Source organism: Glycine soja, chromosome 10 (assembly GCF_004193775.1).
Source record: "Glycine soja cultivar W05 chromosome 10, ASM419377v2, whole genome shotgun sequence".
In the NCBI taxonomy this organism is placed as follows: Eukaryota; Viridiplantae; Streptophyta; class Magnoliopsida; order Fabales; family Fabaceae; genus Glycine; species Glycine soja.
In genome coordinates, this window is record NC_041011.1 from 47231684 (window position 1) to 47299830 (window position 68147).

At 30.9% G+C, this 68147-nt stretch overlaps 4 protein-coding genes across 7 annotated transcripts; all 4 read right to left on the minus strand.

Annotated features, from left to right (window-relative positions):
* Positions 1-10595: 10595 nt before the first annotated feature.
* LOC114369884 (extensin-2-like) lies at positions 10596-12595 on the minus strand. Its single transcript, XM_028327155.1, has 2 exons — positions 11194-12595; positions 10596-10914 (listed from the first exon to the last, which is right to left on the minus strand). The coding sequence occupies exon 1, from the start codon at positions 12539-12541 to the stop codon at positions 11210-11212; it is 1332 nt and encodes a 443-aa protein (XP_028182956.1). The 5' UTR covers positions 12542-12595; the 3' UTR covers positions 10596-10914; positions 11194-11209.
* Positions 12596-26554: 13959 nt separating this feature from the next.
* Positions 26555-32334, minus strand: LOC114369329 (RNA-binding protein 2-like). 2 transcript variants are annotated; one of them, XM_028326540.1, is made up of 6 exons: positions 32058-32334; positions 28810-28952; positions 28428-28716; positions 28243-28304; positions 28084-28165; positions 26555-26989 (listed from the first exon to the last, which is right to left on the minus strand). In XM_028326540.1, exons 1-6 carry the CDS (start codon positions 32134-32136, stop codon positions 26886-26888), a joined length of 759 nt encoding a protein of 252 aa, XP_028182341.1. In that variant the 5' UTR covers positions 32137-32334; the 3' UTR covers positions 26555-26885. The 2 variants fall into 2 exon arrangements, with proteins under 2 accessions (XP_028182341.1, XP_028182342.1); XM_028326541.1 differs by having other exon boundaries at positions 28428-28713; positions 32058-32333.
* Positions 32335-34762: 2428 nt separating this feature from the next.
* On the minus strand, positions 34763-41199 carry LOC114372446 (RNA-binding protein 2-like). Of its 3 annotated transcripts, none has more exons than XM_028330001.1 (6): positions 40961-41199; positions 37151-37293; positions 36771-37059; positions 36549-36610; positions 36350-36431; positions 34763-35318 (listed from the first exon to the last, which is right to left on the minus strand). In XM_028330001.1, the coding sequence occupies exons 1-6, from the start codon at positions 41037-41039 to the stop codon at positions 35215-35217; spliced, it is 759 nt and encodes a 252-aa protein (XP_028185802.1). In that variant the 5' UTR covers positions 41040-41199; the 3' UTR covers positions 34763-35214. The 3 variants fall into 3 exon arrangements, with proteins under 3 accessions (XP_028185802.1, XP_028185803.1, XP_028185804.1); XM_028330002.1 differs by having other exon boundaries at positions 36771-37056; positions 40961-41195; XM_028330003.1 differs by having other exon boundaries at positions 40860-40981.
* An 8535-nt stretch (positions 41200-49734) lies between these two features.
* Positions 49735-58159, minus strand: LOC114371081 (PH, RCC1 and FYVE domains-containing protein 1-like). Its single transcript, XM_028328480.1, has 9 exons — positions 57641-58159; positions 56527-56613; positions 55292-55381; positions 55064-55150; positions 54840-54959; positions 52193-54295; positions 51661-51807; positions 50646-51178; positions 49735-50332 (listed from the first exon to the last, which is right to left on the minus strand). Exons 1-9 carry the CDS (start codon positions 57686-57688, stop codon positions 50185-50187), a joined length of 3363 nt encoding a protein of 1120 aa, XP_028184281.1. The 5' UTR covers positions 57689-58159; the 3' UTR covers positions 49735-50184.
* Between the last annotated feature and the right edge of the window lie 9988 nt (positions 58160-68147).

Consider the following 68147-nt stretch of genomic DNA (forward strand, 5'->3'; position numbering starts at 1 on the left):
CTTGTATGTTTATTAGCATTTTTTATTTATGTATCTATTTTCATAAATGATATTATTAATTTTTATTTTTTAAAATAGATTGTCTCAACCGACTTTGGTCTTTGATTCGCCACTAAGTGTATGTACGATTGTGATAGAAGACATAATTATGAAACACCTAGAAGGCTAGAAGATTTAGTGTTAGATGTTTGCAATCTGGTGGCTAGTCCTTGAGTGGATGTGCAATGCTCATTGTCTTATCCTTTTTCTGTCAAAGGCAATCTAGCAATGTTAATGTCCATTTATAAATTATATATTACTTATCCATCAAATTAACAAAATATGTTTTTAAAATGTGAAAAAATAAGGATCATTTGACTGTATTATCATTGTTGTTTATTTTTTACAAGTCACCAAATGATATAGACTGATAAAAAAAAAGAGAATGTGGAAACTGGAAAACTTTCTATGTAAACTAACCGAATGATATAAAGTTCATGATTTGTTATAACATTCATATTGTACTTTTGAATTTGTTACAACACTTGATAAAATATCTTACTCGTAATTTTTTATGCATGATATAAAACAACTGAAAATATCTTTAAAGTGTTTTTTCTTTTTCTTTTTTACAAATTAAAGTGTTCTTTTCTTAAAAGAGTAATATTGTCACGAAATAATCTTAAAGCATCGACGTTTTGATACTTTTTGATTAGTTCTCTTATGCTATGACCCTAAAAATTTATGCCAAAACTAAAATTTTAAATTTAATAATTTATGAATAGGAATTTTAATAAATTTGTACAACGTGAAAACTGGGAAGTTATCGGTACGTGTGATGTGGACAAAGCTTTATACAGAGACTGCTAACCAATATGGGATTTTTGGACAAAAACTCTTTGCAACATCTGAATAGAGTAATAAAAAAGGAAAAAGAAACAGAAATTGAATTTTGTGAAATCTAAGTATCTAACAAGTAAAAACTATATAAACTTTTACTGTCCTCTGCCCCAGGAAGATATAGGATAAAATTCAAATCCTGTGGGCTGGATACCAGATCACGTCCAAATTCATTTATTTGCTGGGCCCAATTACAATGATCAAAATTCAATAGAAAATAAATATATAGTGCTTTAGTGTACCAGATGAATACTCGCAAGCTTTCTGTCCAGATACATATTCCGGTTTCATTTCAATCATTTGAATTAACTTTTTTTATTTTAACAAAGCTCGTTCACTTGAGTGATTTCATTTTCTTCTTCTGATTTGAAGTTTCCAAATAAAACTGATTGTGTTTACAGATCGATGGTTTATCACTTTAGCTAAAATTTGGTTAACAAATTTAATATCATGTTGCAGTTTAAAACAAGTTTAATATAATGCTAAAAGCTAGCGTTTATTATTTTATTTATTTTTGTTATAAATATAGTTAAAAGTCACAAAACTAATTATAAGCCTTTTTGACACTAATGAATTTTTGGGAACTAACTCACATAAACTTTTTTTATATAAGCATTTATTATATCATATATTGAATTGAATTAATAATGCATCCCTAAAAATGTAATTTTTGAATTAAGCATCCTTTAGCTTAAACATATTTTTAGGTAGTGTTACTTAAGTGAAGTTTAATTTTTTAATGTTATGAATGATTAATATTATGTATTTTTGTTTAATTTTAGTTAATATGATTATAAAAAGGTTCATGTTGCATGAGATATTTATTTAAAATAATACGTAGATTTTCAAATAGAGTAATTACAATTATTTTAAAATAAATACCTCATACAATATGAACTGAGACGAGAAAGTGCAAATAATACATTTTCTTTGGCAATGTTGAAACTTGGGGCACGTGGAATGAAATGGGACAGACCCATGTTACAACTTACAACTTGCTCCATTATTGGGGGCAAAGATCCATGCTCATTTATCATGACGTAAATATAATTTTTTTTTATTAGCATTTTGAATATTTAATTTTTTTCTTCTTCTTCTATGAAACAAAGAATTAACATCCGTGTTACTTTTGTTTATTTTAAAAAATCATTATTTTAATAATTTTAAAATTGGAAAAAATTATGTACCGAAATTAATTAATCATTTTGCAAGCACTAAATCAACTGTATGTAATTGGTATGGTATGTATATTAACATTAAGTTTATGTGATTCAATCTTGGATTTGAGTTTTATTAATTAAAAAGAATTCTTTTATCAAAAGTGATTATAAATATTTTGATAAAGATTAATTTTTAATAAAATTGATAAATTATTAATGTCCATATCAATTGATTATATAACAACCAACTTAATACGTAGGAAAGATGTTGCCAAACAAATGTGAAGTACTATTAGAAGGGCCATCTGAAATAATAAAAAAAAAAAGATAAAAACTAGAATACGTAATATATATATTGGCATGGATAATGGATGCCTCATGCCAAAACGATATATATATATATATATATATATATATATATATATATATATATATATATATATATATATATATATATATATATATATATATATATATACTAATGGAAGGAATTGATGATGATCTCCAACCAGACACATGCTGTTTCTACGTGGGCATGTTTGTGATGAGCACTTGTCTGCAGTCATAAACTATATAGAAAACGATTTCTTATAAATGTTTTTTCTTCTTTTTATTCTATTAATAAATAGGTTATATATATTCCTACTTTTATTTTATCCCTCCCTGGTCGAGTAGTGGAGCAGCAAATTTGTAATCTGCATTAACTACTATGATAAAGTATATCAGGGTTAAGGAAAATGCTAACAATGTTACGAATAGTTATTTTAATTGTAATATAAAAATAAAAGACGAGTATTTAAAAATACTAGTTTTAAAATTTTTAGATTTAATTTAATTCATAAAATATTATCTTAATAATTTAATTTAAATATAATGTACTGATATAATATTTTTTATATTGTACATCCAACAAAAAATTGTTATTTTATATATATAAGTTTGTGAACTTTTATAGTATATATAATAATTACCTTAAAAATTATTTCAATGGTAATTATTTCTTATTAGTGACACTATAATTTTTTTAATATTGATAATGTTAATTATATGAAAATAAGTATAATTAAAAATGAAAAAATATCCTTTAATTAAATATGAAGTTAAAATTATGAATTTAACATTGATTGTGAATAAAAATATTAACTCAAGTGTTCTGGATATATAAAGAGAACACATATGTAAATTGTCTCAATTTAAAAAATAAAGACTCAAAATATTTATTATACAAGGAAATATTCTTACACTACATCGGTATTGGTAAATACATGTGAAATAGAAAAGGATAAATTGAAAACTTTAAGAAAATATTATTTTATTGGCAATCAAAACATAAAATTAATATATTTGAACATTTTAATTTTAAAAATTTTAAACTTAATTTAATTAATGGAATATTATTTTCATTATAATTTATAATTATCTTATTATATTTAACATTAATTAAAATAAATAAATATTGACTAAAATATTTATAGTGTTTGATTTTGAGATAACTAAATAAAATGAAGAATATTGTTTGATATAAAAAAGTCAATAAAATATGTGTCAAAACATAAAATAATGTGATTGTATAAAGGAAACATGTTGTGGGATTATAATCAATTGAAAAAGAAAGTAACTAATAAGCTAGCTTTTTATTATTATTTTATTTCAACCATATAACCATGTCCTTAACTTAACAAAACCCATGAATTCCTCTGTACATTTATTTATTTTTAATTAAAAATTACACCAATTGACCGAAATCCACACAATCTACCACATTGCCCTCTTTTCTTAGTTACAGTTTAATGTTATATATAACTCAGAAAAGAGACCACAAAGAAAATAATTTAGCAGACCTACAAAATAACATGGCCATGAAGAATATGCCAAGATCTCTCCAATATATGATTTTGAAACTCAACCTAGTTCGTTCAATTTGTCTGTAATCCAAGTTTTTCTATGGTTCGTTTTTCTTTTCACATTCTCTCTACCACATGGCTTTTGGATCAAGCAGACCCCATCTCCCACTATATTTTGTATCCTCTTTTTTATTTTTCCATCACCATTATTCTTTTCATGCATCTCGGTAGTAATTCGCTTTTCACATAGCTACTGCATGTGTTATTCTCAAAAGTTGTAGAATATAATGCCAAGGAGAATTATGAGACATTGGATAGGACAAATTCCACACATATCACATGCATGGCACACAAATGGACTAAGAGTGTTTTGAATCCCAAAGAGTAATATTGGTATATACCTAATAAACTTGTTATATATTGGCCAACTTATTGACAATATATGTGGCAAAATACATAGAGATTTATCTGTCCACTCAAATACTAAAGTTATCAATTATTTGATCTGTGTGATTTTTTTATCCTTCCGTAAATTATTGAGATGGCAGTCATTATTTTTAATATTTGCCGCTTTACTCAACTACATTGAGGGAAAAAAAACATCTTGACTTTCTTCTTGAGTTGGATTTTACGTATTGTAATTTTCTCTCTCTGCAGAATGATTATAAAAGATATTTGTGTTTGTGGATATCAGTGCAGAAAAATGCATTGAAAAACATCACTCCAAAAGTTGTGATTTTCTTTTACTGACATTTTACCCAATTTTGAAAAAAATAATTAAGAAGAGATGCTAGTAACTTCTAATTGACATGACCACACATCATAAAGCTCAAATAAGAGAATTAGAGTATCAATATAGTAAATCATTATATATATTTGATTAAAATGATAAAGGATGATTTACAGTAGGTGTAAGTGCTCTATATAGAGAGAGCTTGTTTCTAATAAGCTAATATTTAATCTTAAAAGTTAAGAAAACACTTTGCCAATATAAATCGTGCATCAGGGGGATCACAAGGGACTGCAAACTCCAATTGTTATAAACAGCAGGGTCATTCTTTAATTATTTACAAATAAATCTGTTAAAACTAATTTAAATTATTTATAATGAAATTCTATACAATTTTCCAATTTATATGGGAAGTTGCCGAAAGCCCAAGAAATGCTTCAGTATGATTGGTTTCTCATCCTAGAGCCTAAAATAATAAGAAGTTATATATTCTTTTTTCTTCACTTTGAACTTGTTTACAACTTGAGATTAATGAGAAACCAATCACACTGAAAAAAGGTATTTACATTAAGGAAAGGAGAGAATGTGACCAGTAAAGATACTAGCTTCTGGCTTATTCTATTCAATTAATAGCTCAAATTGCAACTTGTGTGCAAGACCTAATTTTTATTATCTCTTTTCTGTTTTCTTTCTCCATTATACTAAACAAGAGAAAAGCTGCTTTTTCTATCCACTTTGTCTCCTTTTTCCACCAAAACCAAACTGCATTTTAAGTGTAAATCTTGACAAAAATTTGTTATTTCTTCTCAAAGAGTTTACGTGATTTTTGGTTGGTGGGGTCTTCTCTCACTGATTTGACATTAAAAAATGCAACATAATTGTACAATGACATGCAGGTTAATTTATATTTTTTAAAAAAAACTGTATTTTCACAGACACAATTTTTATATCGCGTATTTATCATAATTCTTTGCTTTTAATTATGTGGTAGAATTGTTATTAAATTAATTATCAAATTTACAAACGAAAAATATAAGAATAGTAAGTGCATTATATTTTACCATTTTCCTATTGATTACATGTGATTATGTCTGCCACACACTTGGAACATTGAAGCTTGTAATGGAAGGATCGAGAAAATAAGATAAACAATTTTAAAATGTGTCCTCCCCACATACACTAGGTCAGTTTAGTTTAATGAAAGGGTCCCATATATATTGTAGCAGGTTCATATTTCCACATTATGATGGAACCCTTGGACCCTACTATATCAGATCATGTCTTGCTTATCTTTTCTTTCTTTTATATATCCTCTTTTTTTTTTTTTTATTCAGTTCTCGTTGCTTATTAAGTATTGTAAATACTGTTTTTTTTTGTGCTCCTTCTAAATACTGATTAACAAAATAATAATAATTTATATATATTAAAATTTACAATAAAACACATTTATATATTTTAATAAAATTTTCATTTATAATCCGTTAACTAATATTCTAAATACACATGTTAATGTTAGCTTTTATTCCAACATAAGATATCACACAAAGAATTAATTAAATGTTAAATATTAAATTTTGGAGACAAATGTCACAATGAAATGATGGTTCGTGTCAACTGAGTTATTAATTTAAGAATTAAATGTAGATACAGTCGATTAGTTCTCTTTATTAATTGTGTTGTTAAATTATATTTTAAAAAAAAAATTAGGTTGTATTTACTTTGTGTGATATCTTTCCGGTTTTGTAGAACATAAAAATGTATACTACATAATTAAAAACAATTAAAGAGAATAAAAATCTTATTTATTTGCATCTAACGATGTACTTACTTTAACGGAAAAAAATATGTAATATTTTTTAGATTTTCAAAATTTAATGTATATATAATTACTTATAAAATTACTCTCTGTTCATATATATAAAACCTAATTAAATAATTAATTAATATTAATAAAAATAATGTATTTAGTTGAAAACAATAAATTTATTTAAAATTTATAATTTTTTCAAAATTATTTTTATCATTAATATTTTTTCTCTTCAAATAATTTATTAATATATATATATATATATATATATATATATATATATTATTTTAATAAAAAATATTTCTGATATAAAAATAATTAATATAAGACATCTTATAAAAAAAACAAACATCATCTTAAATTTTAATCTTATAAATAGAAACGAAAAAAATATTTAGTTTATTTCACTCCAAAAATATGAGTAGAGATATTCACACCCGTATTCTATCAACCATCATATACTCATATATGTGAGACTTTACTTTATTCCACTTGAAAAATCTCTTGAAATTTATATAATTTAGAAGTTATTTTAAACAGGAAAAAATCTAAATTGAATTGAGTAACTTTATTTAAGAAAATAAATTAAGAAAAATCTTTTTACAATTCTTTCATATATAAAACTTTCACTTTAACACCTTATTTAAAGAAAATTAAACTAATTACTACTTAAATAGACACACATTCTTTGAGATTAAATGTAGGATAAATATAAGTATATTTGTAATTGTAAGTTTTTTTTAAGCCGTGACTTTCCCTTCCATGAACTAGGGTCCCTCCCCCTGAATTTTCATGCACCACGCATGTCTTTGCAAACTGCACTCCTAGTTCCTAAAAATCTCATAATGAACAGTTCCACTTTGAGAAAGTATAATTGATAATATTATATAATATAAACTTGATGATATTTGACAAAATACTAGTCCTGAAAAAACAATTAAAAAAATATTTTTAAAATATTTATATTAGTATCCTATGTTGCAGTAAACCTTATGAATAATTTAGATTTTTCCACCCCCAAAAAAGTTAGATTCTCTAATTTTTTTTAATAAAATGAGTGCGAAATTTTACCTAATACTAAAAAAAAACTAAAGATACTTTGTTAAATATTCTTCTAAAAATAATTATGTACTAATGAAGAAAAAAAAATCTCCAGGGTGGGCAGCAAATCTAATATTTTATTTTGATGTTTGTAAAAAAAATTCCAACTTCTAATATTCAAAGTTGGAGATAAAGATTCCTTCAATCGGGTCCAAATCCGACTACAGTATTGTGATGTTCCAAACGGCCACCTAGATGCAAACATTTTTACTTCAAACATTTTAATCGTGTGTATTGTGTAATGTTACTAAGAATATTATATTATTATCACTTAACAGTTAAATTCAAATATAAATCAATATTATATAAAGAAAACCCTATACAAATAATAATTAAAGTACAAATTTAAAAAAAAAGAAAATATTAAATTCACTTAATGAATTCGAACTGATGTAGCAACGAAGCACACATGTCGTGATTTCATTAATATAATAGTTTTTAAAATTTGTTGTACAATGGTTAAGAAATAAAAATAATCGGTGTTTGGTCGACCCTGCACATTTTTCTAAGGCAAATACCAATCGATTTGATATTGGCCTTGTCAAGGCCAATAGTAGTATATATCTTACTTTTGATGTTATTCTTTCTAACGAATATAAATATATATTACTTTCGATCCTTCATAAAAATGAGTAATATATTTTTTTGTCCTAATTATAAAAGATACATGATTAATTCAAATGTATTAGTCGTTAATTTTTAGAGAATCAATGTACAATGATATAAAAAAAGGGTCTTGTATCAATTTACTCATTTATATATCAATATTAAACGTTGGTTATTAGATTTATTTTTATCGTATTATCCTATAAAAATTATTATCTTACTTTTGATGTTATTCTTTCTAACGAATATAAATATATATTACTTTCGATCCTTCATAAAAGTGAGTAATATATTTTTTTGTCCTAATTATAAAAGATACATGATTAATTCAAATGTAATAGTTGTTAATTTTTAGAGAATCAATGTACAATGATATAAAAAATGGGTTTTGTATCAATTTACTCATTTATATATCAATATTAAACGTTGGTTATTAGATTTATTTTTATCGTATTATCCTATAAAAATTATTATCTTACTTCATATGTCTCAAAAAAAGTAATATATATATATATATATATATATATATATATATATATATATATTTATATATCTTTTTTTTTAATTTTGTAAATGAGTGTCATAGAAATATATTAATTTATTCATTTTTACTTTTTATTATATACTTTAATTTTTAAATCCGATGAATTGAACACTAATAATCTGTTTTATGTTTGGTTTCAAGTTTAGAAGTCTTTACCTCTTAAGTCGATGAAACTATATGTCTATATTCACGAATTGGAAAATTGTACATCAAAATGTAATTAAATTGTAATACAAACACATACTTAAAGAGTCTGCTTAATATATACCACATGAACTACGTTAAATACCGAAAACCTATGAGAGTGAGATTGACATTCAACATGCCAAAAAAAAAATACTACCAAACATGTAAAAACACACATTTAATAGTTGGTGCTGATGCACGGCAAAAGAAATTAGTGCAATAAATACCTTTGGCAATTAATTCAAAACACTTGGTATAACGAATTGTGAGTATGGCAAGTTTGTCATCTGCTCTTATTCTTCCTAACACGTTTGGACCCATCTTATCACAAAACATTATTAGAGGCCCTACCATCTGAGGTATCAGTTTTTATTATGCCACTTGACCCTTTTACTTGTTTAGGTTGATGACTTTGGGATGCTGAGAATAGTGTTAATTTGTCATTTGTTCCATAATTTTTTTAAATAAAATTTAAAGTTATTGGATATTCTATTAAATACAAATACTTTAATATATATTATATATATTTTTATAATATAAATAAACTAATATTTTAGCCTATGCATTGCACATAATAAATGTTTATTGTATATAACTAATATTTATAATAAATAATTATTTTAAATACATAATTACATTATAATTAAAAATCATATCATAATAAATAAATTTTTTTAAACATATAATCTATATTTTAAATTTTTAATCTAATATGATATTTATTTTTAGTTATTGATACTTTATTTAATGAAATATTGAAATACAATTTAGAACTAAAGATATTAAAAATAATAAATTGAAGGAGATAAAAAAAGTAATAAAAAAAATCTAAAAATACTCTCGCTGAAGTTATTAAGTGTTGTTAATCTAATTGTTGAATATGCACACAAAATTTTAGATAAACATCTGCTTATATTTTAAAAAGTATATTATACGTTAATTAAATTTATCAAATAAATAGATTCACGCACTTCTTCTGTTCTCTTTCTCCACACACACACAATTTTTTTAGTTAATATATTAAATTAAAAAAAATTATATTCTAACTAGTTACAACTTAAATTTATGAAAAACTCTCCAAAACGTATCTTGTTAATAAATTTAAAAAAAAGTTTCCAGCCCCTCATTTATTTTGACTAACTTTATTTGCTTTCCACAAGACCACAGGTCCACAACTAACACTTACGTTTTCAACAATGAAAAAAGAAGTCGTAAACCCTTTAATAAAGGAAATGATATTTTATAAAATAATTGTAATAAAATTGATTATTATTTACACAAGACTTAATATTCTAAGCGTCAAATATCCATATAGATTATGAGTATAATAACAATTTTATACTGTTGATTTGAAATAACACTTTAATATTATATTATTCATTTTAAATAATAAATTATTTCTTGGTATCAATAATATGCAGTTAAATTCTTACTTTGTTATTTTTATAGACTGTCAATGGTACGGGAGTAAGCTTCTCACTTTCTCTGTCGGGATTTTTTCAGTCACATTCTTAATTGGCGCCCGACAATCAAATGAAAAGTTACTTGCGGAAACGCACATACTTTTCAGACTGCACGTAGACAACATCAAGAACAAAAGAAATCAAATAACCCAATCTTTCATGAAATTTTTTAAACATAAACAATTTCACTTTTTTTCTTTCTTTCTAAAGTATAGTAAATATACGTCACATAGATACGAACACATTATTATGATTTACATAAATTGGGTAACAAATTGAGAGAGAATATAATTTATTTAATTATATATGTTATTAGTTTTACAACCCCTGCAAACGCAGCTGGTTGAAAACTACATGATCATGCAGCGAGGGCGCAGTGCTTTACAACTGTTAAAATACACCGATATTCATAAACAAAAGAAAAAAGACAAGAAACCAATCCCTATCATAGAAAATTATAATGATTTAACATTTTTTTTATAAAAGACAAAACGCCGAAACTTTGCTTCCAATTCTTCTCTTTCGTGCATCGCGAAGCGCTTCTTCTTCCTTTTCTATCGCTTTCTTTTATTCGTTGCACATATTCTTCATATCCTACAAAAAATATGAACATATTATTACCAGTGTCGGTCAATGTCATGATGAAGTGGTCCCTTGACTAAAACCAAACGAGAAAATATCGTTTTCCATATCAGACTAGAACCTCGATAGGGATCACGAGGGTTTGGTACTCGTTTTTTGGGAACAATTAATATATGGAGTATTAAAAATGTGTTAAATGAGAAGATGAAAATGTGTGGGAATTATTATTAAATTAAAATAATAATGTAGAATGTAGAAAGAATGATGAATGGAAGGTAGTAGGTAAATTACCATAGAGCTATGCTAGCTAATAGTGGTAAGGAGGGGGAGGTGACGCATAGATGTAAGGCTTGTTGGTAGGAGGTGGTGGAGGAGAGTGATAAACTGGGTGGGGAGTGTAAGGAGGGTGTACTGGTGGTGGAGGTGATGGGTACTTGTATGGCTTCTTAGGAGATGGTGGAGGAGAGTAATGGACGAAGGGAGGGTGAGGGTGAGGGTAGTGATGGACAGGAGGTGGCGGAGATGGGTACTTGTATGGCTTCTTAGGAGGAGGTGGTGGGGAGGGGTAAACGTAGGGAGGGTGAGGGTGTGGATGTGGGTGAGGGTGAGGATGGGGGTGAGGGTGAGGGTGAGGGTAAGGGTGAGGGTGAGGGTGAGGGTAAGGGTGAGGAGGTGGTGGGGAGTGATAGTAGTATGGTTTCTTCTTTGGAGGAGGAGGTGGTGGAGAGTGGTAGTAGTATGGTTTCTTCTTTGGTGGTGGTGGTGGTGGTGAGTGGTAATAGTATGGCTTAGGTGGAGGTGGTGAAGGAGGGGGTGGTGAGTGATAGTAGTATGGCTTCTTGTAAGGTGGAGGAGGTGAAGGTGGGGGTGGAGAGTGGTAGTAATATGGCTTCTTTGGTGGAGGAGGTGATGGTGGTGGAGGAGAATGGTAGTAGTATGGCTTCTTAGGGGGTGGGGGTGGGGAATGGTAGTAGTATGGCTTCTTGTAAGGTGGAGGAGGTGATGGTGGGGGTGGGGAATGGTAGTAGTATGGCTTCTTAGGGGGTGGGGGAGGGGAATGGTAGTAGTATGGCTTCTTGTAAGGTGGAGGAGGTGATGGTGGGGGTGGGGAATGGTAGTAGTATGGCTTCTTAGGGGGTGGGGGAGGGGAATGGTAGTAGTATGGCTTCTTGTAAGGTGGAGGAGGTGATGGTGGGGGTGGGGAATGGTAGTAGTATGGCTTCTTTGGTGGAGAAGGTGAAGGTGGTGGAGGAGAATGGTAGTAATATGGTTTCTTTGGTGGAGGAGGTGAAGGTGGTGGTGGAGAGTGATAGTAGTATGGCTTCTTCTTTGGTGGAGGTGGTGGTGGCGAGTGGTAGTAATATGGCTTCTTAGGTGGAGTGGGAGAAGGTGGAGGAGGAGAGTGATAATAATATGGCTTCTTTGGTGGTGAAGGAGAAGGTGGTGGTGGAGAGTGGTAGTAATATTTTGGTGGTGGAGGTGGTGAAGGATAGTGGTATGGAGGAGACACCGGTGGGTACTTCTTGGGTGGTGGAGGTGATGAGTACAAGTAGTTATCAGCTAAGATTTGTGTTGGCAAGCTTAGAGACACTATAGCCAATACAAGAGTCAATGTTGCAGAGGCCATTAGAGACCCCATTGTTTTTCCCCTCAACCTCACTACAAAGTGGGGTTTTGTTATGATCTTTGTGAACCAAGTGCCACCCTTTATATAGATTCTTTCTTTACCCCATTCAACACCAACTAATCATTTTGGTAAAAAAAAATTCAACCATACTAAAATGCGCAAGCATTTTTCCAATCAGGTGTTGTTCTCTTTCTAGTAGCAGCCTTCACTTAATTGTTTTCAAATAAAAAGCTAATAATTCATCTCATAAAAATTTATCAATTAAAACAGAATTTATTGCCAATAAGATAAAAAAGAAATGGAAAATAAATATGTAAATAAATTAAAACTACATTCCCCAGTATTCACGTTCATAAACAGAAAAGGCCTTAAATTATGAAAATGATATCTGTCCTTTTTTGTATATGGGTTTGACGGAGGCTGCTAAGCTAGCACAGCAGGGAAATAATATTCAACAAAGTAGCTACTAATTGTGACATTGAACTTTTAATTATTTTCTCACTGTATAAGGCGATCTAGTTAATAATTTTCAAATATTCAAAGAGGAAGTCATATTCATTAAAGTTTTGGGTATTCCTAATTTGTCATTTCTCGTCCTAATACACTTCATTCAACTTTGAAAAATACATGGATGGTTTGCCTAACACTGTGCGATATTTGTTGTCATCGGAAGACTTTAAAAAGATTTGTACTGCATGGCCCATAGCAGCCTCAGCTCAATGATTTTTCTTTCTCTCTCTAATAAATTAATCTACGGTTCTCAAGAGCACACTCTAGTCTTGAGTGTGCAACAGATCACAACTTGCACATGTTGCATGGCATTGCTTGAGTCCTTTTCGGATAAAGACAAGGGAAGCTATGCCTCCTTTTACTTTCCAGCTTTTTTTATTTTTTACTCTCCAAAGTATAAAACTTTGGTATAAGAATGCTGGTCAAATTTATGTCTTGTAATCCATTATAACTAATTTGGTTTCCTCAATGAAATGTGAAAATTAAAAATAAATCCCAATTATTTTCATTAGATTAAAGAAAATGAAATTTTAAGTCTAGAAAATATAGTCAAATTTAAAAATAAACAATTCTTTTTATCTTTTTTTTTATATATAGAAAATACAAGTATGTAACAAATTTTTTTCATTATTAAATATTTAACGCATAACCCATTTGTATATATATCCAAATTCGAATTATAGATTCTTAATTAAACTAGAACCACTCAACATGGATTAGTCTATTGTAAGCAAATCTCGATACTTTTAAGTATACATGCAACAATTTAATAGAAGCAAGCATGTAAATCATGTCGTTGGTAACAATATAATATATAATAAACAAATAAGAGCGTACAAATTTACTAACGCATGAAGCATGTTCGTGTATCGTTGTATGAAAAGGAAATTGTCAAATTAATATGATATTGTACATACAACTGATACTGGTAATAAGATCTCATATATTGTTCAGATTTCATAACGTTGACCGTATACATATTAAGCACGATGAGCTTTTACAAATATTTAGTTAATCAATTAAAATATATGGGATAACTTATTTAATTCTCAGTACATATCTTATGGGACCAAAACTTTTCGATATCGGTTTCCCTGTCCTCATAAGTTATTAATACGGATTAAATAAATGGTGAAATGACTATTCAACATATTGAATTTCTTATTAAAGTAAACTATTTTTTAGGGGGGAAAACGCAGTTATTAAGAAGTCACTACCAAAAAAGAAAAAGTTACTAACATCTTATTGTTTGATTAATCGTCGTCATTAGAAGATTGATAGCCACCCAGCAACTATTATTAACTAAAAAGAAAACCAACAATGGGATAATTTAACAATTAATCAAAATGTGTGATTTATGCAGCCAGTTGTTAGTGTAGGTTGCAAATTGCTTTATCCATTAATGCCACGAAGCAAGACTTATGCCTTAAATAAGTTCTGAATTGACCCTTTTCTATATTGCTACCAGTTACCCAACACTCGAACACAATACCATTTACAACTCTTAATTTGTTTAATACTTGTCTCTTCTGTAAATTGGATAGTGGAAGAGAAGGATTCAAAATTGTGTTATCCACATCGTATTTCCTTTTGAACTTGCCCAGTTTTTATGGGTGAAAAATCAATTTTTTTGAAGTAGATGGGTGGAGGGGCGAAGAGGAAGAGAACTGTCAGAATATAGCATGTGACTCTCTTAAATTTAAATAGATGATTCAATTTTTTTATTGATAAATGTTATTTTTTAATTTATTAGCTAGGAATAATCTAACACAACTTTTTTTTTTATTTTCTTCTTTCTTAATCATCCAACAACCTTATATCTCCTATACCTCTTTTAACCTGAGTAGTGAATTATTTTTAATTGTAATTCAATGACTTTCATTAATAGTTCTCATTTCTCCAGAATTTTTAAGTGGTTAATTTAAAAAATTTATTTTGATTAACTAAATTTATAAAAAGTGATTTATTTTTTTAGAGAATATAAAATTGTTTTATGATCATCTTATATATTTAATTTTAATTTATTTTAATAAATTTTACGACAAATATTACTAAAAAAATAAAATTTATAATTCACTTCTCTGTTGGTAGCGAAAAGGAAGAAAATAATTCATTTTAGATTGATAAAATTTATATGACCTAAAAGGCTTAAAATATGTTTTTGTTCCATATAATTTAATGTTTTTCTATTTATGGTTATGTAAGTTTATTTTTTTAATTTAACCATTGTATGTTTAAGTTTTTTTATTTTTGGTCTCTGTAATTTTTTTTTTGTTAATTTTTAGTTCTTTCAAGTTTGTATTTTTTTTTCAATTTTAGTCCTTTTAAGATTATAATTTTTTTATTTATAAGAATCAAAATTAAAAAAATAAAACTTATAAAAACAAAATTTATTTGAGCTGACCTAAGTTTGTATGTCTTTAATAATATCAAAATGTTCTAAAAAGAGAAGAGTGATAGAGACTTAGAATATATATATATATATATATATATATATATATATATATATATATATATGAGGAGAAATTAAGTTACACCAAAAATAATTTTTTAAGAATTCTTAAAAGAGTTATTCATTCTTTTGTGTAAATTGATTCATCATGTCTATATAATAGAGTATTGAATCTCAAACGACATGGAAAAATGAAAAATATAATAAGTCGAAAAGAAAATAAATTAAAATGAACGAAAATGATATTAAAATTTCCTTACTCCTTTCCAAATTCTGGCATCAAAATTTAGTTATAACCTTAAAGTGATTTTGCTAAACATGAATATGGAGTGAAAGTTTGTTTAGGCGCCATACAAGTGTTGGTTGCAGGGATCGATCATGAGGTTGAAAAAAAGGATAAAACATTTCTCTGCTTTATGTAAAGAAGTAAAGAATGAAAGATTAAAGATTCCACAAAGAAAGTAAAGAGATGGATGCATGGGAAGAATATATCACTCAGTTAAACAAAGGGGTTGGGAAGAAAAGTGGAGATAGTACCTTATTAATTTCATGCTCTTATTTTCGTAAAATTCGTTGGGCGTTACCATTTGTCCATGCTTCTTCGTAATGGTTTGGTAAGCTTAATTATAACTGTTGTTTCAATGTGTCTTAAATTAGAAAACGTAATTAATTAGCTAGTTAGTCATCATATACCCAAGTATCATTACATCACGATTGATATATAACCTAAAACAATAAAATAAGTGTTATTTCTTTATTTTATATATATATATATATATATATATATATATATATATATATATATATATATATATATATATATATATATATATATTTAAAAATCACATATTTTTTCACAATAAATAATTCTATTCAAATTGTGTAAGATTATAATAAAAGATTTTTTTCTTCTTGTATATGGAAGACTTAAATTCAATATCATTAACTATAAATATTTTATACCAATTGGTATATAGTTAATATAACCATAAAATAAATTATATGAATAACACAATTCAATAAATAATCAATGACACTTTGATGAGGCATATGTATGCCAATCCTTTGAGTTTCAACATTCCTGCAAATATGATCATTAATAATATTTTTTTATCTAACACTTAATAAAAATATTATTAATTTTTTTTGACAACATTTAAAAAATATCACAAAATTATAAATAAATGTTACAAATATATTTTTATAATATTTATCAAATCTTACATATAATTTATGTTGTTAAAGTCTTTTTATGATATTTTTAAACTTTAGCAGCATAGATTATATACATCATTTGATAAAATATCACAAAAATACATTAGTAATATTTATTTATAATTTGAAAACATTTTTTAAGTATGACCAAAGGCTTTTAAGGGCATTTTTATTAAATGTTAGAAAAAAAAAATCATTAAAAGCCAGACATGTAGTAGTGCAAACTAAAATGATAAGGAGAGAGGTAACAAAAAAAATACATCAAAGCAAAGATGCTTACTTTATAATCGTTGATTACCTGCCATAGTTTAATTTAATCAAATAGTATAAAATAGTAATGACTGGTGGTTAATCTTAAATAAGGATTGACTAATAAGCAGCCAGCAATTAATTCGACAACGCAACCATAGACGGAAGTGGAAAGTGTTGTTAGAGAACTTTTATGTATATCTTAAAAAAGTAAAACAATTTATAATTCACCGTCACAGGGCATTATCATCATCAATCAATTACGATGAACCTTACAAGAAATAAAATAATAAAGCATAAGTATCATAGAAAAGAAAGGCACCAGCTGGGGCAATGATACACTAGACCTTGATTATACATGGAAAACATTTAAAATTAAAAAAATAGATATATGCTTAGCTTTCAGATCCAGTCTGGCCATATATTTGACCCTTCTTCATGATCTCATACATGTCACATTTCCATTGACCGAATGTCCTTTTCACATGTGTGAGTGAGACATAGACAGATAACAATGTCTGAAGCAAATGCCATTAACTTGTAATATTTTTTCCTATAAGTTTATAGGAGAGGAGTATAGGTCATCAGTCACCACCAATCAAAATTCAAAACTAATCTCACTTTCTCTGATGGTAATTAACAACAGTTTTAAGTACTAGTAAGTTTGATTTTGGCAATTTTGGGGGTAGAAAATTTCCAAAGATAGTAGAACCAGCAAACAAGCAATCACCGGCTACTTCAGTACTGTCTTACTGTGTCTTGGCCGTAAAATTCCTTTACTTAAATATGAAGTGAAAGTGACTGGACAACACACAATTTGGAAATTTATTTGTTTTTTTAAACGAGATTCTTTATGGAAAAAAAAAAAAACAAAATGAGAATCTACTTGATTTTAAAATAATGTTTATTTTAATTGTGGGTAAGTGTGCATATTGAATTTTGAGAACATTTATTTTTTTGACCAAATTAAATAAACTAAAATGAGTTTGATTTCTGATCAAATTAAATTATTTTTTTTCTTAATAGATCGAAACACAGTTTTAAATGATTTCGGACAAGAATTTGATTAATTTCAAATTATTAGAATTGAATTAAGGCCTTTACTAGCATTAACCTTTCTTGTAAAGACCTTAATCCAATTTTAATTCAGCAAAAAAAAAAGAAGAAGAAGCATTAACCTTTCAACTAAAAAAAACAGTGCGAAGAACCCAAAACTTGCATAATTTAAAGAAAAAATTACTATTTTTTATAAGAAAATTTACTAATTTTTGTTGTTACATTTTATCAAATTTTGAACAACAAAATTTATTTAATTTATACATAATGTCCCTGAAAGGTTAATTGTTTTGTCGTAAACTATAATTTGAAGGGGTAAAAGTTAAAATTTAAAGTGCAAAAGGTTTTTTCTTTTCGATCCCGCCCAAACCTGAAATGATTATTAGTGGACATCAGATGATTCAGACCTACCTAGGTTGGTGAAATTTTGGAGGGTTTGTACATCAAATTCATGATTGGCTTATTTGGGGAAGACTTTTGTGAGCTATTCATAATCATTGGCCCGTCTACACTCTATAGTGCTAACATGCACGCATGTACATAATGAACACGGAAACTATAATAATATTATTAATTACTATATTATATATATGGTAAATGATTGCTTGTTTAAATAATAATAACTATTGAAAAGCCAATGGAAATAAAAATTGGTAGGATTGTTAATTAGCATGAGATTTTGAACAACCTTCAATCAGGATGTCTGCAAGATGGGTGTACAGTCCACTAGAGACCACGCATCTTAAAGCTTGAATAAGCTTTTTTACAGCTAAAGCCTAACTTTGAAACGTTATAGACGCCATGCAAGTCAAATTCTAAAAGACTAAAACATTCGTACAAAATCGTTTACGAAGTATTGGTACAAAAATATTTATATCACATGGTCACTTGACTTTTATAAGATAAATGCTTATTAATTATTATTATTATACAGTATATATGCACCATAAAAAATTAAACCCCTTTTTAGGGTGATTAATTTTATGTCATTGATATCATTTTCATGATATCAGTGGCAAGTTGTAATTAAAATTAGAATAAAAAAATATATATACATTTTATTAAATAAATATATACATTCTATTAAACAAGATTAATCATTTTTAAGTTAAAGATTTTATTGTGGGTTATTATGTGATATTGGGTGTTGTTCTTCATTGTTTTTATTTGAAGGTTTTTGTTTGTTATTTGTAGGGTATTTAATAAAATTTCTCGAGAGTGTCTTATTTGTAAAGAATAATTTCAATTTTTCACAAATATACTAACAACATTAATTAATGAATTTGATTAGGAGTGTACGTAAGAGAAATACATCTTAAGAGAAGAGAATGCATATGTAATATATTCAAACTTGTAAGAATATTTGTGTAATTTACTTAAAAAAATAATTATACGTATAATACGTGGATTCCTTTCCTCTCAAATAAAAAAGCATGTGGTTCCTTTACACGCCCAATATTTATTTATAGATCAACTTATATATTATGAGTAATGAGAGGACGTAAAGTATAAAAGTGATAAGATATATTTGTCATTGTTATCTGTACTATTAAATATTGTAAAGTATTGGTCTAAAATTTAAAATACGAAAGTGCTTATTGTAATTATGTACTGTTTAGGTGGATAGCATTAGATTACCAGCAATTTGCATGCAAATACTTTCCTTTATTTTCGGAAAATAATGGGTAGATACTTGTACTCTAGTAGACACTTATGTTTCAATAATAATAAAAAAAAGACACTTATATGCTTGATTTAGGGAAGAAAGAAAAAGAAAAAAAAAATGAAAGAGATGATTTTATAAGTTATTTAGTAAGGAAGAAAACTGAATATTTATATAAAATACCATAAATACCCTTTGTAGAAAAAATATACTAAAAGTAATGATATTTTAGATCTTTAATGTTTTTTTAATGTATTAATCCACTTCTCTCGCTATCTTTCTGTTTTGGAAAGATTGTTAAATTAGTGGGTCCCACCTACTTTTTTTTCATTTGTTCCTATTTTTCAAGGAATCAAATGAGTGGGAAAAAAAAATATAATTTTATATATTTTCTTTCTCTTCCGTTTCTTCTTATTTTTTGTCATTCCAAACATATAGTGTAAAAGAAATAAAGAAAGACCAGAAATTTTTTTAAGCATAATATAATATGTGATAGGGAAAAAGATAAAAAAATTATAAATATTAAGAAAGTGTTTAGACTTTAGAGTTAAAAAATATTCGTATTTTTCTATCACTGTAAATGAAACTAGATCCTTCTCCACATGATAGTTCTCTCTCCAACGAAATTATTTACCAGCTTATCTCTCTCTTTTATAACTACTTATAATTAGGTCGAAGGATGGATTTTTTTATAATAAAACTAGGATGATTCGACTTGAATATTATATTATTGTTTTAAACTCATACAATGTCTTCCTCTTAAAAAAAACCATATAATAATATTAGTATTTATTTTCCTAACTTAAAAATAATTAGATGTTTACATTTTCTTTATCGGAGATATTTATGTTGCTCATTAGTGTTATTTACTTATTTTACATCATCTTTAATTACGAAGTTATTAGATGATAGATAAGTTAAGTTAAAATATACTGATATTTATTTTTAAATCGCATGTATCTTTTATTTTTTGTTGAAGTCAAGCTTATTTGAATCATACAAAATTATTGTGAGCAATAAAGAAAGATTCTCTTACTCCAATCCAAGGGATTGACACATTAGTGTAAGGTCCGACTATATTTATATGACTGATAATGATTTATTTAGAAAAAAAATTCATATTTAAATTCATATATCACGAGTGAGATTAATTTATGACTTAGTGGGTTAAGGGACAATCATGATCTTTGATCTAGGACTAAAAAATAAAGATTCTTTAAATATTTAATACAATTACATACTTAAAACTCAAACTCAAAACCTAAACTTAAGTTGAAATAATTTTATGCTATGTGTTTGATTCTAAAAAAAAATAACTTTATAATAATGATACAACATATTCTGGGAAAAAAGTGTTAGACGATGATAATAAAGAAATATCTATTTCAATTTTAGTTGAAAAGACTAAGTCATTTCAATTACCAGTTATAAGGTTATAGGTATAACAATAATTTAAAATTTAATTTAATATTTAATATTAGGTTAAATGAGCAATAAAACACTTAAATTTACACATATTTTTATTAATAAATATCCGTGTTCTGACTTAGACATATTATATTGTTAGTCTTTCTTCTTATATTGTGAATTTTATTCTGGATACTCACCGGTTCAAGGTTTCAAATTGCAATTAATATCACTACATAAATAGATAAAGGCTAATGAGATATATAATCATGATCAACAGGGTGAAAGCAAGAGATTTGGATTTGGGATGATGGTGAAGAAGAAAACGCACGACTTCGATGATTGTACTACGAGCATTAAAAGTACTGAAAAATTATTAAACAACATAAAAAAAAAACAAATATGCATTATTATCACTATTTTGCACTAGTTTATAAGAATGGATCTAGTGCGGGAAATGATGCTGCATTTTGGCATAGTAACTAAGTTAAACACCGTTCGATCTCTATTTGATGATTCAGAATGAGCCACGTCATATTAAAATTGAGAATGTACTTATGCAAATAAATTAGTTGCAAGCTATTAGATGAATATCAAAGGTGCACAAGTGAGATGAATAAATCAAAATCACTGAATCGAATTGCACCAAATTGAAATCCTCTTGTTTAGCTGTATTCATGTGTCAGCATAATTGCAAAGGGCCAAGAAGATGTGCCTTTAGTTCATTAAAGAAAAAACAAAATGCTCATAATATCATCTGAGTTACCGACACAGAAAGGTTAACACGAGATCGATTTCACATTTTAGGCATGCACCATCATGAATCATGATCATGGGATTGATCGGACGGCCACCATTTGATCATGTGGAATTATCAAAATGTGTGAGTCATTACTCAGTACTCACCAGGTGCATACGCCACGTCACGTATATAGAATCCATAAGCAAAAGTCAAAGTAGCTTCACATCATGGTCTTGCTTATTCTGATCTCTAGTGTATGCTCTCTTCGAAGGTTCCCGAGTCTGAAGAGTCACCAACACTGCAAAACAAAACCCCAAAAATACTGAAAGCCAAAATCAACAGTGATAGATACGGAATAGTAACATATGTCATTAGTTTGAGAAAAATTAATTAATAAATGTTAACCAATTTCTTATGAATTACACTCATATCATACAAAAATGTGAATTTGAATTTCATTACTTATATGAAAACTTTCTCGACAGATGATTTATAATTACTCGATGAATCTTGAGGCATATCTTAATTTGAAGAGTTTCTAAAACTTATCTAAATTTTTTCCTTTTAAAATTAGATTCAATTTTTTGAAGTATATGATTGGAATTTGGAAAAGAATATGTTCTATTGAAAATTGTTAGTTAGATTTTTAAATAAAGATTAGTTATGGACAGCAAATAGTAAAAATAGTAATACTTGCCACTAATAAGATGATACCTAAAAAAAAATGAAATTTGCGGAACCCCTCGTATGTGATGAAAGCATGGCATTGTTGAATCGGTGATGTGGACCACATTTTCTGTATGAGCGTAAGGTCTCTCTCATACTTACCTCATTGCAAAGAATCCAAAGAATTTTCCTATTAAGATTCAATGTGCTTTATTGGCCTTGACACCTCCAAATTCAATGCATGGCTACTTTTATACAACTTGCTTCAATTCCTCCTTAATCACCGTAGTTACTCAATTTTATAAATAGACACTCGTATGTGAGCATTACATTAATATAAATTTATGTCATATGTGTCCCTATGCCGTATGTGTGCATTAAATTAATACGAATTTATTGATATGGCAGTAATAACAGGGACAAAATCCTAGTCACCAGATCTGTAGTTTTGCACATATGAAGTTAATCATATTGTGCTAGACAAAGATGTGTATAGTTACAGATTGCAAAAGTCAAGAGACACAAAGTAATTTTGTTTTAAACCAAATTCTATGTATGCACGCTATTGATTATTGACATTATAGGCAAGACAATTTACATCAGGTATATGCTTTTGAAGATGCCATGCAAAGGAAAGATAAAATTTCTGAGTTCAGAACTATGCTTTTTGCACATGGAGACTATAAGGGGGATTTGTCTAGATGCTGAACTTTTCCATTTCACCCTTATCCCTGTCCCTGGACCTTTGAGTGCAATCATGTGCATGTTGTTATGTACTGCAGTGAATAATGATCCTATTATTGTAAGAAAAAAATGTGTTTTCAGTATTTGTATTTATAATCAATGTGTACTGATAACAAAAATGTAAATAACTGATAAAAAAACGCAATCAAAGTGTTTATATTTTCAAATGAATTAATGAAACTGGCCTTTAAATTTTATACAATATGTAAATTTATTTTTTTCTCTCTAAAAGTTCTTTATTTTTTTAATTTAAATTCATATTTTTTTTTAAAAAAAAGAACTAAATTCATTAATGAAAACTACTAGAATCTTAACTGCAAAGATGTGAGTTCAAATTTTATTATTAATGTTAAAATCTGGTTGATAAATAATTTATAAATAACCCTTTAAATATTATTTAAGCTTTGAAAATTGTATTGACTCCAATGAATTCTCAGAACTTAATTCCTATATATATATACATATATAAAACCTTTACCTCCCTATTTAAGGTCCTTACACTTAAACACACTTTTGCTTTGCTATTTGTTAATAACATGACAAGCCAACTACATTCAAGGAACCCCAAATTCCACATATAGGCCTGACAATTCTTGCATTTCGTCTCATCTTTCATGAAATTAGTGGCTCAGTTCTTAACAGTGTCCTGTTGGCAAGGACACTGATGATAGTAAGGAATCCCATTTAATTGGAGAAGATAAGAAGCAGAACAGTGTTAGTACAACTGAACAAGACCCCACGGTAATTTCATCAACAAATAAGGAAACACTCTCTGAGCTGTGTTGAATGTTGATGTTGGCAAGGCAAGGTAAACAAACAGGGATGGTGATTTTTTTTTATTTTTTTTGCTTTGTTATGGATTACTTTCAGAGACTAACAATGTACTTATTAAGGAAATGTGAAGAAAAGTCAGCCACCAACCGCACAAGTGATGCCAAGCAATGATAGAGACTGAATGAACAAGCACTAACTTGAAGCTTTAAACTTTCAAGTTTCAATTCAGACTTTTAATACTATCCCGAATTATATATTATTATTACTCTAGTAGTAAGTAAAGCCATTAAGGTACATAAATAACATATCATTCAATTAAATTTCAATTTGTCTATTTTTAATAGCCTAGAACTAGAAAAATGCAGCAAGGTAATGTTGGAAGTTGAGATTTATGGTAGAGTCTAAATTTCATTGGAACTTTTTTAGAATGGTCATATATGAACATGATATGGTATGCTTTGTTTTCTAATGAACATGGTCACAAGAAAACAACGTCAATAAATATTTTTTTTTCTTTCTGACAGCAGCAATAATTGCTTCTACTTTTACAACTGCTACATCTTTAACTCTTTTTACCCGAGTACGTCAAAGAGCAGAGTGGACCACCTGCCGACATATATAAACCGTTGAAGAGAATTTTTATGGGTCAATGTGAAGTTACCCTTCGAATGAGATATAAAGCTTTTTCATAATTGTAAACTATTAGTATTTGCTTCGAAATCACACGTTCGCGTAAAACAAATTTCTCAAAACAATAAGATGCTGGTTAAATGGTCAATTTGATTTCTAAATGTGTATTTAGATTTTAAGTTCGTCTCTCATTTCAAATAAATAGATAACATCTAAAAGTAATCTCTCCATCTTTCACATTCATCGTTTTAGATAAGTCTTGTATGTTATCATTAAAATATAATTTAATTCGTGTATGTAATAATTAAAATGCAATTTAATCTTTATATCCAGGAACTAAATTATATTTTAAAATATAATATACAGAAACCTATAAGAAACAAAGCACAAATGTAAAAGACAAAAATTTCTCAGAAAAAAATTTAATCTGTAAATATTCAGGTAACAACTTGAAACCTGTACACTTCCAGGACTACGTTGACTATTCTGCCTAAAAAGCATGTTTATTTTCTTAAAATGTTACACTTTATAATATTCAAAATTCTCTAAGTTTTTGAATAATTATTGATTACTTTAAAAATAAGTGTAAATAACTATTTATTCTTCAAGGTTTTTTTTTTTCTCTCTTTTTGATATTTCACGTCTGAAAATGTTTAAAGGATTTGTTAAAGGATTTCTAGTAGCCCAAGAACAAGAAGAAATGACAAAAGTCAAAGAAGAGTTTTAATGCACCTCAACGTGACCGAACCAACATTATCATTTGGCGAGCTTTAAATAGACAAAAATAATGTAACAATTTTTTTATAGAAAAAACAAATACACTTGAAGAGGTTGAACGAAATATTCATTATATATACAGGGATTGGATAACTTAGGCACAGTTATCTTTTTTTAAATAAGATAGCAAGTCATAACTATAATTATCTTAATATATATTTAAGATGTAATTTTTAATATATTTTCTTGTAGTAAAACAAGTGAATATATATTAGTAAATGCATATGAATTTTTTTAATTCATCACTTATTTTTTATAAGTTAACAAACTATAACTACAAATAACTTAAAATACACTAAGGTGTAAGTTGCTACCTTCTTTTAAAAACAGGTGGGTATATATAAGTTAACAAATATATAATTTTACTTCATTAGAAATCATTTAATACTTTATTGAACATCCAGGTGAATACACTGTTAAAAATAATAAAACAAATAATTTAATCTTATTTTTATACAATTATTATAAGATTTATTACAAGCAATCAAAACGAAGAATAGTTACAGTTTAATTAATAAATCTATGACTATGCGACTTTCTTATACAAATTTTACATAATGTCATGAAATTTGAATTTGAATCTTTTTAAGCATTATATATAACAGAATTTATGCGTGCACATAAAAAAAATTAAATGACTTTTAAAAGTCTAAAAGTCTTTTTGAGGATCTCTCTATTGAAAAGAAATTCTATAATTTTAGTAAAAAAACTTTTAAAAACACTTATAACTTAGGATCCAAAAACGTCTATAGACTACACGGCTATAGCCTATGGCGTTACTGTACTGGGCCTCTGCCATTATCCTAAATTCATAAAAACAGTACAATAGTTTGATAATTTTTTTAATTAATTTATCATATTTGTGGTAATTTTAATATATAAAAAGTTAAAGAATCATGAAAATGAAAAGGGAGATTAAAAACAGCCAGCCAAACCTAGTTAAATTCTACCTTTGGAATAAATCAGAATATTGGAGCAGTTATTTTATTCCAACATTATTATATCTTTATCTAATCTAATCTAACCTATTGAAAAAGCCGCCTAGGACTGTGGAAGTGAAGAAACACAGTCCTTTTCAAGATCAATCTAGGTAGATGTCATCGGACACCAGGAATTCCGTGGCTGAAGTTTTTGCCACAAGCACACAACCAGTATAGCAGATATTATTGAAAATAAATAAAATAAATTATACCTTAATTAGGTTCATACTAAAATTATCAATATTTATACAACACAGTAAATTGACTAGGCCCATCCCAAAAATCTCCATGTTGGATTTTGCTCAAAATGCAATTGTAGTTTGATTTCAGCCTGTAAAAACTATGTGCACCTCGCAAGCTCTATAACTAGGATTGTAGCCAGGACTAGGAGGAAAAGACTAAATTTGCATGTGAATTCTCACCCCAGAACGATACAGATAAAGGAGGACATTATGACAAGCATAAAACCTAAATGCCTTCCGTGAACTGGCTCACCTCTTGCCACGAGGTCCAGGTCCAGATCTGGGACCAGGAAACCGAGAGAACTGAAGCCGCAAGTGGCTAGACTCTGGATTGAGTTCATCAACTTTATAACCTGTGCCATCCCAACCACAATGTCAGCAAACACTGAAATTTGAGTACATAATTTTGTGAAAAATCATTAACCACGGAGTTCAAATCCTACATACTGAGTGACCAAGATCCTAAACAACACAGGCTATTAGCATGCGGACATAACTTTGATCAAGTTTCTTGTATCTTTAACATTAAGTTCACCATTCAAATAGTGGCACCAGAATTTTCTTTCCAATAATAACTAACTTCCATTAAATGAGTTGAAGAATTTTAAACAATTCCACATCAAGAATGAAAAAAAGTTTATCTAAATTTTCTTTAGCTAGCAGACCAAAGATACGGCTGATTGTTATAGAGGCAGAACTTTGGGGCTTAGTGCTTTAGTGATGAAAAAATATTCATGATATTGATGAAAGTGGTTGTGACAACAGATAATGACATACCAGCAGAGAACAGGAATACATTCCCAGTGATGATCACTAGTACAGCTAAGGCAGACACACACAGAGAACAGGATAATGATAATTTCAAAAGTGACAATGACAATGATATTGACAGTTAATAGAACAGATATCTTTCTATGTGTTCATTTTATGTACTTCAAAATAAAAGAGGATGACAAATGGAAACATGGAAGTTGGCACTCATTTCTCCCGTGTTCACCACTTCAGTTACTATGAAGTAACAGTTTGAATAAACCATCACATCACATTACTTACATTAGATATTCAGTGTAACACAGCGATTTACCACTTTTCAAGTTTAAATCCTTTTAGTCCAAAAGAAATATAGAATATTGAGTAATTTTATCAGTTAGATAAGCATATCATACTTCTACATTTGTTCATATGGAATTTTACTGATAAAATTGCACTTCAGTGCAACTTAGAAATGTTTTTCCCCCATTATGTTACAAAATACAAAACATCCAAAATACATGACAACTTGATAACCACATCTTGGTTCAGAAGGCCAAAAACCCAAGGGAGTTCTTAAATTTTCACAACCTCTATCAAGTCACCTAATGCTAAGATGATTTCCTACCAAACGACTTGCACAATCAAAACATGAAATGAATTTCCTTTCATCTCAGCAGGTAACAAGAAGTGATACCTTGCAATGCACTCAGAGCAGTTGCTGCACAGGCCGGATTAGCAAAATCCACAAAACAAAGGATTAGAGGATCTCCACCACGCTGCAATAAGCATGTATTTCAGCATAAAGAGGGTGGAACAATAAACCAAGTTAGAAGAGGGCAAACAGTACACTTACATGTTTGGATTCTTTGCTCACAAGTCTCACTTCTCTATATCCAACAAAAGGCCGAAAAATATCTAAAAATAGCATTAAGGAATTTGAATAGCTAAACTAAAATAAATGAAGCTGACAAAGCATAATTGAAAGTGTGATGGTACAATTATTAAACAATAACTGAGAAATGAGAACAAAAAGGATACGAGCCACTTCCCTTCTTGTGCTGTCAGATGGGAGACCTTCAACATATAAAGTACTTGAAGCATCTGGGGGTAGAGGTACAGTCTCAGGTCCAGGCATGGAAGCTGCATCTAATGGTAACTGACCACCATAATTGACATTCCGTCCATTTCGTGCATGATCATGACCACCACCAGGATGCCCCATGACAGCAGGATCAGTTAGTGAATGGTGTGGCAATCCACCAGCACCCCTTCCCAATCCAACACCGCCAACCGCACTGGCTTCCCCAGAATTAAAAGAAGTAAGCTGCTTCAGAACCAAAATAGGGAGTTTTCAGCAAACAAGCTGTGAAAGCACATCCTTTCACATATTATGTAAATAAAATAGGTTAAGATTAACTACCCCTGCACTTTGAAGGTACCGATCATAAGCAGATCCAATTGTTTTAGTGTCCTTTAGCATTCGATGACCGGTGTGGTCATCATTTCGAGCAATATAATTATGCATTTCATTACCCCCTGAAGTCAGACCAGAAGGTGACATATCTGCAATGTAACAGAATCTAATCTTACAACTTCTCTATAAAATAAAAAATGAAGCTGAAAATGCATACACTTTATAAAATAAGTTTCAGCCATATATACTCATATGCAATGTCGAATATCATTCCCATCTCTACAATGCTAATCACTGACTATATATAAAATACATTTAACAAATATGCCAGATGCTAGTAAAACACAGTAACTAAAAAGCACATGCACCAAAATGCAAAGTGCTCATAATAATACAAAGAGCATGACATGCACACACAAACTTGTTTGTTGACACCTATCAAATTATCAGCACACGCCAAGTAGCATAAAAAGTCAACAATTGTTACCTGACTAGTTTGTATTAGGTTAACCACTCAAATTGTAGTTACTGGAGTCTTTTAAAAGACTCATGCTTTTACAGCTCTAAGTAGTTAAAACAGTTAGTATTCTCAACCATATATGTATCTGGTCTTCCTTGCAATATAAATCAATTCATCTAGTTAGCTTTCAATAACAGAACACACAATTTCTCTAATAAATTGATGAATATTTTCTTCCATTCTCTTTATCACTCATTACTGATTTCTGTCATGGTATCTGAGAGCTTTTCTTGGATCTGACTCCACTCCATGGCTTCACCACTTAATCCTTTTCAGTCTTCAGAACCCCCACACCACCATCATTCAGTGGATCTTCCACTTCAACCCACTCTTGTATTCCTGTTTCATACTCACATCCAATTTCAATTTGACCTGATGACAAAAATTTCCTAATTTGGAAGTAGTAGGTGGAGGCAGTGATTAAGAAATTGACCAAGTGTAGTTACAAACCCAAAAACCACATCACAATTTATTTGAGGAAAATTATGCATTCTGACATGAAAGCAATAGTTGCCTGCAGGGGGAGTGGCAGGATAAAATGCTTTTTTTTCGTGGCTACTTTCTTCCCTTAACAATCTCGTCTGACCAGAGTCATTGGGTGCACACATTCCTGGATGGTCTTTCATTTGCACTTGTGTGCTAAGGCATATCAACTCAGAAACAAGAAGATATATGATTGATCAATCTCAGCACATCTATTTTGATTAAACCATCATTAATTCCCTGGTCTCCATAAATAATCCACTTTCATCTCTGAATCACACTGATGTCATCCTAGATGAACTTCTAAAGATTACGATTTACGACACTTTTGTGACCTCAATAAACTGCAAAACCGATCCTTACAGTGCACAATATTGAAGCATAGCTCCTTCTTCAAAGAAGCACGAATTGATAAGGCTCAGCAATGTACATTTTTTATTGTAGCTTCAAGCTTTTCCGAAATAGAATGCAGCTTCAAGCATTCAACCCTCTACACCAACATGCCTTGTCACCTCATTTGCCACATGGTCCCCATGTAAATCAAGTCAGCAGTTTTCACCATCACTTGGATATGGTGGTAAATAGAGTTTGCCTTACACTCAGCCCTATGGGTTCCTCTTAAAGTATCAGTCACGAGGCTCACTATTTAGAGGCACCTGTAGTTGATCAGGTTATGTCCGAGGGCATGGAAGTCAGCCTGGTTGTTAATGCTCGATTTCTTGTCAATTATGTCAAAGTTAGGTCATGATGCCATGACTTGCGATCATCAATTTGATCATACCTTGGACCCTTTCTCCAAAGTCCCTTTCGATTTAAGGATCATTCACCACCTCATTTGACCCCATTTATCATCAAAGCAGAACAACAAAGCAATTGTAGTCTACTATGTAGAGACATAGTCAAAACAGGATTTAGCCCTTTTTGCTCATGCCTCATTACCCTTTAAACTCTTGGATCATGCTTTTCTGCTATATACTTAATAAGGAATAAAAAAAGTAAAGGCTAGCAGATGAAACAGAAACCACTCATAACTAAAATGCTCACTGATAGGTCAACAGTAAAAAGACTAAAAAGCCAAGACCTAACAATGGAAGATGCACAGTCAACCAGATGCATCTTACTGCCCTGCATTATGGTGTGTTCCAGCTAGTATTGATTTTTTAACAAATAAAAGTGAAACATGTATATATCACTATGTGTAGCATGTGTACTAGTACTGGAACTATATCAACACCAGTGCAGTGAGCTTAGTTATGGTGGGCTGAGTGTCATACCAATGCTTCTTAGGTGATGTTTGAATTTATGAGGATGGCAACAGGAAATAATTTCAAGTTCCAAAAGAAGAGTTTTTTTTATTATATAGAGAAAAAGAAAATACAAGCCAGAACAATTACATGCACAGATCATTATCACATCTCAATCCTTCACATTCTCATATATAAATCTGCTTACATGATATATTGATAAATCATTAACAAATGAACCATTTCAATACCAACAACAAATCTAATACTCTATAGTGTAAATACTTCATATGATACCAATTTAATAAGTTTGATAGACTAAATCCAAAGTGGTCTACAATATCATCCCAACACATCATCTGAAAAAAAATTATATTTAATATTTGTCCCCATTAAGATTAATGTCTTTCCCACCTCCCTTTTAAGACTAATGTCACTATTACCACCACTTTATTTATCTATCCAAATCCCTCTTAACCCTTTGTCTGCCCAACTCCAATCTTCACTGCCTATCCCCTTCAACATTGCCAAAAACTTAAAAAAAAAACACATATCCATAGAAAAAATAAAAAATCTCGACAAATCTCTAACCTCAACTTATACCCACTCGAAAGAATGTCCTTGTTACTCCTCTAGTCCTCCCTCGGCATAAATTAAACCCGATAAGAATTCAATAACTCAGAACTCAAAATCATAAAAATACTTATCCCAGGGTATACCTCAAGGCTCAGCAACGTATCCATATTCTGAATCTATCCAGCTAGTTTATGTTACAAAAATTCAAACTCCATAATATCATCCTTTGCCTTTTCATAATCTTAAAAACCAACTTTGAACGATAAAAAAAAAAAAAAATAGAGGCCTACTATCAACTTAACAAATCCTATAGCAATGAAGCCCAGTATCAAAATAATTATAAAGACCTAAACTTTGAAATTCTAAAAAATAGTATCTGCTTAAGGGTGTGTTGGGATCGTCGAAGATGTGAAAGAGAGAAAATAGCGAACCATATTCAGTACGAGGTCGTTTGAGCATGGTGGAAGAAGGGTGAAGCGGCTGCTGCCGATTCCAGAAGCCGTCCGTCATGGCGAGAGAGAAGATTAAGTTTTATGGTAATGGTAATTGGTGAAGATGGCGATCCAATCACAAACCCTAATTCGCAAAAACACCAAAAGACCAAACCCTAAGCCTTGGCTCGTTTCTGCAAATAAAAGACAAATTTTTCAACCCCACTGTTTTCGTTTTTTTTTTAAGGAGAACATAGTAGGAGAGGATGGCTTGAGAGTTGAGACACGTTTTTCTTTCTCCTTAATCGACCCAAAAATTTGATCGAAAATTAAAAAATACGATAAAAGTTTGGGTCAATATATTTTTTTTCTTTTCTAAATCACATATATAATTCTTTGAATAGAATCTCACACTAGTTAATTTTTTATAGTGGTCAATATAATTTTGTAATATAGTATATTGAGTTTTCTAAAAAAAACAATATATTAAATTTAATGTATAATAAAAAATATATAAAATTTAAATTAATATTTTACAATGTATATTTTTAAATGATGATCCTATTTTATGGATTAAGGTGTCATTTCCCCCCCCCCTAAATTTTTGTAATATTTTTTTTATGTCCTTCTTATATCTTTGAATATTTTAGTATTCTTTTTATTTTAAAATAGTCAATTAAAATTTTTGAACTTTAAAATCTAATATCCTTATTTAATAGCTGAAATAAGTAGGAATTTGTAATATTTGAGAAATCTAAAATCTAATTATCCTTCTTTAGAACATGAAACAAAAAATGTAGTTGAAAAATTTGTCTTTTATTTGCGTGAACGAGCCAAAGCTTAAGATTTGATCTTTTGATATTTTTACGAATTAGGGTTTATGATTGGATCTCCATCTTCACCAACCATCATCACCATTATCATGGTCACTATTGTCGTCACCATCTTGTTACTCTCATCGTTGTCATCACCATCATCATCATCTTCATCGTAATCAACATCAACGCTACCATCACATTATCATTGTTATTATTGTCATCACTGTCACCATTAATATTATTTTCATTATTTCACCACCACTTATCATTACCTAATTTTTGGGATTAAATTTGAGTGAAAATAAATTTGAAATGTGAAATTTATATGATGAAGAATAAAATAATCGATTAAGTAAACAATATAATCTATTATTTCGTGTCTTGTGACTTAGGATTTGCATAGGTACACAAATAATTGGTTACCCAATTAAGATAATTGATTATCTCATAAAATAATCTCTTATCCCGTTTGTCGTGTTACTTGGGTAGCCTTATACCAGATAGCCTTATAAACAAAATTGATTAAATCAAAGCATAATTGATTAACTCTATTTTTGCTCCAAAAAATCAAACTTGTAAGCACTTTTTCATAAGACTCTCCTATTTTTTTGAGATCTTTGTCCATAAAAGAGTTTTGAGCCAAGAAAGAGCCATTTTGAAGATTCATAACTGGAAATCAAGATTTCTTAACATGAAGAAACAACGCATCATTCAAAAGGATGTTAGGAGGGTCTTCGTTGAAGAAATATGATAAATGTGTTGAATTTCTTCATATCAATTACTCTCAAGTGATATTACTCTTTTTTCTATTTTTGTATTAATCTTTGAGTAGGGTCCTCAAAAGAGTTTATGTAGTAGGGTTCCACATGGGTAGTTTGATTCTTACAGAGTTCAAGAACTTGTTGCATAAGTGTTTGTACATTCGTCTATTAAGTGTGTTTGTAATCATTGATTTATTTAATGGAATCTCATACTAGGGTTGTATGAAAAATCTGGATGTAAACCACACGAGTGATTGAACTAGTATAAAATTTACTTGTACAATCTTTCTCTTCCCTTATCTCTTTGCATCTACAATTTTTTAAGCATATTTCTTACTATTGTCATATTCATCTTTATTGTTGTGTATTAGCTATCTTCCATTAAATAATATAAAAAAAACAAATTAACTACAGCATCCATTAGAATCAATCTTTTGATTTCAAGACCAAGTTTTATATGTAACTAAAATTGAAGGTATTCTTAACAAATCCAAGAAGATTTGAAAATAAGTTTTTGGTGATCCAATTCACTCCCTCTTAGATCCAGCCATTTCCTTTAACAATAAGTTAAAAAAATCATTATAAAAATAACCAAAGTACAATAGTTTGATAAAAAAAAATAATAATCAATATACCATATTCACAGTACTTCCAAATTATAAAAATATTTTAAAACATTACGCAATGCAAAAGGAGATAAAACATACCAATCAAACCTAATTGAAGGCTCTAACAAGTCTTTCTTCGTTTAACCATGGAAGCTACCAATTTACACCATAATCTCTATGGAATAAATCAGAATTTTTTTAGCAGTTATTCCTACATTATTATGGCCGAGTTTGCTGAAACTTTAAAAAATAACTTTAAAATAAACACTTTTTATATAAGTACTTTTTTAAGAAACAAATAAGATTTGTTTCTTAAAATAAACAGAATTTTTTTTAAGCAGAAACAGATTAAACAAGCACACTAAAAAAACAGAAAGCTACTTATTTCATTAAAATAAACACTTATTTCAACAAATAAATTTAAACAAACCGACCCTACATCTATCTAAGCAATGAAAGAAGCAATCTAGGTAGCACCATAAGGCCTAAAACTAACATTTGCACATATATGCCAAATGTCATCAAACACTAGTAATTCCCATGGCTCAATAAAACAGACTAAAGTTACAACAGCTCTTTCAAGCAAGGACACAACCAGTATAGCAGATATTATTGAAAATAAATAAAATAAAAAATATAATAATTATACCTTTATTTGGCCAACAAAAAACAAACTCTAACTAGGTTCATTAAAAAATTATGAATATTTATACAACACAGTAAATTGACTAGGCCCATCCCAAAAATCTCCATGTTAGATTTGTTCAAATTCAATTGTAGTTTGATCTCAGCCTGTTAAAATAGTATGTGCACCTCACGAGCTCTATAATTAGGATCGTAGCCAGGAGGGAGACTAAATTTGCTTGTGGTGAACATTGATTTGTGAATATTCTCACCCCAGAATCGTATGGATAAAGGAATACAAGTCATTGTAACAAGCATAAAACCTAAATGCTTTGGGTGAACGACCTCACCTCTTGCCACGAAGTCCAGGTCCAGATCTGGGACCAGGAAACCGAGAAAACTGAAGCCGCAAGTGACTAGACTCGGGATTCAGTTCATCAACTTTATAACCTGCACCATCCAATCACAATATCAGCAAAACTATGAAATTTGGGTACATAATTATGTGAAAAATCATTAACCACTGAGTTCAATTCCTACATACTGGGTGACTTAGAAGTAAGAAGAACCCAAAGAACACAGCCATTAGCTTGCAGACATAACTTAGATCAAGTTTCTTGTTTCTTTAAACCATTAAGTTCTTCATTGAAATAATGGCATCTAAATGTCATCATTTAATTGAAGAACTTGATGGCAAGGATTTAAGAAACTTTCAACTAAATTTTGTCCTTAGCTTGGTGACCACAGATACAGCTGATGGTGATATAAAAGAATATTCATTATACTGGTGAAAGTGAGGGTGATATAGCAGATAATGGCATACCATTAGAGAACAGGAATACATTTCTAGAGTTCATCATTAGTACTGCAAAGGCAGACACACTAGACACCAGGATGACAATGATAATAATGATGACGATAACAATGATATTGGTAGTTAATAGAACAGATATATTAGTATGTGTTCATTTTATGTACTTCAGAATGACAGGATGACAAATGGAAACATGGAAGTTGGCACTTGGCACTTATTTCTCACGTGTTCACCACTTCAGTTACTATGACGTAACAGTTTGAATAAGCCTTTAAATCACAGACAACTTACATATAGATATTCAGTGTAACAGTGATTTACCACTTTCCAAGTTTAAAACCTTTTGGTCCAAAAGAAATATAGAATATTGAGTAATTTCATGAGTTGGATAAGCATATCATACTTTTCTACAATTTTACTGCAACTTATAAATGTTTTTCCCTCAGTATGATTCAAAATTATAACAAGACATCCAAAAAATTAATGACAACTTAATAACCACATCTTGGTTCAGAAGGCCAAAAACCCAAGGGAATTCTTCAATTTTCAGAACCTTCATCAAGTAACCCTTGTGCTGAGATGATTTCCAATTTCCTATTATATGACTATCACAACAAAAACATGAAATTAATTTCCTTTGATCACAGAAGGCAACAAGAAGTGATACCTTGCAATGCACTCAGAGCAGTAGCGGCACAGGCCGGATTTGCAAAATCCACAAAACAAAGGATTAGAGGATCTCCGCCACGCTGCAACAAGCATGCATTTCAGCATAAAGAGTAAGGAACTTTCAACCAAGAAACAGAACAACGATAAACCAAGTTAAAAGAGGACAAACAGATAACTGCTACAAACAGTAAACTTACATGTTTGGATTCTTTGCTCACAAGTCTTACTTCTCTATATCCAACGAAAGGGCGAAAAATATCTAAAAATGACATTAAGGACAAGACAGTTGAAAGTATGACGATACAATTCCCATACAGTATCTGAGAACAAAATAGGTAATTTAATATAAATGAAGTGACAAGATAGTTGGAAGTATCAATATAAAATTCCTATCCAGTATCTGAGAACAAAAAGGATGCGAGCTACTTCCCGTCTCGTGCTGCCAGATGGGAGACCTTCAACGTATAAAGTACTTGAAGCATCTGGGGGTAGAGGTAGAGTCTCAGGTCCAGGCATGGAAGCTGCATCTACTGGTAACTGACTGGCATAATTGACATTACGTCCATTTCGTGAAAGATCATGACCACCACCAGGATGCCCCGTGACAGCAGGATCAGTTAGTGAATGATGTGGCAATCCACCAACACCCCTTCCCAATCCAACACTGCTAATTGCACTGGCTTCCCCAGAATTAAACGAAGTAAGCTGCTTCATAACAAAAAAAGTAAGTTTTCAGCAAACAAGCTGTGAAAGCACATCCTCACACATATAATGTAAATAAGACAGGTTAAGATGTTACCCCAGCGCTTTGAAGGTAGCGGTCATAAGCAGATCCAAGTGTTTTAGTGTCCTTTAGAATTCGGTGACCAGTATGGTCATCATTTCGAGCAATATAATTATGCATCTCATTGCCCCCTGAAGTCAGACCAGAAGGTGACATATCTGCAATGTAACAGAATCTAGTCTTACAACTTCTCTAGTAAAAAAATTGAAGCTGAAAATACATATCTATATTATAGAAGTTTTGCCATATGCAATGTCATCCCTACAATGCTAATCACTGACTGACTATATATAAAATACATCTAACAAATGTGCCAGATGCTAGCAAAACACAGGTAACTAAACAACACATTCTCCATAACGCAAAGTGTTCATAATAATATAAAGAGCAGGGTGCACTCACCCAAACACGCTTGTTGACACTTGATACCTATCAAATTATCAGTTCATGCCAAGTAGCAAAAACAGTAAACCATTGTTTCTAGACTAGTTGTATTAGAGTAGCTACTAAAAAATTGTAGTGACTGGACTCAGTTAACAGACTTGTGCTTTTACAGCTCTAAGTAGCTATACAGTTAGTATTCTCAAACATGTGTATCACTGATCTTCCTTACAACATAAGTCAATTCTTTTAGTTAGCTTTTAATATCACGACACATAATTTCTCTAATAATTGATAAATATTCATTCTCTCACATTCCTGGCAGATCTGAGAAACTCCAGAATTATTTTCTTTTGCACATGTGCTAAGGCATGTCAACTCAGATCTAAACTCAAACAAGAAGAATTATGATAGGATCAATCTCATGGACTTCTAATTATTACAACACTTCTGTGCCCTCAATAAACAGCAGAACGGCTTACAGAACAGCTTACGGCGCACAATATTGAAGCCTAGATGCTTGTTCAAGAAGCATGAATTGATAAGCATCAGCAATCTTCTCTTTTGAATGTAGCTCAAGCTTTTCTAAAACAGAATGCTGCAGCATCAAGCATACAACCATCTGCACCAACTTGCCTTGTCACCTCATCTGCCACATGGTCCCCATGTAAATCAAGTCAGCAGTTCTCACCATCGCTTGGATATGGTGGTAAATAGAGTTTGCTTTACACTAAGTCCTATGGATTCTCTTAAAGTGTCGGTCACAAACTCAGTAGGCTCATTTTAAGAGGCAGCTGTAGTGAATCAGGTAATGTAAATGGTCACGGAGGGCCTGGTTGTTGATGCTCAGTTTCTTGTCAATTATGTCAAAAGGTTAGGTCATGATGCCATGACTTGCTATCATCTATTTGATCATAACTTGGCGCCTCAACGGCTCAACCAGCCTATTTAGTTCTGAATCCAGTACAAGCCTATTTACTTTCACACAACCACCACTACAATAGTACAATTCACCTACTCTTGGTCTCCATGCTGCACCCACTTTTGGGAACACTTCTACTCCACTTTATACTCAGCAACAAGCAGTGTTATCACATGACGGTTATGGTGGCGCGCCATAATGGCATTACGAAGGTGTAACAGTGGCCTCCACAATCCGTTAAGCGCTATTCTAGCTCATATAACGGCGTCCGCCATTTGGGCTATGGCGCTTTGCATGGCCATAACGACATGGCGGTTCACGGTGGGCATGGCAGATGTGGTGGGTTTCCTCTGTTTTTTTTGAAAATTTTGAGCTCAGGCTGGCCCATTAGAAACAACCTGACTCGAAACACAACTGTTACTCTAAGTTGAACCCTTCCCTCTACGAGTACAAATCTTTTCTCACACTCACTTGAACCCTAGCAGCACAAAACCTTCCTTATGTGCGAACCCTCCGGCAACCCACTTTGTCCTGCGATGTTCTCTACTCTGATGACTCTCTCCGCTCCAACATACTCTGGTTTTTATCTTTCGTTTTTCTATTTCTTTTTTTCTTGAACTTTTTCTCTCTCCTTTTCTCCTCTTTTCAAATGTTCTTTACTGTTTATTATGTTTGTTTATGTTGGTGCTGAAATTCCCTTTTTCAGAATTGTCCTCTGTTCTGTTTTTTTTTTAAAATTTCAGAGTTTTAGTTCTGTTCTTTTCAGAATTATTATTTGTTTGTAGTCCGGAGGTTTTCTTATAAAACCCCTATTCCAATTATTTTTCAGTTATAGGATAATATTAGGGCATATGTTTTTGAACCTGATATATACCCGAATTTTGCATTTGGTTCCTAATAAATTTTTCCTTTGAGATGGGTCCCAAATATTTGAAAAATTTTGTGTGAGGTCTTTGCCGTTAGAAGGGATCCATTAACTGTTGATGTGACCGTTAACTCGACACGTCAACAAGCTACTTGTGATGCCATGTCAGATTAAGAATGACATGTAAGCTAACCACGTGTCAAACGCTATCACACACCAACCTAATCCCCAATCGCGTGTTGTGGAACATGATAGCAGTGTGGTGCCACGAGCGGAGAATCCCCTTCAAAGCAGAAAGGGTTACAGGGAAACACAACGGTGGAGTTACCATCAAAGCCGCATTATAAACCACGTGAATGACAGTTTTGTTTTTGGTCAGCAAGCTCAAGGGAAATGGAAAGGAAAATAATGATAATGTTAACATTCCTTTGAGTGTGGAAGACACAAACAGCATCGTGTACGAGCTTTGGGGATTGGCAAAGACAAATTAGGATAGCTGAGCCTGTATAGCTGAAGTGGGAGCGATTCTGCTATTGGTTCAGTTCCTTAATGCAGAGGAGAATCCGAGCTTGCATGTTAACACCGTGACGACAAATGGGGGTGTCCATGGCAGCGATGCTGGAGGAGGGGCTGACGATTCTAGAGGCGGTGGTGACTGGTGAAGAGGGGTGGTGGTGGTGGTGGCGTATGCCGAGATTAAGAGGCTGGGAGTGGTGTTGAGGGAGGGGTCAGAGAGGGCAAGGAAGAGGGGGAATGGTGCTGCTCTGAAAAGGTCCGTTTTTGAGATTGGAAACACAGACCCATTGGCACAGTTGAGGAATCCCTGAAACCAAAATCATATTTTGACAATAGGGTTTAGATGGGCATGTGTCAATGTGTTCTTATGCAAGAGGATTTTGAGTGCATAAGAGATCTAGTGTTTAAGTTGATTCAGGGTCTGAAAAGCGACTGCAGCCAATTCATGGCGAAACACAAGGGTCTGAAGTCGACACTACTGCCATGGTTGCTTCCTCAACTTGCCGATGTGTCGAGTTAACGACTACATCAGCAGTTAATGGATCTCTTCTGAGGACAGAGACCTCGCACAAAACTTTTGAAATATTAGGGATCTATCTCAAAGGAAAAATTTAGTAGGGACCAAATGCAAAATTCAAGTATATATCAGGAATAAAAACATAGTTAAGCGTAATATTAGGGACAGCTATAAGCACTCAAAACCAAAGCAATGATGCTTTTAATATATATATATATATATATATATATATATATATATATATATATATATATATATATATATATATATATATGCCATCTTTGTCGTTTTTGTTCCGGTTTTTATATATATAATTTTTGTTGTCCGCCATGGCGTGTTGTTTGGGAACCTTTTGCATTCCTCATTTACTACAATCAATACCACTTTTCTTGAGCTGGTTTTTAATGATCAATGGGCACTGCTCCCATAGTCTCTAATATAGAATTTAGGTGGCAAGGATAAAGAAACAGAGAGAAGAATAACATAACAGAGAGATAAGAGAAACAAAGATCAGAGAACCTACCTTTGAAATTCTAAATAGTAGTAGTCGCCTTAGGGTGTTTTTGGATGGTCGGAAAATGTGAAAGAATGGCGTTATGAAGAGAAAGAGTGAAAAGAACGAACCGTATTCAGTACGAGGTCGCTTGAGCATGGCGGAAGGAGGGAGAAACGACTGCTGTCGATTCCAGGAACCGTCCGTCATGGCGAGACAGAAGATCAAGTTATGGTTATGGTGATTGATTGGTGAAGATGAAGATTCAATCACAAACCCTAATTCACAAAACACCAAACCCTAATTCACAAAACACCAAACCCTAAGCATTGGCCCGTTTCTGAAAAGAAAAAAAAGAAGACAAAATTTACAACCCCACCCCACTCTTTCCATTCTTTTTTTTTTAAAATAGTACGGATGGGTTGGGGCACGTTTTTCTTTCTCCTTATTCGACCCAAAAATTATGATTAGGTTAGCTATTTTATGAGTTAAGATTGCATGAATATTGTTTTTTTTAATATAATATATCAATTTAATATTATATATATTTAAATAAAAATATATTTTATAATATATATATATATATATATTAAATTAAAAGTAATTATATTATATTCTTCTTGTATTTTTAAATGCTTTAGCCTTTTTTCGGTTTAAACAGTTGATACTTTAAAATTTTGTAATTTAATTAATTTATTTTTCTCGATTATAACCTATTAGCTACTGGGGAAAATGTTAAAAATATATTACTTTCTAACACACTTTTTAAAATATATTCTTTATGTTCTATTGAAATTTAAACATGAACTAAATACAAAAATGAAAAGGGGGAAGGAAAAGAAAAGAGAAATGAAAAGGAGGAGGTTAGGGGAGGTGGGTGGGTTAGTGAAATCAGAAAAGGAATGGTGGGAGGAGGGGAAGGGGTTGGGGTAGTAGAGTAATTTTAGGGTATTTTAAAAGCAGGGGATGATAATGGCAAGACAAGAGGTGCCAATAACAATGGTCGGTTTCTTTTCATAAAAAAATTCTGGCCACATTAACTTTCTATTAGAAGCCCAAATTGTGCTTCAAGGTACAACAGCAACATACAGAGAAAACCCAAGTTTTGGCTGCTTCCACTTCTCATTTATCGTCAAGGGTGAGGGGATGACCAGACAAGTTGGAAGAATCATTCAATCAAGAAGAAACTTGTTCAAACTTTAAGGGTATGGTTTATTTAGGAAAATAGTGAAAAGTGAAAGAAAATAAAACGTAAGGAAGGAAAAAGAGCAAAAAATAGATGATTAAAGATTTTCGTTACCTTATAATGGTATTATCCCTTTACCATAAAATTTGAATTTCTATCTATGGCCACTGGTCACAATTATGTTGAAGAAAAAGCATTCACAAATTGTCGGTTGCAACAGGAGCTTACAGAATGTGGTTTGCGTGTATCTGTTTTTTTCCCCCTCTTTAACTGAAGATAACTTGTGTGTTTTCACACGGGTACGGTCAACGAACTGGGAGAAAAAAACACAAGAGTCATAAAAGTTTTGCATGCCCTCATACAAAGCTTAATAGAACAATATGATATTGATCGACAAAACTACTTTTCAATGGCCATGATTTTCATCTTATCTCCTCACATGCTCTTATACCAATTATATTCCCATTACTTTTTTTATTGTCATATTAATTATCCTATACTTAGTACTAGCATATTGTTTGTGTGGTTCTGGAAAGTGGAAACTATTACATTACTTTCATAAATCAATATATAGTGCAAATTATTGTGAAATGTGTTGGAAAAGTGACATGCCGAGGAGAGGAGACTATAGACTTTTTGAGGAATATGCAGTTATGCCATATGTAAAACACCAAAAAATTATGGGAAGAAACAAACAACTGACATTTTTTACCAGAGAAATATAAATGAATAACAGGGAAAGAAAAATTCCCAGTACCCTTTTTTTTATTTTTCTATCTTCTTTTGGATGGAATATATTCTCCATTATTATTAATGTAACTACAGTACTTTCTTTTGATTCCGGAGCACTGGCTTAGGTCAGTAGAAGATTCAAGATAGGATCATTATTCAATTGAGTATAACTGTAGTTCCAATTTGTACCCCCAATACAAAAAAGTATGTAGTATAGTTCCAATGTTTTGTTCTTTTCTTTACTTCAGTAATGGGCTTAGAAAGTTTTCAATCCTCGTTTGCCTCGGAACTAAAGGGAAAGAACAAAACTAAAAACTCAAACAAGAAAAGGAAGTGTAAAAAAAAATGGTAGTCTTATAAGTTTTTAATATTTATTTTTGTATTTGGTAGAATAATTAAATTATATGTGCAAATAAACTTATACCATATTATATAAATCTTACAATAAAGGAGGATTACGGAAAATATAAAACTTGATGCGTAAGATAATATGTAAAGCTACTTTGCAAACCCCCTCCCCCACCCAAAAGAAAATTATGAATACAAATATTATTTTTAGACACCCAAATGCTATTCAACATCTACTGTGAGAAAATATATATATAAATTATTGAAATAGTCATAAAATCTCACATCACTCAAAATTTAAAATCAATATTATTTATAAATATTCTCTTTCTTCTCAACTCACCAAAACACTTTTTATAAGAATAAAATTATAGTATTATCAAATATTTAAGTAGACAATATCTCATATATAATTTTAATTAATAGTGCTTTTGGATTTGAACTCAAAACATAAATAAAAAAGAGATATATGTGTTGGCGTGTTTAAAAAAATTGGGGTGTATAAAAATCTCTTATGAACATGTGTATTGTTGGCAACAATAATTATCTAATACATACTCTCTTAAAACTTTGTTACGATTAATACTGTCTTTACAGGCACTCTAACTTGTCCCCGACCACATAAGTGTCTAAACTTTTTGCCCAACTTTGTTTGAGTTGTTCTTTCTCCTATGAGCTAGCATAGAGCATTCTTTACGAGCACTGATTACAACAAAATTCATCAATCTGTCCCTAATTTCTGTCTCTGTTTCCACACAGAACGTGGGTCCAACTTTATCCGTCTCTTCTCTTATTTTTGTGCATTCCATGGGGCCCCTTAACTTCATTGTCCAACTTTTATTATGGTCTAAGAAATTAAACCCAAAAATACTTTTGCCTACCCTATTCATGCAGCACTCGCCACATTCATCAATGTACTCTTGTACATGTGTACACTGACACTAGGCGCGTTTCCATTTAAGATAAGTAACCTTATTTGTATATATCACTTTGAGAAAACCAGTAACCAAATTAGATAATCTTTTTCTTTTTTTCTTAAAGGCAACCATTTTTTTACACATAAATTACTTTATTTTGACTAGTTGAAAAACAATACTTCATGCCTTGTGCTTAAATTGTTTTTTTTTCTTTTAAGTTAGATGTAATAATAATAACTATCATGTTGACAAGTTGTTAGAAAACAATTACTTGTGATTAAGGATAATTTTTAAAAGTGATTAAAGGATAAATTAAGAATGTAAATATATAAACAAAATGAAATAATTACCATTATTTAGTTATATATATATATAATTCTTTCACAATTGAATTACGATAAAATGACTTAGGGAAGTTATGACATCACCTCGTTGAATACACCTATAGATTTTAGACCCTAAGTCATTGATGAGGGACATATATTTACATGTTGCTGTGAGACTTAGCACAACAGTTTCGGACTTTCAGTTCCATAGTCGGCCATTAATTTCCATGAAGGCCCACTGATTCACCTAACAAGACAACACTCACCCTATTTTGCTCCCTATGTATTATATATCCTTATAAATAAAATACATATAATGTTTCTCCTTTCTTTTTATTATTTGTTCAAGTCATTTTGGCCATACTCTTTTGGCTGGTTTCTATATACTATCACAAATTGTATGACTCAGAACACTGAAGAACACCTTTCCCTCCCCCGAGGACCCGTTCCAAGGTCTCATAAAGGAATTTTCCTAGTCTCTTATAATTTTTAATTGAGTAAAAAAGTACTACTATTGCTTCATGTTGTCTCATTTATTGCTACAAGCCACCAAAAGCCTAACACAAATATCACCTCCAACAGCCAAATCTTAAAGCACATGACATAGCATTTACTCCCCCCATGTTTCCGCACACACCGGCCTCGTTCGTTCTTCATTGTAATATTGGTAGTACCATTTCCTCTCTTTCACATATACTTCACAAACAAGCCACTCTTGGCACTACAGACACCCCATGATTAAATTCCTTTCATTTATTAAGAATGTGTGAAACTCAAACCATCTTATAGCATTTCCTCCCTTTTCTGTTTCAACATATCTCCCCCTTCAACGACTTAACCCTTTGTCTCTCTCTCATTCACTCTTTTTCTTTCCTTTCTGAGATTCTCTTGCCATAAAAGAAGGTGAATTCTTTAAACTCCCTTAATGGATAGAAGATACCTCAACTTGGTTCTAGTGTTAATACTTTGGTTGATATATTTTGTTGGCCATAGCTATGGTGCTAGACACTCTCATCAAGTTTTCAAAGTGCAGCCCAAGGGTGAGGCTTTTCCTCCAAGCTTCTTTGGTTTCTTGCCAAAAGCAATGCCAATACCTCCTTCAGGGCCTTCAAGGAAACACAACGGCATTGGTTTACAAAGCTCAAATGGGGAACCATAGAGGGATATGATTGAATATGTATCTCATATTCATTCCTTCCCCACCTTTGAATCTCTTGACAAAAAAAAATCTAAGGGTAATGTATATGATGCCTTAATTATTTGTATTTTGTCTTCACCTTTTTGGTTTTTTTGTTGTTGTTTTGCTTCCCTCTTTTCTGGTTATTATTTTTAAGATCATTTTCAAGGGACAAACCGTTTCAAAATGAGCTGTTAAAGGGTATATGTAGATTATTTATTATTATTATTAGCTTCTTCACATATGTGAAGGATATATGTATATCTGGACAAGCTTTAGCTAGCTTTCCTACAGCTTTGTGATGGAACCCCTGAGGGTTCAAAGAAAGGAATGTTTTGTGACTTGGCTTAAAGATAAAAGGTGTTGTACTTGAAAGCAAAGAGAAAAAAGGTGACAAACCTCTGAAAGTTGATGTGTATCTACTTGATGACAAACCTTGCAAAGTTGATGTGTATCTACTTCTTCTGCTTCTGTTTCTTTCAAGTAAGCTTTTGGTTTGGTAAATACATGCAAGCTGGCAAAGTATGCTAGATTAATATTTAGAAAAGTGGAACTTTCAATGAATGTTGTTGACATGTATGTTAGATTAAGATTTAGAAAAGAAGTTGCATTATTATTGATTCTTGTGGTGGCTATAAAAACCATGCTTGTGTTCTTCTAAACTTGGAAGTTCTTTCTCTGAAATCTGGAATTTCTATGCGTGCAAAAACTGATAAAGGGTAGTAACTGTAGCTAAGAGTGACCATACATTCTCATAAACTTTCGGGAAGTGACGTGAGAATCGTCCATTGTTGCGTTTTGATTTGATTTTAGTTATTAACTAATAAATGTTCGTACGAGGACTTGATTTCCTAGCCATTCATCAATCATCATTTTACGTGTGATTTGTGTCATTTTGCTCGTTTAGTTATTTAAGGATAATCTAAAACAAATCAAGGATAATTTAGAGTTTATTTTATTTATAATAATAACTTCTTTTTTTCAGTTTTTTCGAGTTGATGAATAGAAAATGGCGTTACAAAGAGTTTTTATGTTAAAAGTAATTTCGTAATCTTATGTACTACAAGCCACAAAGGTTTTAGGAGGATGAAAAATTCTACGATGATGAATTTAATGATGGAATTCTACACAACTAAATGTAATTATGTATAATTAAGTTCGTGTCTACAACAGTTGAAAAATCGTAATTGCAAATATTTATAGGACAAAACAAAATAGATGACACGTTCAAATTAATCACAAGAGTAAAGTGACTTGTGTTTTGTTCACATTTTCTCAAGTTAAAAGACAATTGAAAATTAAATTAGCATCTCAAAATGCTAATTGTTTTTGGGTGGGTAAGCTGTTTCTAATCATGTCAAATCATCTTTCGTGATTTCAGACCTAGCTTTGAAGCCATGTGAAACCCATTAATTATAATGGTCAATTTCAAAGAGCAAATGCAAAGGACGGCTAGTCAAATTTTGAACTTTTGTCGTAAAAAGAAACTGTGTCGACTTTTTTTGTTTTATCATAATTACATTAATTCTGGAATAATTAAGAGAACTATCATAAAAAATATTAGAAAATATAAAACGATTCATGTTTCAATTGTTTGAATGTATTTAAGTCAAAAGTGGTTAATCAATATTAAACTTTATAGACAGAGATAAATTTCCAGTGGGTTTGGTTAAACAAAGAAGGCTTTTCTTCTCAAATTTCAGCAAAGGTGGTAAGTAGTAACTTCCACTGAAAGGAGTGACTTGGCTATTTAATTTGGTGAACATGTAAAAACTAGTTTCATTGTCGGTGCCAATACAGGACTTTTAAGGTTCTTTATTTATATACGAAGTAAGATGACACTACCTTCCTTTTAAGATATTAATACAAGGATTTTATAACTAGTAACTTATTGATATATTTGATACATTATCTTAAAAAATTAATTAAAAGCTATAAGATAGTAGTTGGAAAAAGTAAAAAATTACCTTATCAAATTATTTTATCAATTTCTATTTATAAGACTTAAATTTAAAATAATATTTTTTTATAAGATTCAATCTATAATATTTTATATTAATTATTTTTAGACTAAAAATATTCTTTATTAAAAGAAGTATTTTTCATCCAAAAAAGAGAGAAGTATTAATGATAATAATAATTTTTAAAAAATTATAAATTTAAGACAAATTTATATCAATCAACTAAACTAGTCATTTTTTTTAATTTTGACGAACTAGGTAATTGAGTCTTATACATAAGAACAAAAAGAATATAAGTGTTTGATAAAATTAATTATTAAAATAATTAAAAATATAAAATATAAAAAAAAATTATGATTTATTTAAAAAGAATCATCTGAAGATTTAATAAATATATTAAAGAAAAAAATTAAAGAAAATATAAAAAATTAAAAGTTAATGTTTTAAAGAGTTATTTTAAGTAATATTTAAAAAAAACGCTAAAATTTATCAATAAAAACTTATTTATTGTATAATCAAATAAATTTTTCAACTCCCAGGTAAAATTAAAAATTAACTTAAATATTTGCCCTATATACCCTATACCTATCCTATATTATTTAATTGTCACTTTACGTACGTTTATATGTATAGCCTAGCCTAATTTTGAGAAGCTTTATTGAATTCCCTATCTATACCAGCGAGTTATTCGAATCAACCATACACCTAACCAAGACACCTAATAGTCTTCTTTCCCTATTTTTTTTCTTGATTTTTTCATTTCTTCATTAAATATTAGAGTATTACGTATATTTTTTAGGTCAAGATTTTTCCTGACTGCAATTGAACTAATCAGTTGACTTGATTCATCATAAAGGTGTCTCTTGTCTATTACAAAGTTCCTTTCTGAATCGTATGCCAAGAGATGACAAAGAATGCATGATCATATTAAATGAGAAAATGTGCAGCTTTGTAGAAAAGTTTTGTTGTGTTGCTTATGTCTATATGTCGTAGCTCTTTTTCACGTATATTCTAAGTGCATTGCCAACCAATCAGGACCATTTCTACCTCAATCTATCTCATTTTATTCTCTATCAATTATCAATTAAATGTTCAAGGTGCACTTAACTTGACTGGTTCTACTATTATGTGTAAACTTGATGAAGCCATTGTTGCTTAATTAAATGGTTGTATAAAGTGCTAGTTCAAGCCCACTTGAAAATAAAAACTAAAGAAAGGCTCGATTGTAACGTTTCTTGTATGATGTAGGTAGTAAGCCAATGTTCCAAGCAGAAGAGACACAGTATAGTTCTCTGAAGATTTCATATCGCCATGAACGATGCATTAAGAAATTATATCTGCTATAAAGTTGTTATCGAAGAGGATTTCACACCTCATTAATATATCTTTCTAGCATTAATCCTTTTTATTTGGTGACTTGCATTAATGCTTTTTATAAAGAGTACACAACTAGTTTGTATTCGAATCCGAAAGAAAATGGAAACACTTGATCTAGAAAACAACTAAATCAACGGGGTGTACGTCAGTACGTGTGTGTGTTTTTTATTATAAAAAAAACAAAAAAAAAACTGTGTAATAGTCACAATTTCAGATTTCACATGTGATACAATAGGGGAAGTAATACTTTTTCAAAGTCAAAACAAACCTATGAACCAATCTTACATGTTGCAGGCGTTGGATTTGAAAGGTAGCGAGCCTTTAATTAATTGGTAGAGACTGGCTACTTGATATTAAGTGTTAAAGTTGACGGAATGATAGTATTTAATGAATTTAATTAGAACATGTTGACGGTATAAATTTTTTTTACATTAAATTATACCTTAAAAGGGGAGCATACCCTCTACTGAGAAAAAAAAAAATGATCATTTGCAGTGTTATAATCTCACCATTGATTCTTCCAAGCTTTCATTTTATAATGAAAAATACTGTATTAATAAAATTAAATGATGCATGAAAATTAAACCTATATTTAATGAATTTTATAATTATTAAAATATATTTAAATTAATGTTTTTTTAGAAATACATCGAGTTTACGAAATTCATAGGATTTTAAAATTTATAATATATTTTAAAAAATAAGTAAATTTTAACATAGTTAGCTCTGGGCATCTAGAATGTTTCGAAGTGATGACATAGTTAATTCAACTAAACTTTTGGCATGTACTTATAAAATTGATTGTATACCCTAACAAAGCAGCTTCCATTACCATCGGAAACCTTTTTTTGATGAACTGATGATAGCTACAAGTGCTTGCATAACTGGGAAACCTTTTTTTTGTTCAACCAATTGTGCAACATCGAGTACAAACTGTACTCCCTGTAGTAATAATTAAATAATAATTTACAACAAATATCACCACGCATACATTTTATTCCCGAGGTATACATATTGAGGTAAGAAAAAAGGTGCAACGGGGTAGGAAAAAACCAAGAAAATAGGAAGGTTATCTCAACGGATGATTTTATGTACACTACAATACAACAGATATGTAAAGGGCACCTGCCCAAATAAAATGGAAGACATTTAACTTAAGAAGAAGAAAAAAAGGGTGAGGGAACAAAAAGATTGGAGAGAGAAAAAGGATAGACAATAAAACTCAAAAAGGGTGCCTGGTTCCTTCATATTGATTTTGTTGATTTCCTACAAAGCTCACTGCAACAAAAAGTGTGTTAATGGAGAACTTCCCTCCATCTACTTCCCTAAGATTATAAAACAGGTGAACCAGCACCCTCTGTCCTACGTGCCGCTTGGCCGGAAGACTTGTCCGTGCTTCGAACATTGTACCTTTCGTATACCCTATCGCGGTTCTCCGACCACCAAGTCTCTGCTTGGTGCTCTCCAAATCTTCGCCGGCTGCACACACCCACCACCAAACATATTACACATGCAAGATAATTTAATTTAAGCTTCTTAGTTCAAAGTGGCAATAATAATGTATTGAGTTTAAGGAGCCAGAAATCAGCCCAACCAATATTATTGACCTAGTGAAAGATATCCACATGCACTCATGCAGAGTTGGCATGACAAATAGAATTATTTAAGAACAAGCACCACACTAAAAATTATCACTGCTATACTAATGGAGGCTATCTACAGTTGGCATTCATATATAATGGTAGAAACATATAATCATAACCGGGAAAAAAAGGAAAATTCCTTTTATTACCTGAATCGCACTCGCTTCAGATCTCTTGTTCCATCACCCAAGGCGACCAGTGTAATGTAGACACCAGGTTCATATTGTTCAATCCATTCTGCCTCAACTTGATTACTATTAGCAGGCACTATGGTGTTTCTTGATCTCAAACCACTCTCATCATCTTGGAAATCTCCAGAATCCCTACCATCAACCATATCTGACACAGTACTGCTGCTTGGCTGAATCATGCTGCTGCCATTTGGCAATTTAACATTCGGGTAATCATCTGTCCCATTAGAGGTTACAGATCCCCGGTTTTGCAGGTAAAGATTAGCTCCATAGCTTCCAGGCAAAGTGCCCTCGGTTCTATTCAATAGGGATGATTCAAGTCCTATGGAAGCCAAACTAGAGCCACTGATGGACTCTGCCCTGGTGTGACGTTCACCGTTTAATTCTGGATAGTGGATGCCATTTGGCTCCAGACCATTTGGCAGGTAAGCTGGTCTGATGTTTTCAGCATCATAAGCACCGGGAGGAAGCCTCTCAGCCAGATCTTTGAGCTGAAACAATGTGGAAGGCCAATAAGCATTAGCATAGAACAGTAATACTATAAGGAAGAAGGAACGGAAATGTAGGGACTTTAAAGAAGACAAGGGTAAACAGTATTCAGTTGACTCAGACCCGAGGGAGTATGCTACTCCCTAGTCGCTCCTCCCACCAAATGAAATAGTGTAATGTATAATATAATAAAGAAACCAAAAATCAAAAACTGAAACAATTAGTAGAAAGAGAAGGGAGAAAAAGACACTCCTCAATTCTAGAATCTAGATATCTTGTTACAACTTACAACTTGAATTTACGTAGCAGATTCCATTATGATGGATGGTTTAATCTAGGTATTCATTTTATTCAATGAAAATAAGAAAGAAAGAAAAAACACTATTCCATAAAGCTACAGCCTACAAACATAAATCAACAAAGGCACATGAAAATAAACTTTCAAAAATCATCAGACTCCGAGTAAATTCACCAAACATTCAACCTGTGCTGTAAGTGACTTTATAACTTCCTTTGCAGCCTTAGATTTGGCAGATTCCTCGGCAGCCAGTGCCATAGCTTCCTGAGTCTTTTTTGTTGACCTTTGAAGCTCCAATTCTTGCAGTTCACATCTCTGTCTCAGGGTCTCAACCTAACAAGTAAAGACATATATAAGCATCATAAAGACATCAAATTATAATGCCTGAGTTTTACATAGTTTATTTGCCAGACTCAAACCTCTAGCAGGGAAGAAATTTAAAAAGGAGGAAAGCTATGCTATCAATGCAGCTAACTTCAGCTACTTGATTGACATAGTTTATTTGCCAGACTCAAACCTCTAGAAGGAAAGAAATTTTAAAAGGAGGAAAGCTATGCTATCAATGCAGCTAACTTCAGCTAATTGATTGACATAGTTTATTTGCCAGACTCAAACCTCTAGCAGGGAAGAAATTTAAAAAGGAGGAAAGATATGCTATCAATGCAGCTAACTTCTGCTACTTCATTGACATGTGAGAAATGGGGGAAGAATAATATACCTGACCGCGTAACTTCAACACTTCCTGATTCAAAAGTTCGTTTGTTTTCTTCAAACTATCAGTAATACTTTTAGAGAAGGAAAGTCCCGATGTTGTTGGAATAGGTGTAGCTGAACGAGGCGGGCTTGGTCTTCTAGAGAAAGGGGATACAGACCTGGAACTCACTCCAGATGGTGTCAGAACAGGTCTTGGAGCTGTTCGCTTCAAATCAATAGCAGTAGACAAGACAACATCTTTGAGCTGTAGCAAAGATTGTGGTTGTGAGGTGCGAACCAGAGAGAATGTATCAGCCTTCTTCCCCTGTTTGGCTGCTGCCTTACTATCAAGCTGCTTTATCAAATCCATATTAGAAGGGACTGCTGTCTTGGTCAATCTTAGCTCAGACTTCTCTAATCTGTCCTTGTTTTCACCTGACAAACGAGGCATAGCATTCCTCCGATTATTATTGCCCGATTCTGCAACCTTGATTAATTTTACGAAACAAGAATCACAAACACGATAGGGCTTCCCAGGATTAGGAGCAAGGGAAGCTCTTAATGCTTTCCTAGAACTACATGAATGACAGTGCACGAGTCCACAATTATAACAGTTGTGTCTCTTTCTAGTGAACCCAAATGCCTGTCTACAAGCAGAGCACTGAGACTGCTCAGCACCGGATACCCACTTATGAAGGCATATGGCGGCAGAGTAGTTCGAACCACATGCGATATATTTCACATGTCTATCTTTCAAGGCTTCAACTAAAGTCGGTGTTTTTCGATCTTCAACATCTCCATGACCCAATCTCCCATTTGCACCCTTCCCCCAAGTGTAAACTTCATTTTTGGAAGTTAAAACAGCAACATGATAAGCCCCACATGCAATTTCTTCAACGGATTCTCCTGCAAGCTTGTCTTTAACCAAACATGGCACCTTTCCATCGGACTGGGGATTCCCAAGCTGACCATAAACAGAGCTTCCCATTGTAAAAACTTCTCCGGATGTTGTCAGGCCTACTGTCAAACTGTGCCCGCAAGCAATTCTATGAAAATTGGAATCAATAAGTAAAGATACACAAGTTGGTTCAAGCCGGGCATCCTTGTCTCCGTGTCCAAGGCGATTTTTATCTCCATCGCCCCATGTAAACAATTTATCTGATGATACACTAGCACTTGATTGTGTCACAATAACCTCTACAACAGCTGCAGTATGCCAAACTCCACAAGCAACAGCTATTGTCCTCAACCCAGATAAGGATTCTACTTCTCTAGGATATGAAACATTTTCCCTATCTCCATGGCCTAGGACACCAAATGTTCCATCACCAAATGTGAAGAGCTGCCCAGTTGAAGTTATCAAGGCTGTGTGCCACGGACCACAAGTGACTAAAGCAACTTGAAGCCCCTCTAGTGGACCTGCAATTCTCTTCGGTATCCAATGACTAACATCAGTGCCATGACCAAGAAGCCCGGCATTATGAGTACCATCACCCCATGTATATAGTTCCCCAGCCATTGTAACAGCACAGGTATGGAACTCCCCACAGGCAACAAAATCAACAGTTGTGGAAGCCATTGCTTCAACTAGACGAGGTTGAATCACATTCTTCCCAACACCATGGCCAAGGCGTCCTCCAGACTCTTCACCCCATGTAAAAAGTTCACCTTGCCTTGTGACAAGAGCAGCATGTTTAACACCACATGCTATTTGAAGCACATCTAAAACCACATTGGACTCCAGTGGCCTGGGGAGGAGAATATCTGTCCTTGGGCTAAAATAACTAGCACTTTTCTCAGCACCAACTTTCACAACATTCTCACAGATAACCTCCCCCCATATGTATACATCCCCAAGAGCATCATAATCATCGGGTGCAGACCCATGACTGGATGTGCTGGGGGCACTTGAGACACTAACACGAAAAACATCTGAACTAGATCCTTTCACTTGCATATTTGATGGGTTTGATGGTGCATGTGACCTTTCAATATTTAAGGTACTCTCAAAGTAAAAGGATTGTGGAGAAGTATTTGCCAGACTAACAGAAACGTCAGGAGAACTGATGTCACGTGAAACACTAGCTGAACTTTCACTAGGACTATTTGATGTCAAGTCTCTACTGTCCTGAAAGTGATTGAGCCAGAAAGCATTACATGCAATTGTCCATGTATTTTATCATTGAAACTATTATGCAGCGTAATAGCAAAGCATGAGGAGAAATAGAGAAATATTGGAAAACTTATTATATTTCAGTCCATAATTTCCAAATCCAAATAAATAACATCACCATAGTAAAATTAAAGTTGGCAAATACCACAATCAACTAATCCTAAATTGTGTCCAAAGAGCATGAGTGAGTGGCACTTTGTTTTAAAAAACTGCAGAATAAATACTTCCAGGATAAGGGCTAATCCATAAAATAAAGATTAGCTTTCCTCCTCAGAGGAAAGAATTATTACTCTTCTTATGAAGCAAAAAACCAATGAGTTCTCCCTATCACGATTCATCCAAAACATTTATTTTAATGAAAATGATAAAAAAAACACCCCTACCGGCTCAAGAGTAAGATCTATCATCTTTCTCAGTCTCTAATCTCTATACATCATGATACAAGAAGCATAGCACAAGTAAAATGATAACTACAAAGACAAAAAGTAGGTGTTTTTACATCAAGATATAGGCCTCCATCACTCCATCCATCAATTTTGGAACGCCCACCTTGACCGGAAGATATCAGTGCCTTGAGACCAGCAATCCACACTTCTGCCTCAACTTTATCCTTGCAAATCTGAAACATAACACAAATCATTATATAATAATGAAAACTGCAGAAAATAGAAACAAAATAATGATGTAGTAGTTATACAGGGAATTTCAGAATTCATCACCAACCAAATCAAGGGATCGCTTCCCGTTGTTATAAATAAGTGAAAAAGATAGATAGTCCTTCTCAGGACACAGATATCGTTGGAAAACAGCCTGACAGAAGACAAGGCAAATTAATCATATAGAAGAGAAGGAACAGTTTATATATCAGTTTTTATTTCTAGAATCATTTAGCTAATCACAAGGAATGCTAAGGCATTAGAATGATATAAAACAGTAGAGTAGAAATCTCACAGTTCTTTGTCCAGGAATAATTCTTGAGACAGAAGATAGCTTCAGATTTCTTTCTCCACTACTGGATATCCAGATTAAAGACAATTCATCCTGTGGTTTTCAAATATTCTAATGAGTACAATTAGAAATAACTCAATCTAACAAGTGTCAAAGTCCAAGGCTATGATATACATGACTGTTAAGTGTATAGTCTATAACCAAGGAAGCAACAGAAAATAAGCATTCCTATTAACAATCATGAATAAGACTGTAAAAGCATAGATCAAACTAAGAAACATAAGTACCCAACATTAAAGCGACAAAATGACTATTGATTAGCATCAAACAAAAAGATTTGAAGCTTTACTCATGTGCAGTTAACACTGATTACCTCAACCAATTATACCAAACCCAGAATGTGGCATCAAAAAACAAAAAGCTGCCTTGTACCCCGTAAGCTCTTGAACCCAATACTTAAGAAACCAAAAAGTATGTGCTAAATTACCAATTTGTGGAATAGTAATTAGTAATAATAAACAATGACTCGCATGCAACCTTCCCCTGAGAAGCAGTGATGACTGAAGAACCAAAGAAATCCACATACTAACCCAGGATTCAGGAAAGTATTGATTTTAGCTAAGAAGCGAATCCTTTCCTTTTATATGGCATACTAGTAAAACTAAAATGCATCAAGTTGAATCCACTCTATTATGATGCAGCAAACAAGGCTAGTACCCAAAAAATACATTAGTTAGTAGGAAATTACAACTTAATAGTCACTCCCAGATGACATAATTTAGGACATGGAAACACAAAGCACCACAGTCTGACAAACTTTAATCCTGTAGAAGAATGCATAGTTCCTTGTAAAGGCCAACTAACACAGATCTAGCTTCAATTGCATTCAATATCATTAGTACAACAATAGCTTAACCATTATGTGGGGAAAACTACATGCATCAATGGACGTTATCGCGAACAAAAATTTCAAATAGTAAAGTTCTACTAAGCAAGACACATAAAATAGCTCAACCATGTAATAACAGGTGATATAAGTATTAACAGTACAAATTAACAGTCTGTTGATACAATATTTTTCATAAAACATCAGCTACGATGCCAAAGCACATATGTTTCATAGAGTAATTTGAATTGAGCAAATATACAGTTGAGCAGAGTCCAACAAGAAAGTTAATGAAGGAAGAAATATAGAAAATCCACCAACACTTTCCTGAAAAGGATTTCATTTAACTTACATTGGAAAGTCTAAACGGACAAAACTTAGGTTTTCCCTTACGACCATATTTAAGTAGTTGAGCACCCTTTTTCAAAGCAATCAATGCCTGCAGAATGAAAAAGTAACATGGTAAACCCCAAGAAAGATTATACAGACAAACAATTATTTACATGAGATGATAACTGAAGGAGTGGAGAAATAAGAAATGGCAGCGATCTAAGCCATCATGTAGTACAATATATAGCAAAATTTTCATACAAAATCCAGAAATGTTTTACAACATTCAGTTTCTTAGAGAAGCATCTCTCGCTTCCCTATTAATATTTTGACCCAGATTGATGGTTTAAAAATATTGTACAGGCCACACAGATGATTTCGGGAACACAATCATTATTGTCCAAGCAATCAACATTAATCACATGCTAAATTTCACTAGACAAACGCCAATTTAGCCATCTTCCATCTGGTTACTTCAGCCAATATTGCAACATAGATGCAATTTGATATTCTGTACCAAACAATCCAAGATATTTTCACAAGGTGCTGAATAGAAATCTTACCATTGAAAATTCTATCCTATTAGCACTTACCTCCTAGTAGTGCTAGCAATTTAAACTAAGTCAGCCACAATACCTCGCGTCCCATCAGTCCATTCCATTCAAACACAGACAAGCCTGCCCTATTTCCCCCCCTCAAAACACCCCATTCCAAGGCAGTTGATAAAGCAACAACTCACTAATCAACCAAACAAACCCCATTTAACCTCTTCAAAAGGATCACAAACCCCAATTCACAACAAGAAGATGAAATTACTAATTAAAATCTCATCCTAATTCATCACCCCCATAACAAAATAGCCTCCATACATAAATTCACTCACCATGTCTTCACTCATATACCCTCACATCCCTCAAATTTCCCAATAACTTTCCAACAAAGAAAAACGCACACACACACATAATCACTCTATCACGCACTCACAAGCACCTGATCACAATCATAACATTCCAAAAAGGAGAAAAATAAACCTTCAACAACAAAAAAAAAAGTTCCAAAATTCAACCAAAAAATTTAAAGCGAGCATCAAAATTGAAGTCAAAAAACAAAACTTTGAGATTAAACAAGTAACTGACTTGGTCGATGTCACGGTCGGCATTCCTGTAGCTAACAAGATCTGCCATTCCATGTGAGAGATTCACCAAAACGCCACCACCCTCTGCGATCGCTGCACACAGTTCCGTACATCATAAACCTCAACCTCAACGTGTTTTTTTCTCTCTCAGAAAACACAAAACCCACTTCTTATTCCCACTCAAAATGCCAAAAAAAAATACTTTCGGATCTGTTCCTCTTCACAGAACCCGAAACCCCACTAGCCCCATTCGCAATTCCAAGTCAAAGACGTAAGCTTTTCAACTCATGCAGCGACTTGGACCGGGCGAGGAAACAAAAAAAAACGGTTCGATAGAGACCCGGTTCGGTTGGAGAGTGAGAAGAGGGTGTTTCTCGGCGCCGGAGGAGAATTTCCGGCGAAGAATGTGGGTTCCGGCGACGACGCCGAAGCGGGGGATGGAGGGGGACAGAGGAGAGAGAAAGAGTTTAGAGAGAGAGAGTACCGGAGCCTGTAAAAGTACAACTAGTCAAAAGAAGAAAGAATGAAGAAGAAAAAAAAAGAAAACTTGAAATTGAAAATAAAAAGTTTTATTATGTGGGAATATTAAATTAAATAATGAGGAAAATCAGAAACTCTCCTGAAAAGAAATGAGAGGACATTTCCAAAGCATGACTCCTATTTTTTTTTAAAAAAATGATTAAAAACTGTTACTGTATTGTTAATTAATTAATTATAAAAGTTTAATTATTTATTTTATTCTTTGTTTTTTATGTTTGGGAAAGAGGCACGTAGATGAGATCATGAGAAGGATGGTTTGGTAATTTGATAGGGAACAAGGCGGGTTATTAAACATTAATGTTCGGTTAAGGTTGTAATGAATAAGAGAATGGCAAAAAGGTCCTTCAGTTGTGTTTCGGTTTTTCTCTAAAAGAGGAAACTATTAGTACTACTTTTCATACAAAAATGCACTGTATAATTAGATGAAATTTATGAAATTTTTACTGGATACGATGTTGGATCTAACTTTTAGTACTTGTATTTTCAAACTAAAAAGACTATCATGAAGTTCAATTAGTTAGATGTGTTAGAAATTTTGTCTTAAAAGTATGCTAGTAACATTTTTTATTATTTATTCATTTTGAGCTATCTTTTATTTTTGCTATAAAAAACATTTTTTATTTATTCATCTTGAGCTATCTTTTATATATTTTTTTAAGATGTTTGTATTGTTTTGTTTTTAAATTAATAATTTTATTAATGATTAGGATATAAGTAATATAACGTCACATCAATCAAAAAATAATATCATATGAAAAAAAGAGATATAAATTAATTTTTTATCGATAAATATTAATTATTAATAATTAATTTTTTGTTGGTGAAGAATCACAACTTTTTATTTTTTCTCTTCTTTTATCACCCAATTAACTTTATATCTCCAACGAAATTTATTCATGTCTAATGTATAATATGAATTAGACATATATAGAGATGAAAACATGAGATATCAATAATCCATTACTCTAATAAAAAAAAATCCATTTCAAAAAAAATTATTCATGTCAAATTCTTTTACATTCTATTTAACTGAAGGGAATCAAAAATGAAATAAAATTATTTATTTGATTTAGAAGTTTTGTAGGAAAAACAGGATAAATACTTTTTTTTTACCTTCAACTTTCGTCTCTTTTTCAAAATTAGTGACTTTAGTTTTCCTCCCTTTTTACTAACTAATATTTCTCCTCTTTTTTATTTTTTTAAAATCAAACAGTATTATTTTTAGAAGAAGAAAAAAAAACATAAAAATGAAAGAGAAAAAAAAAAAGAAAGAAAAAGACGCTACGGTTTTTGCGGGAGTTTGCAATGTGAGGGGAAATTGAAGGATGTAACCGAGGAGAATGTAATATAGTGTTTGAGTGAAACCAATTGCAGATTCTAAGGCAAGTGTAGGTTATGAATAAGATTTGCCCATTTAATAACCAAAGCAAAGTCATTCCATGTAGTCCTTAGCATCTTCAACAACAATAAAGTGTGTGTTTGGACACACGTTTAAAATCACGTCCAAATATATAGATTTACGCAAAAGCAATCAACTATATAGCTTTGGTGGAACTTGCATTAAATTTACATGAATGCATAGTTTATTTTTGTTTGTACATAAACTAAAACTCTTATTTCATCAAATGAAATTGGCTACAATACCATACGCCATACCACGTCATTCAGCTTGATTAAAGATCAAAATTTTAATCATGTTATTTTACGATGAGATTCATCTTCAGACTTCAATCTAAGCTTTGCAAATTAATTTGCAAGACACTTCACTCATTAACAATTAGAACATTTTGTATTCGATAACAAAAAATTTAGAACATTCTGTTGCTTAGTTTGGAGTGAACTCAGTAATTATCTCAATAACTTCTGTGGCTTTGGTGATGAAAATTTATCCATCTCTTCTATATTATGTCACCTTATAAAGAATATTTTGTTTAGATCAACTTATAAAGAACTTACTCTAAGAAACACATACCAAACCAATCCCGACATTTTTCTTTTATTTTTTTTCAAAGCAACCCTTTAGCTTGCTTCAATTGCTTTACCAACTTTTTCCTTTTTTTTTCAAACAAAAATATGAGTACTAATTTAACATTTCTTATTCTTGATGTATTGTTTAAAAATGAGATTTATTTTAAAAGTAATGTGCTTAAAAGATAATTAAATTAATTAAAATACTCTAAAAAAGATAATTAAATTAATTTAAAAATAAATACATGATGTAACACTAATGAATATGATTTATAAGAGAATTGAAATATTAATAAAAACATACTATTTGATACTTCTTTTTGTTATTAAATAAAATCTCGATTATACTAATCACATTAACTAACTTGGAACCATTTTTCTATATGAGAGTATCATAAAATTTAACTAAATAATAAATACGGTAATGAATATTAATGACAGCACTCAAAATAAAATGTCCATTTAAGGATAGACGACATGTTCGATCATATTAAATATAAGATGGTAACGGTTTGTAAGTATTTACAACCTTTTAAAAAATTATTATTCTTTCAAAAAAAATTGATTATTATACTTGTGATTTTAAAAGAGAAATAATATTTATAACTTTGATATGGACATAAAACTAAAACATTTTTTTCTTTTCTTAAACAAATAAATGATGTATAGTCACCCATATCCTCCGTTGATAACCTTGAGGAGGGAAATGGGTACCACATAACTATTATTATTGATTATATATATAGTATATATTATGAAAAATATTAATTCTAAATTATATAAATTTTTAAACTTCATCTATTCATGTTTTTTAAATATAAAAAAATGAATTAATACAATTTAATGTTTACATATTTTTTTAAAATCTTATTTTATTAATTTTAGCACCTGTGTGAATTATCCTATCTCACAACTCACAAGAGACAGGATCACATGACAATGTTAAGAAAAAATATGACATCTATAAAATATTATTAAAGTTGTATTATGTCAAAAAAAAATTGACTCATTCTATTGAACTTAAGTTGGATAGAAATACTAAATATGATAAACCTTTTCCGATCATGTTTTGATAAATATTTATTTTTAGGACTCCAATTTGACAATATTTATTGTATTAAAAGAAGTTTCTATTATAATTTACAGATTTAGGGCTAATTTCATCAAATTTAAAGCCTAATCTATCTTGAAGAATTAATATTTTTTTAAACCTCCGGCATTTCTTGATTGAAAGTTAAAAATTAATCTATCGAAATTTTGATATTCAATGATTTTTCTCAATAAATAAATATATATATATATATATAAGATAATGTTAATCATACCATACCATATTACCATACCAATTAAAGAATTGGTATCTAATTTTTCAATGGTATATACATTGGACAAAAAAAAATACAAATATAAGAAGACTTGATGTTGTCCTTGATTCCTCTAATTTGATTTAAGCTACTTTTATCTTTTTAGAAAAAAGAAAGGTTTAAATATATCTTTTATACCTGAAAAATAAATCTTTTTTCATATTAATATCTCAAATTCACTTTTAGTCAATTATTTATCTAGATTTTTATGTTTCAATATAGTATTTATCGTTAATCTCATTCTGTTAAGTGATGACATGATAGACGGAATGTGAAATTATCAAGTCTAATCATTTAACACGTAATCAAATTAAAGTCATGTCATTATTTATTATTTATTTTTAAAAAAATCAAATTATTATATTTTATTAACTAATATATTTAAAAAAAAACTTGACTGGGATTTGGAAAACATCCCCTCTTCGAAAATGTGAGTTCATCTCTTCAATAGTGATAATGACTTTATGTAATGGCTGATTGTGAGTATTATCGAGGTTAACTTTGATATCTACTAAGTTGAAATAAAATTAGAAAGTCTCCTTTAAGTGTACATGTTGTCACATTCAAGAGAGTAATCATTTTTGAACTATAATAGGTACCATGATTTTTTTTGGTTTTTTGTTTTTTAGTGATTCCTTTATCTCCTATTATGGCATTGTAGTAATCCTTATTTTGTGATGTTGAAAAATTTTATTTGAATTTTTTTGGGTTTTATTAAGGTTTGAGTACGGAATGATTAAGGGTTTGAGGAGGGTTCCTTTAGGGTTTGATTATGGTTTAACCTATAAAACTAAAAATAAAAATAAAAAGTATTATATTTACAAACTAATAACAAACACTAATAGTAAATGATAACTGTTGGAAAGGATGTTACTTCGGCAAAACCTTTTAGATCTAGCTACTATACAAACGACAATAGGAGATCATCAATGGTCATTGCAATGGCCAACAATGTTCCATGCTTTTTGGGTATGGTCATGACAATGGTCTATCTCAAAATCAAGCAGAGATCATAATTAAGAAGCAGTCTCTTCAGTTATTGATTGAGTGAACAAATCCAAACTACTCAAAATATAAGATCTTGAAAGGTCTAGTTTCAATTTTATATTACAAGGGTGTTCATCAAACGCAAACTAAGAAAGATTAGAGGATTTAATCCAAAAAATAGTCTTGGTTTTAATTTTAATTTTTTATAAGTAATTAAGTAACTTTTGGTTTTGAAATTATATAGTAGTTAGAGTGATTGTACAAAGGATTAATTAAATTTTTATTTCTATTTTCCTTAATCCGTAAATAAGCAAATTTCAATGCATCTTTCTTTGCTTTTTCTGAAGCAAGACATGACCAAATTTTGTGATTTGTTAGGTGAGCAACCATATGTCTGGACGATGTTCCCATGATTGTTGGTTGTGGAGAATTAGCCACGGAAAAGAAATAATAGTATAGGCTCAATTTATATCTACCTTGTGATTCGAGGTTTATATAAATATGTTTTGTACCATAGGTCTCCATTAAAATTATTGGTTCCCGTTTCACCTAGTAGATATAAATTGTTGACCTAAAAACAAATATAGATCAAATCCATGCAAGAATTCCCCTCTTGCCAAACGGCTATATATACATTGTGTTCACATATTAGAGTTATTAAAGTGTGTTTCACAACATCTTTTAGTTAATTTTTTTTAAGTAGTTGAAAATTTTGTTTGTTTGTTTTTTTTTAATATTAGCTTTTTATTTATTTATTTTTGTCTTTAAATATTTATTAGATTCCATCTTTAATCTTTTCAATTTAAGGTGAAATTTTATTATTTCTATTTTTTATGTTATTTTATATTTTTCTGCTACTAATTCATTATATAATTTTATGAAACACTTATAGTTTAATAAGATAATTTTTTTTATTTTCCAACTAATTTTCTTAAACATATTCTTAGTTGTTTGGTTGATTATCCATTCTACTTTTCATTCTCTAATTTTAAAATATTATATTTTCTATAATTTAAACCGTGTATCTCCATTACTGATTTAATACATGATAAAAAACAGTCTATTGTTTTTTAAAAATAAAAAATAAAAATTAAGAACTATATATTTTGGTTTTAAAAATAATTATTTTTAATTTTAATTACAATAATATTTATTTTCTATTTTTTATTTTCTGATTTTAAATCTTTGCCTAGAAAAACAATGAAAATAAGTTTTTATTATTTTTACCATTTTATATATAATCATTTGTTAATATAAAATAAAATAAAAAGTGCTACTTTTATAATTTTTTCTGAGTTAAGTGCTACTTTTGTAATTAAAAATATAATAGAAGTTATTTTCTCAAACCAAACAACCTTTTACTTTTTCCTCTTATTTTCTTTATACCTTAGGGAATGCAGAATTCAACTTTCAATGTTATTTATACCTGCTTAAAATAATGAAACCTTTGGGGAGGACCAATCTAATGGACTTAATCGCAAAAACAATAAAGACTATGTGATTTGACATTCACCTAGGTCAAGATGGCCATCACACCATCTCAAAAGAAAACCTTTGGGCTTGTTAGAGACACCAAGACATAACCTTTCTAAGGTTAGCACCCTATGTCTCGACCTCAAACCACTTATAGAACCATGCATGAATGTGCATTAAGAAAATAATATGCTTACACTTAAGAAGTAATGACCCCTTAAAATTTCCCATGCATTCCACCCCATCACGTCAATTGTGCTTTATCACACAAAGTACTCTTAGAAGAATATAAAATCACTCCTATCTATCGATATTGATCGAAACAAAAATCAATGTATGATTTTCAACATTTCGTGTTGATAACTACCAACTCACCAAAGTTGATAATTGCCACATGCTTGAAGGTCAAGCACACCCATCTATAAATACTAAAACTCAATATCTGTCTTATGCAAATATCTTGCTTTACCATTTCATATTATTCTATCAAAAAACCCTACTTAATTTGAGTGTCAGAGTCTTATAGGAGTCATCACATCTTTTGTTGTGCTCCACTATTAATAGAGTAGCAATTCACCTAAAAAAATCCCAATTAATTTGAACGTGAATCGACTTCTTTTAAAACAATTAAAATCATTAAATGATAGTCTAATCTTACGTGACAATGATTAATTTCAGTTATTATGAAAATACTATAATTTTATTTTTATTACGATTTCAGTCATATGACATCTTTACATATCTAATTGCTTTGCTATATGGTGCTCATAACACATGGGTTGTCGCATTTTTTTTTAGTGTTACTTAACAATTAATTTATATATTTTTTATAGTAATTTAGTCACTTCGTATTAAAGTGTTAGAGCTGTTTCAGATGTATTTATTTATTAGATAAATATTCATTGAAAAAAAATAATTAAAATCGTAAAATCATTATTATTTTGAAATAAAAGCATAAATCATGCCCACTTTGTTGACCGCACAACTTTTACTCCTCTTTTATATTATCAATGCTGCATTTTGCTTTTGTTAGACCGAAGTTCATGCGCGTAGAAGAAGGCCACACAGAGGAGGAAAATGAAACATTCAAGCCAACTTAAATAATTTGCTGATAACATAATGTTTTTCATTCTGCCCATTGCTTCACATAGTATAGGCTGGGGTGTTGTTAGTTAAATATATGGAAATAATTACTACAGAATTACAATAATAGGAACATGATCACCTTGAAAGCCGACTTTGTTGATTTGGTATGATTTTTGGTGGGTGAAAAAGTGAGTAAAATCTCGATGCAAGGGAAACAAAGCTTGGAATGATGAAAAAGAGAAATGAGAGAGAGAGAGAGAATGAGGATGAAGATGGTTCCAAAATCCAAAGGCTTTGCTTTGGGGACAAAAAGCCAAAATTATATGGCGAAGGTCCCCACTTGATTTTACACAATCACACTAACCAACCAGCCTTGGTCGGTCCCTTGCTATGCTTATGGGACCCTATTTGATTATTTTTCATAAAGATAAATGTATCCCATTTTTCGTTAAAAGGATCAACATTGCCGCTTAATTCACCATTTTTTCTTCTTCCTTTCCTTTTCAAATCATAAAGTCTCCCGTTTCTTTAAGCTAATTTTCAAAATCAGGATTTTTTTTCTTATCTGTATTCAGAAAACAAGATTTTTAAGAATCTCAGATATTAATTATAAGTTACATATTCATTAGTGGAATAGAATTAAAAGAAGTAGAATATATAACTTCTCCCTTGTCTCAAATTTATAAAAAAAAAATCGTTATAATCAAAATTGGAAAGGACCATAGAAGCTAAAATATGCAAATGCATTTTTGTAGTTTCTGGTGTAAACCCAAAACAAGAAAATCATGTTAATCCCTTTTATGCCATTTCTCGTCTTGCTTTTTCTCTTTAGTACCATTCTGTATAAGTGAATTTTTCTTTTATAGCCACATTATGATTTTAATTCAATTGTACTGATAGCATATTTTTTTTAATAATTCAATCATAAATTATATATATTTATATATATTAGCGCAGGAATTATTATAGAATTAAAATTATCAACTCATATAATAATTTTAATTTTTTAATTTATATATACATATTATTAGTCTAAAATAATTTTATTCAAATATTTAATAAAAAAACTACCTTGCATCATATCATAGTAATAAATAAGATGATATGATAAATGATCAAAATTTATTGAATTTTTGTGAAAAAATATTTTACACTGAGAGTGTAAACTTGATTTGTTCGAAATGGACTTAAATAATACGTGTGAGGTGAATTGCTGACATGTTCAAGATGAATGACTGATGTTGGACTGGACTCTCAAAAGGTGCCGACTTTAATAAACTTGATTGTTTGAAATATGAGTTCTCTCAAGGTTAATTGGAAAAAATGAGTAAGTTCCTATAAAACACATGCAGATATTCAAGTATGTAAAATCTACACCATAATTTTTTTTACAGAAAAAACTACACCATATTTAATACATATATCAAATGATTATTTGCTACAATGACTTAAACCTAACTCTTAACTGTTTTTAAAAATTATATTTAAGTTATTTTTAATTAATTAATAGTGTAAAAGCATTTAAGCCTTCAATATATCAAAATTAAAATATGCAAAAATTATTTAAGACACGGCTTTCAAGTAACACCTATAACTTAGGTGAAATTTTGTCTTACTTAAGTTACACTCTACTCATCTAAATGATGCATATGGCCACATACATGCTGTAAATTTGTTTAGAAAGAAAAACGCATGTAGCATATAGATTCTCTGGTCAATCAACAACTAGTCTAAAAAAATAAAGAGTAAACAATCTACAACCAAAATAGTTGTAACTTTCCGATACAAAATTTTCATCAAATATATATAATTAGAATAAAAGTGGCATCCAAGTGGGCAACAAAGTTTGGCAATGGGCCTTCAGCATTGCATGCTCCTTCCCGTGACCCAGTTGTAGCATAGATAGAGAGGCTAAACTTAACTTTGTATTGAGGGGCCTAACTAGGTGTGCTTGCAACATTCCTAACATGAAATCCTATTTCTTTTGTTGCCATTACTTTAAAAGAACAATTTGTTGGCAGCCTTTGCCTATTGTTGTCTTACTCATAGGTGACTGTTGTCATCGTCAACAATAATACCATAAAGCATACCTTGTTCCTTATTGAGTACATTCTGAATTTAACCGGACATATTATTACGTCAAAGCCGATATAAATCCTATAAACTTAACTTATGTGTAAAGGTATAATTAAATGGTGGGGCAGCTAACCCATATGGCTTGCACATAGCTTACTTGGAACATATGACCTACCTTTATTATGTTCAGATCAACCATGAGCATAGCCGAAAAAGAAAATAGTACAATCAGTCATAGCACTCAAACACACAATTATATATTGTTGCCCTACACTTTGTTAAAGTGATTCCACTCAATAGTTTTAGAGCAAGTATTTTTAAATAGGTTGAAGCTGGCACTGGTTTGTAACGTCGTTGAATTCATCTGTTGGGTTAATTTAAAATCATTTGATTTGTCCATTTTACAATGCTAATGTTACCATGTGAATTTATTTATAGTAAAATAAGTCTAATTCATTTCATCTCTCTTAATAACGAAAAGAGATTATAATTTTAAAAATAAAAAGAAGAGACATTGTAATTTATGCATATCTCTGAGAAAGAAAATGTAATATATTATTTAAATGAAGATATTTTTGTCTGATTATAAAATAACGAAATAGTTTGTGTACTTACAAAAAATAAGAAAAACAGTTTATGAGTGAGTTTGGTTGTGTAGAAGAAAAAAAATGAAAAAGAATTGTAAAGAAATATTTGAATTAAAGTAAAAAGAAAAAAAAGTGAAACCCACACCTAATTTTGAAATTTTTTTCTTCCCATTTCTCCTATTTTTTACTACCAAACACATACTGAGAGATCTTTTATGTTTTAATTTCTTAAAATATATTTTATTATTTCATAGACAAATCCCGACAATCTACAATAAGTAAACTGGGCCAATCAATAATTTTTTAGCCCTTTTTATTTTAAGTTTGCGCTAGCTCCGCAAAGGTACTGTTCGGACTTTGGTGATCCATGGGCAGTGTGGATATGATTGGTACTCCAACTTTCTGGTTGTTGCTTCCTGCACCTCCA

Coding starts and splice junctions, on each gene's coding strand:
- LOC114369884 (XM_028327155.1), bottom strand. CDS start 12,541: ATGGGGTCTCTAATGGCCTCTGCAACATTGACTCTTGTATTGGCTATA.
- LOC114369329 (XM_028326540.1), bottom strand. CDS start 32,136: ATGACGGACGGCTTCTGGAATCGGCAGCAGCCGCTTCACCCTTCTTCC. Junction 28,305..28,427: donor CACAAGAAGGGAAGTGGCTC/GTATCCTTTTTG, acceptor TGCTATTTTTAG/ATATTTTTCGGCCTTTTGTT. Junction 28,166..28,242: donor TGAGCAAAGAATCCAAACAT/GTAAGTGTACTG, acceptor TGCTTATTGCAG/CGTGGTGGAGATCCTCTAAT.
- LOC114372446 (XM_028330001.1), bottom strand. CDS start 41,039: ATGACGGACGGTTCCTGGAATCGACAGCAGTCGTTTCTCCCTCCTTCC. Junction 37,294..40,960: donor GCGACCTCGTACTGAATACG/GTTCGTTCTTTT, acceptor GTTACATTGCAG/ATATGTCACCTTCTGGTCTG. Junction 37,060..37,150: donor GCTACCTTCAAAGCGCTGGG/GTAACATCTTAA, acceptor TTTGTTATGAAG/CAGCTTACTTCGTTTAATTC.
- LOC114371081 (XM_028328480.1), bottom strand. CDS start 57,688: ATGGCAGATCTTGTTAGCTACAGGAATGCCGACCGTGACATCGACCAA. Junction 54,960..55,063: donor GGAAGCGATCCCTTGATTTG/GTTGGTGATGAA, acceptor GTTATGTTTCAG/ATTTGCAAGGATAAAGTTGA. Junction 50,333..50,645: donor CTGAAGCGAGTGCGATTCAG/GTAATAAAAGGA, acceptor GGGTGTGTGCAG/CCGGCGAAGATTTGGAGAGC.